The following is a 72,089-nucleotide window of genomic DNA, read 5'->3' as shown; positions in this document are numbered from 1 at the left end:
GAGCAATTTTCAAAGTGAGAAGAACAAAATCCTAATAAAAAAAGTCCAAGCCCAAACCCAATTTTTTGGTGGTGACCGAGTTTTAAATCTCGAACTTTTAATCTCTACCAAAGCTAAGTTCACAAGAACATCACATCAGAGACCTATTTAATTATATCCCATGTTTTTTCACAGAAAATAAATAGGAAAAGGAAACGATTTTTTTTTTTAAAGAGGAAACCAATTTTCTTAAGTCGGTTTTCACGCATCTCTTATATTCTTCTTAATCTCCATCAACCAAAAACGAAACCTTGCGACGTTAATTCTCTATAACCAAAAACCATGGTATTCATCGTTCCACCCACCGGAAAAATCCTCTCCCTCGACATAAACCCTAACACCACCACTCTCCACAATCTCAAAACTGAAATCGAAAATTTCCACGGAATTCCAATTTCACACCAACGATTATTCCTTTCACAGAGTCTCAAATTACTCGCCGATAACGATTCAACCCTAATCTCAAATCTCGGTGTTGGAAATTACTCAACCCTAACCCTACACGTCCCCTTTTACGGCGGAACACAACCACCCGCCGTCCCCAAACCGCCTCGTTTCGATTTTCTTAATTCCAAACCGCCTGCTAATTATGTTGCCGGACTTGGTCGTGGTGCCACCGGGTTTACTACCCGGTCTGATATTGGTCCGGCGCGTGCTGCGCCGGATCTTCCTGATAGATCAGCACCAGGTGCCGCACCAGCTGGTGCGGCTCCCATTGGGAGAGGGAAAGGTAGGGAGGATGTTGCTGAGGAAGATGATGAAGGGGAGGATAAGGGGTATGATGAGAATCAGAAATTTGATGAGTTTGAAGGGAATGATGTGGGGTTGTTTGCTTCTGCTGAGTATGATGAGGATGATAGAGAAGCTGATGCTGTTTGGGAAGGGATTGATAAGAGGATGGATTCGAGGAGGAAGGATCGGAGAGAGGCGCGGTTGAAGGAGGAGATTGAGAAGTATAGAGCTTCGAATCCGAAGATTACTGAGCAGTTTGCTGATTTGAAAAGGAAGTTGTATACTTTGTCTACTGATGATTGGCAGAGTTTGGAGAAGTTTGAGAGTGGTGGTTATTCGTCAAAGAATAAGAAGAAGAGGTTTGAGAGTTTTGTTCCTGTGCCTGATACGCTTCTTGAGAAAGCGAGGCAGGAGCAAGAGCATGTGACTGCGTTGGATCCTAAGAGTAGGGCTGCTTCGGCGAATGGGACTGAGACTCCGTGGTCACAGACGCCGGTTACTGATTTGACTGCTGTTGGTGAGGGGAGAGGGACTGTTTTGTCGTTGAAATTGGATAGGTTGTCCGATTCAGTTTCTGGGATGACTAATGTTGATCCGAAGGGGTATCTTACTGTTTTGAATAGTATGAAGATTACTAGTGATGCTGAGATTTCTGATTTTAAGAAGGCTAGGTTGTTGTTGAAGAGTGTTACTCAGACGAATCCGAAACATCCTCCTGGTTGGATTGCTGCTGCAAGGTTGGAGGAGTTGGCGGGTAAGCTTCAGGCGGCTAGGCAGTTGATACAGAAAGGGTGTGAAGAATGTCCCAAGAATGAAGATGTGTGGTTGGAGGCTTGTAGATTGGCAAATCCCGATGATGCCAAGGCTGTGATAGCTCAGGGTGTTAAGTCAATTCCCACTTCAGTTAAGTTGTGGATGCAGGCTTCGAAATTGGAAAACGATGATATGAATAGAAGTAGGGTGTTGAGGAAAGGGTTGGAGCACATTCCTGATTCTGTTAGGTTGTGGAAGGCTGTTGTGGAGCTTGCAAATGAAGAAGATGCTAGACTTTTACTTCACAGAGCTGTGGAATTTTGTCCATTGCATGTAGAATTGTGGCTTGCGCTTGCTAGGTTGGAAACTTATGACAATGCCAAGAAGGTTCTCAATAAGGCAAGAGAGGGGCTGCCCAAGGAGCCAGCAATATGGATAACGGCCGCCAAGTTGGAAGAAGCTAATGGGGGGGCTAAAGAGTTTATTACATTGGCCGATGGGACGAAGGTAAACAAGGTTGAAACGATTACTAGAAGGGGTATAAGGGCTTTGCAAAATGGAAATATGGTGATTGATAGAGAAGCTTGGATGAAGGAAGCTGAGGCGGCAGAACGAGCTGGTTCAGTTGCAACATGCCAGGCAATAATCAAATGTACTATTGGAATTGGAGTTGAAAAAGAAGATAGGAAGAGAACATGGGTTGCCGATGCTGAGGAATGCAAGAAAAGAGGTTCTATTGAGACTGCTAGAGCTATATATGATCACGCCTTAAGTGTCTTCTTAACTAAGAAGAGCATATGGATCAAAGCAGCACAACTTGAAAGGAGTCATGGTACCAGGGAAACTCTTGATTCATTACTTCGCAAAGCAGTTACCTACAGACCACAGGCTGAAGTTCTTTGGCTTATGGGTGCCAAGGAGAAGTGGCTTGCTGGAGATGTGCCTGCCGCCCGTGCAATTCTCCAAGAAGCTTACGCTGCTATTCCCAATTCAGAGGAAATATGGCTTGCGGCTTTTAAACTAGAGTTTGAAAATCATGAACCGGAAAGAGCTAGAATGTTGTTGGCTAAAGCGCGAGAGAGAGGAGGTACAGAGAGAGTTTGGATGAAATCAGCTATTGTAGAGAGAGAACTCGGAAACATTGAAGAGGAAAGGAAATTGCTAAATGAAGGACTTAAGCAATTCCCTTCATTCTTTAAATTGTGGTTGATGCTTGGCCAGCTTGAGGAACGTCTTGCTGAGGCTGCAAAGCAGCAGGATCAGACTGAGAAGCAGCATTCTCACAAGATGGAAGCTAAGAAGGTCTATGATTCTGGACTGAAAAGTTGTCCTAATTCTGTACCCCTTTGGCTCTCTCTTGCTAATCTCGAAGAGGAGATGAGTGGGCTGAGTAAAGCTCGTGCAGCTCTCACAATGGCTCGAAAGAGGAATCCTCAAAACCCTGAACTCTGGCTAGCAGCTGTTAGAGCAGAATTAAAGCATGGTTATAAGAAAGAAGCTGATATTTTGATGGCAAAAGCATTGCAGGAGTGTCCCAACAGTGGCATTCTATGGGCTGCTTCAATTGAGATGGCTCCTCGTCCCCAACGTAAAAGCAAGAGTATGGATGCCCTAAAGAAATGTGAGCATGATCCCCATGTTATAGCTGCTGTGGCCAAATTATTCTGGATTGATAGGAAGGTGGACAAAGCCAGGAATTGGCTGAATAAGGCTGTGACACTTGCTCCTGACGTTGGTGATTTTTGGGCTTTGTTATACAAATTTGAACTACAGCATGGAACTGAGGAGAACCAGAAGGATGTATTGAAGAGATGTGTCGCTGCTGAACCAAAACACGGAGAGAAATGGCAACCAGTCTCAAAGGCAGTGGAGAACTCTCACCAACCAACGGAATCCATCTTGAAGAAAGTGGTTATTGCACTTGGGAAGGAGGAGAAGGCAGCTGAGGATAGTAAACATTGATTTGCCAGGACTTTAGCATCTTTCTGTCGAAAAAAATGATTGTCGCATCTTTACCAATGGTTAGTTTTGAAATTTGAACATATGTCAATTATGAATAGTTGAATTGTTGTTGGTATATCTCATGTAGACTATACATTGTGGAGTTATGATGGAACTTGTATGCTAGTTTGATCCATGTTCTCCTTTCCTTTGACTCTTCTCTTTTGCTTGCAACTTTTGTATTTTTAGAATTAGACTTCTGCCGTCTAACCCTCTTGATTTTCACTTAATTGCATATGTTTACTCCCAATTAAAAATGATTGGATTGGTATGTTATTTGGATTATTTAGTTAGCTTAGTGGTTATTTTCTTGAATTTGGTCGTGATATTTTTCATTTGGCATTAGGGAACACCCATTGATAGAATAGTGACCATCCCTAAGTGGTTATTTTCTTGAATTTGGTTTGGAGATTTTTCATTTGGCATGGAACCTATGTAGGAGAATGCTGATGTTATTACTTCATCATTTTCCTGCCCCAAAGCAAAGGCATAATTGTAAAAAACCACGTACAGAAAGTTAAGCTTACTTGGCCTCTTCTTCATTCCACTTGGCCACTTTGTCTTCCTAATGGTTTTTATGTTTTAATCAATTGCTTTAGTAATCAAAACTCGTCAACCACCCATTAATCTTCAGAAACCGAGGTGGTGCATATTTTGTAAGTATGCAATGTTCGACCAATGTTTGGAATTCTTCTTCGCTTGAAGAAATAAACATTGCTGTCTAGTCTCCAATTAGTTATTCTCCTTTTCGAACTGTTTCTGTTTCTCTTAATATCTGCACTGGTATCCTCCTTTGTGTATTTTGGCGTACAGTGTATGTGCTTTGTTGATCAAATTTGCAGTTTTAGAAAAATTGATTAATAGCTGTTCTTTGAGAGCATTAAAATTTATGGTTTCTGGATTATTATTTTCCAGTTTTCAAGGATACATTTACAAGTATTTAAATGCTGATGTTATTGCTTCATCATTTTCCTGCCCCAAAGCAAAGGCATAATTGTAAAAAACCACGTACAGAAAGTTAAGCTTACTTGGCCTCTTCTTCATTCCACTTGGCCACTTCGTCTTCCTAATGGTTTTTATGTTTTAATCAATTGCTTTAGTAATCAAAACTCGTCAACCACCCATTAATCTTCAGAAACCGAGGTGGTGCATATTTTGTAAGTATGCAATGTTCGACCAATGTTTGGAATTCTTCTTCGCTTGAAGAAATAAACATTGCTGTCTAGTCTCCAATTAGTTATTCTCCTTTTCAAACTGTTTCTGTTTCTCTTAATATCTGCACTGGTATCCTCCTTTGTGTATTTTGGCGTACAGTGTATGTGCTTTGTTGATCAAATTTGCAGTTTTAGAAAAATTGATTAATAGCTGTTCTTTGAGAGCATTAAAATTTATGGTTTCTGGATTATTATTTTCCAGTTTTCAAGGATACATTTACAAGTATTTATTACTGTTTAGGGTTGATTATTTTGAGTTTTTTGTATGCTTCATGTTTGTGCTAATTTTGCGAGCTTAATGTCATGTTTTCCAATTTTTCAAATGCCCGTGTGCATGGTTTCCGATTTTTCAAATACTGTATGCATGGATTTAATTAAATCAATTGCCTTTTTTAAAAGAGAAGTGATTGCTCGATGTTAGAGGATGTTACTCCTAGATTCTGCAATTGATAGAAAACTTTTGCAACGCATGTATAATCTATATCCAAAAAATTTAACCTTTTTTTTTCTTTTTTCCTTCCTTTTTTGTGGGACGAGTATTCTGTTCCCAGCAGCTGTTGGAATCTGAGCTGACTCCAATTCTGAGGCCATTCTATTGGTAAGCATTTATTGCTGGGCATCTGAGCTGGGGTACAATGCATTTGGGTATACTATAAAATGGTTCTTCACAAAAAAAAAAAAAAAAAACTATATAATGGTTATTATAATCCTGATTCTGTTCTAATAATGGGATCTTGTTTGTTGTTTACTGTCAACTTTTTACTCTGAATGCTATATTTCTTCCTGCTTTAAATTATGTGTGACTTTCCATCCAACTATTGGTAGGGTTGCTGCAAAGGCATGCTCAGTGAATTTTGAATGATTTTTCTTTTCTTCTTTACTCTGACTTGGATTATGATTATTCAGTTTTCTTAACTCAAGAACCATGACATGGTTCCAAGGAGTTCTGCTCTTATTTGTGCGAATATACCAAATATCATAGGCTGCTAAGATGAGCTTTGCAAGTTTGAAATACACAGGCACTTAAAATTATAGTCTATCATATGTATTCTCTTGATTGAAAGGCAGGCACTATTCTATCTATACTGATGTAACTTTGACTTACTGAATAACATTATTTCTTCGATTTTACATCAGCTGTAAGGTATATTATATTTTGTTATGATCTCATTTCAGCAATAATAGCTGCAGTATAATGCTTACATTATAGTTAACCTTCAGGTCTTACTCTTTTCTATGTATAGTTTTGTGTTTTGTAGCATTAGAATGGCAATGTATCTGATACCTTTCTTCTATAGTTTTATAATATAGTTTTATAAAGTTGAAGATTTATTTTTAGTATTTACATGTTTAGCTCTAGCCGGAGGATACAATTTTGTGTATGAGGCGTTCCCTTCCCTCTGAACTGCCACCAAATAAAGCGTTCCCTTCCCTGTGAACTGCAAAATAATTTTTTTTTTATTAGTATCACTTGGACCTCCTAGATAGTAACTTGTTTAGACGATCGATATTTATTTGTGACAAGTGTCTATTCCACAACCGTGCATCATCACCCTTACAAATGAAGGACTCCATCTTGGATGCAATATCATCTAGATATAGCATGTAGATATTTTGTCAATGCTTTTACCTAGGAATTTTTTTTTTTCATTATGAGAAGTACTTCATACAATTTTGACAGTTTCAAAATTTATGAAAATGCTAGATCACTTTTAGAAAATTCTAAAAGAAAACGGTGAGAAAATTGTTGGATCTATATTTCGTTATGCTTATTAGCGTTGAAGTGAAAGTGAAAATAAGATGTGTTTGCTTTCATGGTGGAAAGCCACAGAAATGATTTTGAAACGTCAGAACAAACAGGCCAAAATCAACGGAAGTGAACAATCCCTTTTCTTCTTTTTCATTTTCCTTAAATTTCTCTTCAAAAATGTTGTCTATGGCAGAACAAATGACTAATGCAATACTCGTTTTATTGTTCATACCACTGCTTCACTCTATGCAGTCTAGAGAGCTAAAACTAGTTTTTTTTTTTTTAATCGGCAAATATTATTAAACGTCATCCCCGTAAGATTTAAGGTATGAACGAAACAAGATGCAAATGGTGCCGTATATAGACGGTACACCATAACCACCTAAAAACACCCTGGAGATAAACCCACCAAAACACATCACCACCTAAAACAGACTTCAAAAAACAAGCAATGTAAACATAGTATCCACCAACGCCCATCGTCACTACTCACCCACAAAGAACACCTTTAAAAAAACTCTCAGACCCCAACATCTAAGTTGAGCCACATTTCCAAGAGCACCTAACTGAAGGATCACACAGCTATCACAAACCTTGAGACCTCCAATCCACCGAAAGAGCACAACACAGCCCAAAAACCAACTTAATTTCAAGATTTGACTTCCGATCTCGAATCAAAAGTAATCGGTCCACCAGACTATAGAACCAAATTAGCAGGGCACCCCTCGCCCTCGGTACACCAGAGAAAAACCAAACCAAGTCAAACAAAAATAGCAACTAGACCCCGACTCCCGATCCCAAAGCCAAATGAATCATCCCACCGAAAACCAGTACACAATATGTAAGACAAAAGACATGGCATGCGTAGTTTAAACAACAAACAAATCAAAAGGAATAGGTTCAAACAACGTGACACCGACCCTCCAAACTCTGTAAACACCTAAACCATCCAAAAAGCACAAACAAGAGCTAGTGACGACGAACATGGACCCGTGTAACATAGGTTGCTTTTTAAGGAAATCACCCCAACAAACACCCGCCTCCTCACTTAGAACACCAACCACCACCACACAACATCACCCCCGAGAAAGCTCTCTTTCGCAAAGCGTTTCGGCACCGGATCCGCGACCAGCAATCCAAACCACACTAAGACAAACCCACGTACACCCACGCAAATCGAAACACCACCACCACCAAGAAACAAGCGGCCACACAAACACAAATCTAAATGAAGATGAAACCCAACAGCAAACACGGGAAGTGACACCGATCTGTAGCAAAAAACACAACCCGCAGATCGTATACAGGCGGCCGCCTATGACAAATAGAAGGCGTTCGTTGCCGGTGTAAACAAACAACCATGCCAACCTTCCACCCCATCACCACCAAACCACACATCAAAACCACCCGTCGCACCACCACAACCACCCAACGGACCGAAAAACACAATCGCACCACCAACAACCACCACCCAAAGACTCTGATCAGCACTTTAAAACAAACACAACAACATAAAAAAGTAAAAGAACAACCACCACTACAACAAAACTTCGACATCAACAAAGCAACTTCATAACCACAGCTGTCATGAACAGTGAGCTCTATCTGACACGCCGACGAACAGAAAAGCAGCGACACATGAAGATCAATACATATGTACTTAAGGTACCAAACACCAACAAACGCTACCAATAAGTGGAACAGCAGAAAACGGAACTCCAAAACCAAAACACCTAGCATTGACAATATCTGTATTGCCCTAGTTGTTATAATTAATTATTTTGATTTATGTGGAGTCTATATATATTTATATATATGATTTTTGGTGAATTATGTGGTGTGTTGTTTTATTATATGGTTTATTTAATAATAATTAGAATAAGTATGAAATATTAATTATTTTGGAGTTTGGGGGAGTTATTTAATACTTATTAAAATTAATGGGGAGTTAAGTGAAAATATAGGGAGTTAAGTAATGGGAAGTTAGGAAAAGAAAGATTAGAAGCAGTTGTACGTAAGAACTGACAGTTTGGGAGAAAGGAGAGAAGAGCAAGTAGAACTCAAGGAATCTTTTGTGCTGTGCAATTTTCTGCAATTTCTAAGGTAAGGGTGAGGTTTACTTTAAGAATGTAGTTATTGAATTCTGATTTTGTGTTTAACAGAGTTTTGGTGAGAATTGGGAATTTGGAGTTTTATGATAAAATGAGGATTTTGAACTTGTAAGCATGATTTTGATGTTAGAATTGGTTTCTGGTTGCATAGAACACTTAATTATGTATCTGTAAACTGATTTGGGGAGTGTTTGGAAGAAAAATGGGATTTTTGGGTAAAACCAGTTTTCTGCCCGTACAGAAGTTCATCGCTCGCCTCGCGAGTAGCTGTGCTCGCCATGGCGAGTGAGCAACTTCATAGCTCGCCTCGCGAGTAGCCCTTATCAAAACTTAATTTTTGAAAAGTTGTTATAAGATGTTTTGGGGATGGTTTAAGGTACCTGGATGATTTTAATGATGAATGGTGAAAGTTTTAGGTTAAAAAGATAACTAGGGAACTTAGAATTGGGATTTGAGTGAGAAAATGACATTTTTTCCCGAGAGCACCTAATCATCACTCGCCTCGAGTTCGCCTTGAACTCGCCATGGCGAGCAAGTAGTTTTGTGAACTCGCCATGGCGAGCAGATGTGCTCGCGAGGCGAGCTGCACAGTTCCTGAGTGTTGAATTTCGTGCATGAATGGTAGTGATTTAATGTTGAAATATTGATCATAGTTTCATGTGATTATGCACTATTTTGGTTGATTGGATTTCTGAATTGATGATTACTGATGATGATTGAAATGTATGTTAATTATCGAATCATACATGTTGTTTAAGTGGAGTCACATGAAGTTGCATTGCATGGTCAGTTGTATGTAGATATACACAAGTAGGTCCATTGCATATGCATAAAACAGCGGTGAGGGCTTCGGTCCTGGAGTACTAGTTGCTCAACAGCGGTGAGGGCTTCGGTCCTGATGAATGCTTTAACCATTCAAAAAGCGGTGAGGGCTTCGGTCCTGTTTGGTACCACATGCATATTTGCATCCATTGAGAAGTCTAAGGTGTTGTCTTAGCAGTGTTGTCATGTCATTTGCACGAGTCTTAGTTGTTGATTGTGGTTGTTACTTGATTAAGATGTTGTTGGTGAATATGTACATTGTATACATACTTGTTAAGTGGACTATGATGATGTTGTTGTTGCTTGTGAATTAATTATGTATATTTGTAAGATGATGTATTTGATGTTATAGGGTGTTAGATTCAATTGAAGATTTAATATCTATATTTATTGTTGTGAATCTCACCCCTTCTGCTTGAAAATGTTGCCCTTCCTATGGGTAACTTGCAGGTGATCCTGAGTAGTTGGTGGTGGCTCAATGTCGTGTCTAGGGCTCTGATACATGGGATGGGAATTATTATTTATATTATTGTTGTTTTCCTTCCTATGTATCAATTTTTGGAACTTGATGATGTGGCCCTTTGTTGGATGATTTATTGTTGTTAGGCTTTATGCCAAGATATTATATGGAGAATTTTAACCGTTGTTGTGGTTATTTGAAATGCAAATTTTCCGCTGCATGATTTTTGAAGTTATGGACGATGTTGAGTTAAATAGTTTTATTTTCTATTTAAGGAATTTTGAATTTGCGATGTAGCATGTCCGTTTGGTGCTTAACTCTGATGTATGTTTGTTATTTAATTACTTTTGGGTAACGGGGTGTTACAATATCTACATGCCACTGTCGGCTCGAACACCTCTATATAACAACTCCTTTAGCATTTGAAAAGTTAGTTAAAAAATTCGCAATTGAGATGTCTAAAAAATATTCTATGTTCAAAATTCTATTTCTAATTTTATATTTGGTCGTAGTAATCACCGGTAGAAAAGTAATCATTCAAACCAACTCAAAGTAATTGACTAGGACCAATTTTACGAGTTCTATGTATGGAATGATCAAATATCCTTTGAGTTGATCAATTATTCAGACTTAGGTTTATATTGGTTCTAGTTTTCGAAAATTTACCAACACATTCATTTCTTTGATTTCCACTTTTAAAATCATTTTTCAATTATAGTTTTTAACAAGTTATTAACATAGATCATAAACCAAGAACCTTACCACAAATAAAAATCTATTTGTTAATGTAAACTCAATAAACTAAATAAATGTCTTCATCAAATTTTTATCTAAGATCTTTGTAAGCGTGCATGGAGGGATACAAAGGTCACCTTAAGAATTTTGGAGCTTTAGGTCAACTAAAATAATGATATGTCCTCTTAATCATGTTATTAGGATTACTTTCTCTGCGCACGGTGACAGAGTTTGAATAAAATATTTAGAGTGTTATGACAAAAATTAAAGATGTAAAATTTTTACTTTGAAAAAAAGAGATAAATTCTTTAATGTATTACTGGCGGAGCTGGGGGTGGCAAGAGCGAGCCTTGGCCACCCCATCTTATTTTTTATTTTTATTTTTAATTTTATACCCTGAAAATTTATTTAGTTGTTAGTTGTTATGACTTATGAGGAAATATTTTGTCAAGTCATTAATTAGTAGTTCAATGTCATAGTTAACATAAATGGGATCATGATAAATCATGTGTTAGTGTGATGAGTATTAAGTAATGTTAATTAGTAGTTCAATGTCATAGTTAACATAAATGGGATCATGATAAATCATGTGTTAGTGTGATGAGTATTAAGTAATGTTAATTGTTTTTGCCATATTGGTTATTTATTAGGTACATGTGGGAATATACTGTAATTTGGTAGAATTGTACTCTTGTTGAAAAATATTATTTATGGATTTTAGTGATCAAGGGAAGATTAATTTGCTATTTCATCTTCGATATTTTTTTTTCATGCTCGCCAATTATCAACTTTGAAAATTTATCAACTATTCAAGAATTATGCTAATGTTTCCAATGGACAAACCAAAAAATACTTCTTGATTGATAGGGAAATTAATGCATGTGTTAGTTCTGAGTCAATTATTGATGATTTTAAGTCAATCGAAAAGTGTAAAGTGTCACTTTAAATATTTAATGATCGACTTTAAACATTAATTACTTTTTTGTCTTTCGTTTGTCTCAAACTATTCTTTTGTGTTTTTTTTAGACATGCGTAAAATAAAAGATTTTGCAAATTCTTGTTTAATGAATGTAGTACATAAGTACTCGGTATTGTTGAATATATACAAGTTTGGTTTTACGGTGATGAAAATTGATTTTTAGTGATTTAATTCTGACTAAAAATGAGTTGAAGATAAAATGATTTGTGTTTGAATACATTCATATAAAAGTGAGTTGATTTATTAATTTATGTGTAAAAATCAATTCTAGAATAAAAAACTACGTACAAATTCTAACTTTAAGATGAATCAATTTTAGAGGAAAAATCAATTTTACATATTTAAAATCAATTGTAACCCTTCTAAAAGTAGAAACAAACTTACACTTAGTGTGAAAAAATATTTTGATGAAATTTAAATAAATACTTTTAGTAACATGCCAAAATTGATTAATTTTGACAACATTCTAAATAATTTAAATAAATAATACTTTGAATTAATCTCGTTAATTAAGCTACTAGAAAGTGGAATTATTTTCCTGGCTCTTTCTTTTGTACCAAACAAAATCTCAAATGTACTCTATTTCTTATTTCTTTCTCTTTTTGCACACTTTCTCTAGCATATTTATCACTTCACAACTTCTCTCCGAAATCAAAAACAACTTAAATTCAGTAGATTGCTATAAAAATGTGTGTGTGTATATATATATATATATTTGGAGAGGATGCTTTGATAGTATTTCTAATTATCAAGTATATATCATATTTACTTAAAAAAAAAGTATCTATCATACTTATTCTCTTGATGGAAAGATAGGCAATATTATTATTATTATTTTTTTTTTTTTTAAGTAGGCTAGTGGCTACAGCTCACACAATTAAATGTGGAGAAGTGGGGTGTCCAGGGTTCGAACCCCGAACCCTGCATAAAATATGCATTATCTTTGCCAACTGAACTAAGCTCATGGAGATGACAATATTCTATTCATACGGATGACTGAATAACTGATAACTATTTTACATCATTTCTTCGATTTTACATCAACGGTATAGAAGTGTATGTTATATTTATATTTGGGTTAAATATATTTTTGATCTCTATAAATATATTCATAATTTATTTTTAGTCTCTATAAAATAAAATCGTATTTTTGTTAGTCCTCGTAAAAATTCATGTCAACATTTTTAGTCTGTAAAATTTTCCATTTACATGTCAGCATTTTTTGTAACTAAAAATACTAAAGAAAAATGTTACAGAGACTAAAAATTATGATTTTATTTTTTTAGAGGTTAAAAACAAAATTTTGAATATTTATAAGAATCAAAAACATATTTAACCATGATATTTTACTATGCCTCAATAGTATAGAAAGTAAGAATCACGCAAAAAACTAAAATTTTAAAAGTTGTAACAAAATAATAAAGTACTTCAAATGATTTTTTATTTGATGCTATTTAATACATCATTTGGTCCCTTAACTTATTTTTGGTTTTCAATTTGATCCCTTAACTATAAAGTGTCTCAATTTAATCTCATAAATCTTCTTCTGTTTATCATTTTGGTCATCTCCGTTTGTTTTTAACCTTAAATGTCTAAGGTGAACCAACTTTATAAGTGGTCCACCATAAAACTTATTAAATCTTTTATTTTTAACCGTTTGATCGTTTTTTTTTAAAATGAAGACCGTTGGATCAGAAGGGATCTACTGTAGCTTATAATGAACCCCACACACCTAATTTTTTTCCTCCATCTTCTTCCTTACCATTCTTCGTTATCCCCAAATAAAACTCTCATTCATCTTTAATCATCTTGAAAAAAAACCAGAAAATAAAAAATATAACAACTTTTTCAACAACCACAAACACTCCAATCTCAAATCCAACAACAACACCAACTTTATCATCAACAACCGTAACAACAACAACAAATTCAAAATTCCAACAATGAGCAAAATTGAACAACAACCACACGTGGAATGCCCATGAAATTTAGTTCCAAGGAAACACAAAGGGACAATAGACAGAACCATAATTCGAAGCCCTAATTCCCAAAATTCTAACCCAAACTCAATTCCAGAACTTCAAATTATAAAAATGGTGGTGTAATTTAAGAAAACACTAATTTCAGATCCTTCAAATTATATTCTCTCTTGTTCAAATTCGGGTTCTAATTGATGTTGAATCCGTGGAAGCCATGAATTCATGATGCTGAAGGGATGAATTGATGAATCTGAATTTTATTTGTTGGTTAAATATTGGATTTTTTCTTGAATTTTTTTAAGGTATATTGTATGAATGTTGATGGATTTCATATGAATATGAAGAAGTGGTGTTTTTTTTTTTACAAAGCCTTATTACCTTTGGTCTTGGAGGGGCTTAACCAATTATGTTTTTTGTTCTTCTTTTGTCATAGCTGGGCGCTTTTAGTCATGTTTTTGTTTTGTTTTGGTGGCTTAGGAGGAGGCATATTTCTAGGGCCATGCTGTTGAGAGTTTTGGTTTTTTCTTGTGCAGGCCGCTGTGTAATTTCTGGATTTTGGTTGTACTGTGAGGCGTTTTCAGCCATGGTAACCTCTTAATAAAATTTTGTTGTTCAAAAAAATAATATAAAGAAGTGGTGGAAGGAAGAAGAAGAAGAAAGGGAAAAAATTAGGTGTTGGTGGTTCAGTGTGGTACATAATAGACCTGCAATCGAACGGTCGAAAACATATCAAAAATATTAGATATTAAAAAACACACGGACAAGACCAAAACGGTAAACGGAAGAAGATTTATGGGACCAAATTGAGACACTTTATAGTTAGGGGACCAAATTGAAAATCGAAAATAAGTTAAGGGACCAAATGATGTATTAAGCCAATATTTTTTTATAAAAATAATTTTGAATAAAGTTATACATGAATAAAATAAACTAATTATAAGGGCAGTCTTTTTTTTTAATGGCAAAATATTATATATATATATATATATATATATATATATATATATATATATATATATTATATATAGGTAAATATAAGGGGATTAGATCCAAGTATTACACCAAAAAGAAAAATAAAAACACTAAAACACCCAACGAAAAATCAACGACACCGTCAATTTTCCATCACCAGCAACAAAAATTAAGCACCTGATAATGATTTGCGGCTTCAAACATTCAGATTCGACCACCAGTCAACTTCCGGTCTATTGGAGGAGACACCAAAATAGTCTAAAAGAACCTAAGTAAGAAAAACTGGCTTTCGATCTCGAATCAAAAGTGATCGGTCCACCAGACTCCCGACACAAATCATTAAGCACCCCTTAACTCACGCGCAAACACCTTAACCTGTCCAAAAACTCGGACCACCATTATTCAGATGCCAAATTCATAAACATAGAATAGGTGGAACAGCAACGTAAATTGAACCAGCTCGAACATAAACAAACCTGCATCACCACGTACCACTTGTACCTTGAACATCACCAAAGACAGCAGCACGACAACACCAATCCCACCAGAAGCACCACCACGAACACTGATACATCGCGACGCACCCCAACAACACTACCAGATCCACATAAACCACACGCGAACACAAAAAACTAGACCAACACAGAAAACTAGGCCCAGGTGGTTGGTCTTTCTGAGAACAGAGATATTTCCTATCAATTCTTTGTAAGAATTGGTTTGATTAATATAAGGTTTGATTTATCTTACTTGAGCTATTTTATATGCATGTATATATGAATTTATAAACATTAAAGTGTTAGGGCATGTTAAATTTCAACAAAATGAATTACTATAAATGTGGTTAATAATTGAACAAGAATAAATGATAAACCAACAAATAATTGAGATACTTAATATCTATGTTTGCATAAACCAATAAAATTCCTAAATGGCATCAGCGTTCAAATCCTTGTTGTATCTTTACCTCATCATTTAACTACCAAACCCATTTTAGCTAATAAAAATTGCTATATATATTGTCATGATCATGTCTATTTCAAAAATGTAAATAACTTTACCGTGGTATTTCATGGATCTCATCTTACTTAAGATATTCGTAATCCTGAGATAAAAAAAATGTGATATACCTCAGGAAGCACTCACTCATAGTCCATAATAATCCATAACTAACAGTAGGGCTAAATGTAGAAAAGAATTAAGCAGAAGATAGTGGACTAGAATAAAAACCAATTTTCAGACTTATGATTATCTTGTATTTTATTCGCCAATTCCTGCTCAACTCATTTCACCCCAATTGGCTGAGCATTCTTCCTGAGAAACAATTTTGTCTTTACACTTAGCAACCTCGTCTCTCTTGTTGTTTCTTGTTGCCCATGCTTACATCACTATTTTTTGGCATTTGACTAGTGTTGTTTCTGTGCTTGGGAATGATGTGAACGATCCGTATGTTTTATCTGCATTCTCCCTTTATTGTAGAACAAATGACTTAGTGCTGTTCATATTAACTTCTTCACTCTATATATGCAGTTTTGAGAGCTGCTAAAACTAGTGTTCTTGAAATTCCACAAATAATGTTTGCTACATTCATAGAGAATATAGTGATCATTGTAACCTTGAGTTGCCATTGTAGCAACTCCTCCAATGTTAGTTAACAAAAATCCTAAAATGAGGTGTCTAGAAAATATTCTATGTTTCAAAATTCTATTTTTAATTTTATATTTGGTATTAATCACTAGTAGAAAAGTACAAATTTTTTTGATTTCTATGTATGGAATGATTAAATGTCCTTTTAGTTGATCAATTATTCAGACTTAGGCTTATATTGGTTCTAGTTTTCCAAAATTTACAAACACATTTATTTCCTTGATTTTCATTTTTAAAATCATTTTTCAGCTACAGTTATTAGCATAGATCATTCAGTTACAGTTTTTTACAAGTCAATTAACATAGATCATAAACCAAGAACCTTACAACAAATAAAATCTATTTGTTATTAAATGTGAACTCAATAAACTAAAAATGTCTTCATTAAAATTTATCCAAGATATTGGGTAAGCACGCATGGAGGGAGGGATACATAGCCAACCTTAAGAATAGAATCTTTGGGGTCTCATAATGAAGACAACAATTGAAGTTTTGTATTATTTTTTTTTATTTTTAATGTTTAATAGCTCTAGTGTACAACCTGTTAGACGCATTATTGCTTAATACATAAATAAATTACTATAAATCTAAGAAACATTAGGATAAACAACACAAAATAACACCACAAATTATTTTTTCTCAAAACTAACAAAGTCGTTGTCCAAATAAAATTATGTAAAAAATTAGTCAATACAACATTTAATGTTGTGAATTGATTCAAACCTTGCTTGGATCAATTAACAAAAAAATGCATTTTGAAACATATCAGATCTTGGTGAGTGCATGCTATTTTAGTTAAATAAAAGATGAAAACAAATTAATGCATCATTAATTTAAATTAAAAAAACTTTTTTGATTATCAAATAATCACACATTGATTTTCTCTCATTCCCATAAGTTAAACGTGATGGATTTCAATCATAATCATCAAAACCAACTATATTTTTTGGCATAGGATAGAAGTTTCTTACGGTGCCAACTTAGTTGGGATATCAATGTTGTCTCTTAATGCATGTTCTCTGCTTATCAAAAAAAAAAAAAACTACCTTTAAAAAAACACTACAACTATATGCATGAACCACAAAAATATTTTAATATGCTTATCTCCTTTATTTCTCATGTATTACATATGACTTTTGTGCCATGCATTTGAGGTGAAAATGAATACTATATGAGAAGTGCTATTTTCTACAACTAATCAAATAACAAAAACCATGATAACATAGTAAACAATTGCAATTTTTTTTTTTTTTAATAATAAAAAGTAATGTATTTGGGTTTTGGTGGAAATCATGGTAGCCTTAGTGTGTTGTTCGTTGTTTTGGTGGGTATGTAATCCGTGGTAACAACATTATCTATATTATGTATGTTAAAAATACAGAGTGATTGTATTTTTTAAATAATTTAAATAAATACTTTTAATAATATGCCAAAATCGATTTTAATAACATTTTAAATAATTTAAATAAATAACACCTCTTAAAAAAAAAAAAATTAATCCAGTTCATTAAGCTACTAGATAGTGAAATTATTTTCTTATATCTTTCTCTTATATCAAACAAAATCTCAAATCTATTTCTCTCATTTTCCATTTTCTTTTACATATTTATCTCTTCACAGTTTGTCTCTAAAATTAAAAACAATTTAAATTTAAATTTAAATTCGTCAACCTCATCATATATCAGACAAAGATGAGGTTTCTATCCCCATATTCAGAAATCATAAACAACTTAGCTTTATTTTCTCTCTTTTCCTTGAGTTTTTGTCTACTTTCTCCTTTTCTAGGATGATTGAATGTTCGCCGACTTGCTACATTCATAACATGTAGGAGTTGGTGTAGCACTTTCTTTCTCTAAATTCTTCTTGATTTATTCAGTAGGTTGAGTCTCTCTCTAAAAACTTTGGTAGATCTTCAAAGAAGACTCCTCTAAACGACTATATATAATAAAAAAATTAATCTTAGAAAAAAAGAAAGTTGTATGTGGTACTATTAAAAGCATGATCCCTATTAAAATTCGATCACAATAAAAACTTTTATCAGTTGGTAATTTTTGAATAAAAAGTCGCATTAATCATGTGAACATATCAAACCACTTACATGGATGGTGGCATTTAACATGCACAAGTGTTAAATTTGTGCATCATAGAAAAGTTTACTTTTGTATAATTTTTAGCCATTGATATAATATTATTTTAATTGAATGGTTTAGATCTATTGATGGCAACCTGATAGCAACTTTTTAGTCATAAAGCAACTGCAAAAAAATGGGACCCCACAAGCAATTATTTAAACATTATAAAGATGATAGGCTTCAGTATTTTTCTGTGTGAAATAATAGGCCACGGAATAAGAAAGTAATTAAATATTTTATTTGAATAAAAATTTCATCAAATATTGTTGTTCAAATAAATCAATATTACATTTTTTTAATAAAATATAGGTTTTTTTTTTTTTTGTGGTGGCGTGGTTTGAATCCCGAATCTTGCATATATTATGCATTGTCCATGCTAACTGAACTATGCTCAAGAGGACAATAAAATATAGGGTTAAACATGCTTTTAAAGCCTTTAAATACATTTTAGTCTCTAGAAAAAAAATTGAACTTTGATTTTTTCAAAGTTTGGAGAAATTTTTTAAAGAGATTAAAAATTAAAATTGATATTTAAAGGAAGAAAAACATATTTAATCTAAAATATATCAAACAACAAATAATTTAGTGTAATATCTTATATTTACCACCAATTGTTTTAAAAATTCCTCCAAAAATAACTTGTTTGGGGAGAAGTGGGGTGTCTGGGGGTTCGAACCCCAGCCCCCGCATATAAAATGTAATATCCCTAACAAATGAGCTAAGCTCGTGGGGATATTCAAGTGTCTCTTTTATTAATAGTTTTATAGATTAAATTGAAATAATTTTATAAACAAAAAGAAGACTAATGTAAAAACACATCACACGTTTAAAGAACTATTTTTTCTTTTAACGAATCAACTTTTCATAATTATTTTTTTTTGAATAATTTTCATAATAAAAATACTAATCAGATGTATTAATCTATTTCAAAATAATAATGAATCTAAATAAATGTTTAAACTCGAACTGTTTTCCCTTTTGTTTGTTTTGGTTTTACCTTAACCATTTTTACCCAACAAATAAAAATAATTGAATCATTTTGCTACAGTACAGCTTTATAATAGTATATTAAAAGTTGAATCCATCCAACCGTACAGCTTTATGTCAAAAAAAAAATTTATATAAAGAAACTGGAATACTGGCTATAGAAGGTTTTGAAGGTATTTATGTATCATGCACAAATTTAATATTTGTGCATTGTAAACGCCACCTACATGATACATAAAAGATAGTTTTTTTTGTGTATGAAGCGTTCCCTTCCATGTGAACTGCAAGATTTGCTTAAACAACTTTGAGAGTTATATGAATCCAAATAAAAAAAATTCAAGAAATTTATTAATATAACTTGGACCTCGATAGCAACTAGTTTAGACAATCAATGTATATTTGTGTCAAATACCTATTCCAGAACCGTGCAAAATCACACTTACCAATGAGCTACTCCATATTGGAATGGATGCAATATCATCTAGATATAGCATGTAGATATTGTCAATACATTTTACCAAGTAATTTTATTTCATTATGAGAAGTAATTCATACAAATTTGACATTCTTAAAATTTAATAAATAGCTCATATTAGGTTTAGCATTCGAACAACTATTTTTGTTGTTTTCTTTTTATATTAGGGTTAAGAAGTGAAACCATTTTCAACGTAATGCTCACACACCTCATCTCTTTTTTTCAAAGGACAAGATGAAAATCACTCAAACTATAGTTGGTCAAATCTCAACTAGAAAGGTAATCGGAGAACCGGATGTTGGTTTTTCAATATTTGGCTCAAGCAGTTAGGTTTTGTAGAGTATGTCATGGTCAGTAGTAAAACTATCCACGTACCATGAAAAAATATGTATAATTGATATGAATTCAAGAATTATGAAAGAATTTTCTCCTTTTCTTATATTTTGATTGAGCTATTTTAGATGCATATGTATGAATTTATAACCATATTATGAGTGTTACGACTTTTGAACAGTGGAGAGAGTAAAGAGGTGGGAGAAGAGTGATTTGGTGAGGGTGACTGATTGAAAGGCATGAGAGTCCTTAATTTAAACACAGTAAACTGCGATAAATGCAGTTCATAATTGAGTAATGAATAAAAGATACTTTTTTTTGTAGTGTATAAAAGATACTTAATATACCTATAAATAATTGTGTAAGCAAAAAATAATTGAATAATACCAAATTACTTGCAGTTGCATCATGCTACAATAACAATTAAATATAGTCATATCTAGTTTACGACTGTTAAATAACATCGTATCGGATAAAATATGGTATAAATATAAGTTTATAAAGAGGAGGCACTCCACCCCATCCAAATCCCATATTGGATAGATAAAACTCTTGATAAAAGTTTATAAACACTCGAGACATTTGCCAACATTTTTCTTACAACTTTATGATGTCAAACTTGTTATAACTCTTAAGATGCCTTTTATTTTTGCCAATAATTTTAGATTTGTGCAAAAGACTGGTTTCAATGATTTGCCAATGTTTAAGAATCTACATGAGTGTGACTCCTATACGAGGTCGTCATTGTGACCCCTATATGAGGTTGTCACATGCAAATGATTCCGGAATATAATCCAGTTCGCAGATGGTTATAGGTCAACGCCTACTAAAATAATGTTGCCCATCATAGATGCAACATTGTGATCCCTATACGAGACTATCACTAATGATCCTTATTCGAGGCTATCACCGACTCAAATTCTCGTTGGAATAAGGTGGGTCCCTATTCGAGGCTACTGCACCCATGTATAGTCCCACATCGGATAAAATATGGCCTGAACATAAGTTTATAAAGAGGAGGCACTCCACACTATCTAATTCACACTTTATAAAGAGGAGACACTCTACACCATCCAAATCTCACATCAGATAAATAAGACTCTTGAGAAGAGTTAATTTTTATTTTCCTATTTGATAGTTGTAATTGATTATGACTTATCGATTATCGATTTTTTGGGTCATAACTATTAATCATTGATAGAAAGGTAATCAATTATCTTTCAAATTAGGACCATTTATGATTTCTATGTATGTAATGGTTAAATATCCTTTCAGGTGATAAATTACTCAGACTTAGGCTTATGTTTGGTTAAAAATTTACTAACCAACATTTTCATTGCCTTAGTTTTCACTCTTAAAATCATGTTTAAATTGCAGTTTGAACTAGTTATTAGCCTAGATAAGATAATCTATCATCAATCAAGGGCCTTGCAATAACTCTAAAATCAGAATAACTCTGTTGCAAGCAATCAACTACTTACTATCAAAATATACATATATGATGTGTGATTCTGTTGAACCTTTTATTTTCATCCAACAATATATACATAACATTGTTCATTTCAAGGTCCTCCAACTTATAAATGTCCATATGAAACTGCTTTGAAGGACCAAAAAAAGATCATGCAAACATTGTATATATAAGATGAACATCATCATCAACTCTCTTATTAGGGCAAACAGTTATTCTAATTATACAAAACCTATAATAAGAAACTAGGCACCAAAGGTGATTGGTAGGTTGCTTCAGCCAGCTGACTCCAAGAAAGGTTCCAGGTTTGGTTGCTGAATTCCGAGGTAGTGGATGATCCCAGTTCAAAACCTGTAGGAAAAACATTCTCATTTGTGACCTTTTTCTTTTTCGCTGTTCGATGTTCTTCGTCGGATTGTGTTTTAAAGGATTCAGATTCCTCGGAAAGAGAGGGCAAAGGGGTTGCTTTACCAACAAAAGGCTTGCAAGCTTTTCTTGTAATTGTTCTGATTTGATTACTTTGTCCAATTCTGGCTAGATACTTTCCTTGTGCTTCAATCTTCAGCTTCAAGCTTTTTGGAACCTTCAACCAAATAATACAAAATTTTAACGTCTCTCTATCATGTTTTCTCCTCTAAGAAATTATACATGTTCTCCATTTTTCATTGGTTAGAGTACCTTATATAAGAAATAAATATTTCTTTTTTTTGTTTTAATTCCCTTTAAAACTTTCTACAATTCTTGACCTAAAAGTTATTAAGACTATATGTTATAGTAAATGAAGCAGACAAATTTGGATGAAGCACAAAGTGTAATATGTCATATATTTACTTGAGAAAAAAGTAAGATTAAAAATTTCAAAAATTTTGAGCAATATATTCCATTTTGATTTGTTCAAAAAAAAAAAAAATTTCAAATTTGTCAACAAAGTATTAAATTTGTTTGTGTAAATTTACTAAAATAAATTGGATAATTCACACTTTGTCAAACATTATAAAATACCTCAACTTTATCACTCATGCGGTTTTGCACCTCTGCCTGCATTTGAAGGACTTCCTTTAGCTGAAGAGCACTATTCATTTGCAAAATATAATTAATTATATAAGTTGTCTCAAAATGAGATATGAAAATTATTGTTTAATTAGTTTTTTGACTTACGATATAGAACAGAAATTTGGCAGTATATCTGATATGCTTCTCTTCTCAATTTTTCCTCCTTCGTAAATGATTAAGTAACAAGTTATAATTTCATTTGAGGTTGGTATTATCATTATTTAATCAATACTATTACTTGGCTAAGTCAAAAACTTACTTGTGGTGGATTCTGGAATCAATTTGGAGATCCTGTATTTCTGAACATATCCAAGATGAGCATATTAGTCATTGTTTATAACGTTACTTACGTTACTTGTATTTCAATTTTCAAGGGGGAATTATTTGGCATTACTTCTTATAATTCAATATGGATATAAGTCTATATAAATGGATGGAGAGTAACCTGCAAGTGGCTTTTGACGTGTAATATTTTCAATTCTGAAACTCCCATAGCCTTCATTCCTTTCAATATACCTTTTGGTGTTGCCCCTTATTCAAATAGAAAATGCATATAATCATAAACTTTTTATATGTAAATAAACCTTCACTCATGTCGCCCGCTACAACTCCAACAAAATTATATTTGTAATGTTTAAATAAATAAAAAAAGAGAAGGATAATGCAATTATAAATAAGTTTGACAAATCAAATTGTTAGTCCAAGTATCAAAGAGCTTAGTTTTAAATTTTTCTCAAGTCAAGTTGAAGGGTCATGCATTCACGCTTTCATGAATTTTGATTTTTGAATAAAAAAAATCACACAACCTACATATCAAGTTGTGTTTTAAAATAGATTTGGTGACGTCATAATACAAATCATCAAATCCTATTCAACAATCTTGATCTTTATTCAAATCAATGAAGTCTAAAGTTGCCTTCAAATATGAAAGTCTCTTAGACAAAAAGAAAAATGTCATAAGTTCTATCATAGTAAATATTGCAAACATTAATCAACAACAGTTTTTTTTGCAAACATCTCTACCACTAAATTTATTTAGAACTCTTTGTTGGTATGATTGATCATTTGATATTTCTCTCGTGAACTAATGATTTAGAAACCAAACTAGACATTGAACTAGATCATAGTTGAAGACATCTAGATCATAGTTCAACTTTTAAACCGGCATAACCACGATCGAATTGCTCAAATAATCAAACCATAAATAGGATCTATTCACGATTCAACCAGTTGAATCGTCCAATTCAGTTTTTAAACGTTTCTATGAAATAAAGAAGTTTTGCGCGATAAAAATAAAAGGGAAATCTACAAATTGCACTACACATGTTATCATGCACAGTATTGTTAGAACTTAGTGATGCAAAGACTTACTATCTGCACCCCCAAGCCTATTTACAGCCTCCACAAAGAGATCATGGAGTTGTTGTGTCCATCTTAAGCGTTCTTTGTGTGTGGCAGAGCCATCTGAGCGAGTGGAACCCATAACTGAACTCTTGGGGTCTGAAAGAGGCCCAAAAAATTGGTTACTAAAATGAAGGATTATAGTAAAAGGAATGAAAAACAAGACAAAAACAGTTGTCAAGAGACATAGAATTAACCAACGTGGCGATGTTCACCAAGGTAAATTGGCTTCATTAGATTCTACATTTTGTCTTTAGCTGTCGGAAGAAACCAGGTAGTATACTGTTATGTAAAAACCTAACAGTCTTTACCATCAAAAACAAATTAACATGTCGTGTCTAAGTCATTTGCTTGGTGAGAATGCCTATGATTCAGTCAATGTCATTAATTAGTCAATGAAATATGATTATGAATGATAGGGGAAAGAGTTGCAGCAACACATTTTGGAAAATCCCCCTCAATATGATTATGAAATATCTCTAAACTGGGGTATTTGTCTATTTTTATAATCACACAGATTTTAGATTAAAAAAAAACAAAAAACAATTACCTCATGGAGGTGTCACATTATAGGGTGCAGATAAAAATAGATAAAAATAGACAAGGGGTATTTGACGGATGTTTGATAAAATCAAGAGGTTTTGGAAGTTTTGCAAGATTGAAGGTGGTTTTTGACGAAAGTTACAATTTCATGGGGTAATTGACAATTTACTCAAAATATTTAATCTCAACTTGACATATGACAAGTCTTGTAATATCGAGAGAGAATCAAATCGAGCTATTTAAAAAGGGTTTAGAAACAATAATTTCAAAATACAGTTTATTATGACATAACATTATGGTGTTGTTATTTGATGCATCTGGCTTATCCCAACTAGTGGGATAAGGCTTGTCGACGCCCTTTGATTTCCCTGCAAACAATGAATAACAAGTGTTACCAATCAAGAAATCGGCATCATTGTTTTGTTATCAAGTTTTTGGGTATGTTCAAATTCATCAATGGAGGATCCTCTTCCATGTTGGTTAGGGAAAAATGGATCATACTTGCAATGAAGTGACAAAAAGAAAACATGAATAAAACTTGAGAAAAATTGTTTGATTTTCTCCCTACTAAAGTCAAACTTAAAAGAGTATAACATGAACTTCTCTAAGTAATGTAATAACAAAAGTCAAGTATCCTTTTCAGCCATGAAACATCATTCACTTCTGACATATATGTATTCTTCCAAATTGCCTTTGAAACTAGGGTCTGTTCCGCCTGATGCTGCATTGAGGGCACTTGTATTGCTTTATGCTCTCGGCCTTCGCAGGAGTGATCTTCACACATTTCCCATGGTACCACCTCTCACATATATCACAACCAATCCAAAACTCGTCGGCATTGTAATTACCGCCACAGCTCCCGCAAAGTGTTTCACTGTGCTCGTCTTCCTCCTCCTCCTCATAACCATCATCCACAGGAAACTTTGGGTTGCTTTTGACTTGCCCGTCACTGGATCTCTGCGAATAAAGGTGAAATTTTATCTAACAAGCCAAAAGAACCAAAGAAACAAGTATGCGTCACTAGAGAAGGAAAAACACTAACCTTGGTGCTTCCTCGGGATTTACTTCCGCTGTCTGCTGCTGGCTTGTTGTCCTTAATTGGTTTCCTGTCGGTCACGATTTCGAAAACAGTAGGAAGTTCGTTGATCAAACTAAACAAACGTTTCCTGCCATAAAGAATCAGGGAAACCATCAATATAAGGAACCATCTGTGAAGTTGCAGCAGATGTTGAAAAGAAATGCCACAATGAATAGACTCAATCTAAGGTCTGTGTAAATCTCAACTGCAGTGATTACAATGGAAGAGAAATCCTTAAGTGGAAAAACATAATAGCCACCGATTTAAGAAAAATGCTATATAAGCATGATCAAATTGCGTAAAATATTTCAAAACTCAAATTAGTATAGCATATAACATAAAAGGAGATTAAACTGTTCAAATTGACAACAAAGCATCTCAAAATGCGAAATCATAACACATAAATTGTTCAAGAATCAACATCATAAAAGCTAAGCAAGACTTAAAATATCACACTTTAACAACTGAGGAACAAATTGGAGTGTGAATGTTTGGCAGTGCAGGAACACCTATAACAGAGTCGCTGTCATACCAGCAGACAATGGTACTGCAATCCACTTTACCAATTTAGTGAGTTACATTGTTGCTCCATTCTCAGAGTTGATGGATAAGGTCAGTGGTTGTTACACAATAGGTTGAACAAGGGAACCATGAATTAAGATTGAGGAATCTTGAGACCAAGACAAGGCTGCTCAAATGCAAGAACGGGAAAAGGAAAACCCAATTTTTTTATTTTGACTACAAGGTAGTGTTTTTGTAGAAGGTGTCAACTTCTAACAAAAGTCACAACTTTCATGCTGCATCAAAAGGAAAATTCAACCTTCCAATGTCATCACATTTTATGGTTGATTCAGAGGTAAGAGTCAATGTTGTCAAATTGCTGCCAAGGCAGATTAAGTTCCGCCGTGCCAAATTTATATGGCGGATTATTTCCAAAATTTGTCATTGACCATTGACAACACTGGTTAAAATTGAAGTAGGCTATTAGAGTAGTCAACATGACCACTCCCATCGCCATTCACATTTATATTTGTTAATTTTCTGGACTCTGACCTCAGCTAATGTTGCTCATAACATAAAAATGTGTTAAGACACGTTTCACTGCAATAAACCAATGCATGTATATACCTATCCAGCATCACATATCAACAAACCACAAAAATTTGAACAACCATCACAAACTCCAATCGCATACCACAGTTTTTAACACTAAACAAGTTATACAAGACTATAATAGAGAACCATAATAAACATCAATTATAACCATATATTCCACCTAGCTAGATAGAATGTACCTTTCATTGCGGTTAAGACGAGCTCCGAGATAGAAGGCCACAGAAAGCAACCATGAATCACTGTGCACAGCAACAAGAGAAAGCCAATCCCTACGGTTCATGCCGTCTCGAGCAAAATTGATTCCAAGAGCTGGCTCAGGGAGTTCCGGCGGAACTTCCTCTGCTGGCAGAGTTACTTCCCAGCTTTCATTATTATGACCATAGAGGCACAAATTATCCTTATCTAAACAAACACAACAAATTTCAAACTCAATTTAATCTCAAATAAACTAACAAACCATCTTAAAACCCCTTAAACTATAATTGAATGTGACCCTCTAATCAAATTCCTTAAAACAAAATACATTACATTACAAACCTAGTCAAATATAACATTCCAACAAAAAGAATCATGCAAAATTCACTCATAACTTCAACACAAATTATCCTTATCTAAACAAACACAACACAAACTTCAAACTCAATTGAAGCACCAATAAAATAACTAACAATCATAAAACCACATAAACTAAAATTAAATGTGACCCTCTAATTAAATTCTTTAAAACAAACACATTACAACCCTAGTCAAATTCAATAAAAAAATAACCATGCAAAATTCACACACAACACAGAATCTAAGTATATTAAAACAAAACCAATACCAACAAAAAGTATAAATAAAATAAAACCAAATTCCAACGTAAAACAAAACGCAACAACATTAAATTAAAAAAGAACAAATTCAGATCCGATAATACACTTTACCTGGATCACAGAGACCGTAAAATTCATCAACATCTGAAAAAAAGGACAAACAAAAACAATCACAAAAAAGGTCAGAACTTTGATATCAAAAATACGAAAAAAACGACCCAGATGAGAATTTTGATAGATAAGAGTACCTTGAGTGAGAGCACGAACAACTGCGATTCTACGAGCGCTGTAATCTTTGAAGATCTCTTCAACGGTACGAGGGCTAGAAGCCATTTCCATAACCCAATTGAGATCTGAGAAAAAGGGGTTTGGATTTGGAGAAACTAGATTGAATTGAAAGGATAGAAGGGTGAAACCATGAGAATGGATCAAAAGGGTAATAGAGAGAAGAATGAAGAACGTAGAGAAAAGGTGTGTTTTTGTACTAGTAGTGTAGTGTGTGTTACTAAGGTAACAATTCTCTACGGTTACACAAAAGTGTCGTTTGTGATATAACACCGCTAATGTTTTAGGTTAAACTAAACTAGGTTTAGTAGGTTTGTGAGGTGGATTAATGTTAAAGGTCGTCTCATCTATATCTAATGGTTGATTTTCGTGATTATTGACACTTATGATTGTAGAGAATATATATTTTCGTAAAATAAAGTTCTTTGTTAGTTTATTTGTTTTTTGAATTTGGTTGTTTTTTATACTTCGTGGGATATACTTATGTTTACGTGGATGGCAAGATTTAGAATATAACTGCTGAGATCTGAAGATTGTTCGTTTGGATTTGTTGAACTATATTTAAAATGTAACTAAGTATATTGATCGTGTAATCTTCATTTAATGGTTTGTATATGTGATTGTTGGTTACTTTTGGCCTTAGAGAATTTATTCCATAAAAAAAAAAAAAAAATCTTTGTTTATCGGTTAAATTACTTATGTTGCGTCCGTTGCTTTAACATTTTCCTAATACAAACGTGTCTAGGTGAATGTTTAGATTCAAAGTATAATTACTAAGATCTGATAATATTAATTATTTAGACTTACAAAACTAAATTTAAAGGTCGTGTGTTCTTTATCTTATGGTTAATTTTCGTGACTACCGACACTTGTGTCTTTAGAGAAACTGTTTATGTGAAATAAAGTAGTTTGTTTATTAAATTGCTTTTTGGGCGGCGACTTTTCTAGCATACATATATTTACATGGAAAATGTATTCTCTCCATTAAAAAAACTTGATAAAGTTATGTGAAGATCTTGATCATTGATCTCCATATTATGAACGGTCATAATCTACTATTGATCTTGAACATTGATAATTTGAAGATCATGATCAAATCTCCACATTATTTTCTGAAGTTTTTTTTTTCAATTGAAAGAATCTTTGATTCATCTACGTATTCAGTTAGATTCTTAATAAAATTATTAAGACCCGACGACTATTGTTTTATATTTATTAAACTATATTTAAAATGTAACTTAGTATATAGATCATGTTATTTTCATCAAATAGTTGATATACTTGACCAGTGACGCTTGCGACCATAGCGAACCTATTTCCATACATTGTTTGTTTGCTAAATTACTTTCTTCACGATCATTTAATAAATTATTTTCATTTTTAACACTGTTAAATATATCTTTTCTATATATATGTGACCAAACAACCATTCAACAATTTATATCTCCTAACTTTTTTTTTTCACAAATAAAATTACTTGATAATTATGTTTTGGCAAACTCTTAAATTTTAACGGGGTAAAAACAATATTATTTAATAATTTATAACAAAATAAATAGGTAATTTCTTGGGTTGGAATCTAACCCTAAAAATGCAGCAACAATAAAATTTAGGGTGAGTTTTGGTGCATTGAATACCTTGTTTGTTGGCTAAATTGCTTCTTATACATTCAACACTTCCCAAGCACATCTAACAGTCTACGTGAATGTGAGGGTCAAGGTTTTATTTCATGAAATAATTAAAAAAATAAGAAATAATCTACAATCTATACATGCTCGTCTTATACATCGTAGGCATTCTATACATTTTATTTTGCACTCAAATGTTGTAGCATAACATAGCACACCAACTTTGAAGTTACAAGGGATACACGTTTTAACTCTTTTACGTCAACTTTGATCTAAGTCTTGATCTATATTTGTTCTAAAATGATTGTTTTATTATCTTTCTCTGATCACTAATTAATTTGATGGAGTGAATGAAATTGATGTTTTACCTAAGTAAACTTGATAGCGATTTTCGTAAGTGTACGAAATCGTGTAAGTAGTAAAATTAAAACGGTAAGATCGAGTGTCGAACTCGAGGATCGCGTTATACTGTCGAATAATATTTATAACTTAATTGAACAAAAGGTACGAGATTTGTTTGATAGCAATAATGTAAATTAAATAGAAGAAAATTTGTTTGAACTTTATAATAAGAAAATTGTTGAGGATGAGGTTCGCTAGATGACTATCTTAAGTTAGTGGTGAAGTTTAGCATGGGAAAGACTAATTTTTCCCACCATGGGAAAATTAGTTTTTAACCATTAGATCAAATCAAAGAACACATCCTTACCATACTCCCTCATCACTAGATTTTGTAATTTTATTATTTTAAAACCATTTTTTAAAAACAAAAAATATATTTCGAAATTAAAATAAACATTTAAAAATAAAAAATAAACTTAATTTTGGAAATTAATTTTCCAAATTTTTTTTTGAGCAAGTTTTTTTCAAAAAACTTAATTAAATCTTCGAAAATCATAATTAAATTTTTTGAAAACAAGTTTATTTATATTTTTTAAAATTTTGGAAAATTAATTTCCATATTTTTAAATTTATTTTTTATTTTTATATGTTTATTTTAATTTTGAAATATATTTTTTGTTTTTAAAAAATAGTTTTAAAATAATAAAATTACAAAATCTAGTGATGAGGGAGTATGGTAAGGATGTGTTATTGATTTGATCTAATGGTTAAAAACTAACTTTCCCATGGTGGGAAAAATTAGCCTTTCCCATGCTAAACTTCACCTAAGTTAGTAACTCGAATATAACTATTGAATCAACTTATCGAATTATTACCGAATTCTCTAATTTATTCTTGCCCTAATTCCTTAGTGACAAAACCATTAATTCTAAAACAACTCCTAATTCCTCAGTGAATTTAAGATTAGAATTAAGCATGAATGAACAAGAATTCTCAAGTGGTTTCAAGGGTTTGCATCTATTCCTAGATTACAAAGGCAAGAATTTCTTATCTCAAAACGTATATAAATTCAACTTCCGTTTCACAATATAAACCGTAAATCAATTTAAAGGTGATCAATCAATAAAAGCATTAAGCATGGAGATAAGAAAAATAATTCAATAAGTTTCATCAATAATCATAATCCAATCACATGACAAATGTATTCATCTAGGTCTACTCATCCCCAACAACGGAGGGTTTAGTCATTCATAGCAAATACACAAGAGAAAGAGATTAAAGAAGAATTACAAGAACAATCCATGAACGATTCTTGATAAATCTCCTTCAATGGTGTTGAAAGCCGCCTCCTTTGTGTCTTGTCTGCTAGGTCACAGATTTCTCCACTCCAAATTGATTCCAAAAACCCGTTCCAATTTGATAAAAACGTATTTATAGAGGTAAAATTGAAGGTAATAACCTACATTTTTGTCGGTTATCAAAACTCTCGTAGGAACAATTTATCACTTTATTAGTTGTTTGGATGTTGGCACTCGCACATGTTCTTGACCAACATTCTGCCCCACCAAAAATAACTTATCTTCCCCAAACGATGGAGGTAGAAGAAACATACTCATGTAATGGGTGTGAATCTTCTGAAAAGAACCCCTCGATCGGGCTTGAAAAATGTATTTCCATTCCAAAAATTACTTTTCCTTCAAATTAATTCTATATGACAATGACAAAGAGGTTTAACGATCATGACACACATTGCACGATAAAGACCCCCTATTTATCATGTGTCATTGACATATAGAATAAATTTGAAGGAAAACTAATTTGACATATAGAACCCCCTATTTTTTTGGTTACTTCTCCGACCTGGCACTTTATCTTGCACTGTATATGATGGATGGCTTCAGATGGAACCATGACATTTTATAGTATACTCATTTTCTAAACCACTGGCATTTGACTAGGGAAATCTTCTCTGCCTTAATACAATTCAACATTAATAAATAATTACCGATTGACGGGAGGCCATGTTCCCACTTAATAGTCATGCATTATTGACTGTGTACCTCTGCTATGATCATTGTTAGGTTATACAAGGGATGATGACTCTTTTAAGATTATTACTCAAATTTCTTCAACCCGGATCGGTTCTTCGCAAGTTTTCACAGCCCATCATACTACGTTCCAGACAGTTGCACCTAATTCCCATGAGACAGCCGCCATAAATGCCAAGGTAATCAATTCACAGGAAGACAAGCAAAGGGGTTTATTATTTGCTGTATTTGATCATCCTATCACAATATTTACACCGATCCTTTTGGCATTTCTAATTTCCTAGTAGAAATTTAAAAGCAAGTTCATGGAAAACATTCACAGTTACTGTAATATTCATTCATTCAGACGAATTCATACACCGATTACATTTCATCTCATGGTAGGTCATTCCAATTTGAATTACACCCACCCATTTTTCCCCCTTAGATTTTGTTGCAATGCAATGACCAATACAACCCTCACAGCAGGTAGCATTAGCTTGATCATTGTAATGATTGGCAGGAAAATAACGAGTACATGAGAAAGAAATCTATGGTTCTGGTCGCTATTCAATTAGTCTGTGACTCGGAGCACTGATCAAACAGTAAAAATTCTCCTCACCTTCTTCATGTTCCTACGACAAACAGGACATATACCTGCTGCCTCGGCTATCCTGCATAGATAAGGTTGGGCATACATCATTCACCATAAAAGCATCAGGCACCATAATGCATTATCATGTATCATGTATGTCACTGAAAATGTAATTTGTAGAGTAAAGGTATCGAATTCATCAACTTGCAAATGTCAAAATCATACAAGAGGAATCAAATTCTTAGGAAATTATCTTTGTTAAATCTTTCTTCTGGAATGGCAAGTTTCAGACATGTGCTAGTTTTTATATTGTAGTTGAGAAATATGAGAATATACCAGGGTGAAATGATGAGGGAAGTGTATATTTGAATCAAGGTTTTAAATCATGAACAAGGTTACTTTGCAGTCACGTCGTGGTTTTTGTCATTGCAAAAAGTTTCTGTTGCTTCAGTCTCGTCGTACCTATGAGTTATATACTTCTAAACAAAGTTGTTTCAGGAATTTGGAAGTGCTTGTTGTGATAACAATGAATTTACCTAGATCCACATGCAAAACAAGCCACGCAGTGCCCACATGGAAGGAAGAAGCAGTCTCGTGGAGCATCAAAACAAATCGCACAAAGACGCTGGGTGTTATTACTGGTTTCACCATCACCTAATATCTTCCCATCAGTGGAACCTCCGGCGACAAAGTTAAGATCCTCATCATCCTCTGGTAAGGAATCATATGATGAACCCCTTGAAAGATCATCTTTGCGAGAAAGGAAAGGGGCTCGATCAGGTCCTGTTCCTTCAGATCTAGATCCTACTCTATCATCATGTGAACATTGAAGCTTGTTGAAGAAGTTGAAGGCCCAAAACATAATCAAAGTCAGAATACCTGTAGGGAGATGCAGCTTAAGTAACATATAAAACCATTTGGGATTAATACTGTCGGAGGCTGATTATAGAAAGAGGCTGGCTACCTATGCCAATAATATATGTAAGCCATCTTGGTCCATAGGTCAGTTTGACATACCACTCATCATTGGATGTGTTCTGAACAAAAGTACAGAAAATATAAATAAACAGGAAAAGCAAAGTAACTAAAATAGAGTCATCTCCAAAATTAAGGAATAAATATCTGTTTCACATAGGGAAAATGCAGAGTTTCAAGATTGCAACATCAGAGATAAACCAGAATACTGGGTTGCCTCATTAAAAAATTATCTCCACTTAAGATTTATAAGGATGACAATTTATTTGAAGCAAGTAATATAATAATAATCTTGCCTGTTGTGGAGCAGGAGAAACTAACACAGCTGTGCTTCCGTGAGGAAAGAAGATATTCATACTGCATGGACTACCAGTCAAGGCACATTTGTAGTAAGCTTTTGTTGTATTATGCAAGAAGGCCCTTACAGTGAGGTTTAATTCAACCTATTCGACAAGAAACAAAGGACATAACTAAGGATGATCAATGATGATGAAAATAATTAACACTTTGCGTTACAAGTTTATAAGCCTGTTAGAATCATGTAAGGTTAAAAAGAACTGACTCTGATGAGAAATATAAACAAAATATTATAATAACACTTGCATTGCATCAAATACCAACTTTCTGACACTCAGAACACTCCGGTCCAGAATTATCACTACTCAAACACCATTTAATTGAACGCAAGGCCTTTTGTGTAACATTAACTCTTATCAAATATGGTGCAAATCAAAGGTCTGGTGTTTTTTTCAATCGATCAAACGAGATTATAGGGAAAAAAATATGGAAAGAGGAAAAAATAAAAAATGAGATACTTGATACCATTATGGTATGATGAATAAAACACTAACCAAATATGTACTAAATTTGGCTTCAATGTACTGAGTTCTGCAAGATATTTGTTTCTTTAGTGGTCAATGTCAATCTATCAAAGGACTTAGGATGCTAAAACATGGTAATCATGCTTACACAGATTTAAGGGAACAACAAAGGTATGTTGGTGGTATGATCAAGAAGTATAAGTAGTGGCACGATTTTTTTTTTATTTTTTTTATAAGCGAGCAGTGGCGCAAATGTGATCTGGTCTGGGAGTGTTTCTGTTTGTGACTAGGTTATGTTTAAGGTACTGTTAGAATTCAAGTTCGCATTTATCTGCTTTGCCGTCTATAACAGTTCAGTCCTATAAATCTCGTGTAGTTAGCTGATTCTGAAACCCATGCTATCAGAATATCTATATCCATATTTATCACATGTCGATGTGTCACCCTACTATTTGGATTTTTCTCTGAAAGCATGTAGTTTAGAAATTAGTTCTCCTGTACCAGCTTTCTTGTGCAAGGATATTTAGATGCACACAGATGTTTACAAAAGCAAGTATAGGGATAGGTAATGTCCATGTTGAGATGTTAAAGTAACATATGACTATTCAAAGGTTTTTAAACATACAAATCAAAATCTATGTCATAAAAGACAAATGAAAATATCCACATCATAAATCATAGTAACCAAGCATACCACAACATCAGAACTTAAGCCTAAATCCACATTTTATAATCTCTGAATAACTTATCTTGCTCAATTGAACAAGATATCCTGTAATCTAATATCATTTTTACCCATTTTAAGAATATTTTAACATAAACTTATGTTTGTAGATTTCCCAATATGAAAAATAACACACCATGGCTTCATAACCAATGGAATTTTTTGTTTTCTACCATTCTAGAGATGGTAATTAGTTATGCCCGCTACAGAAACAAGTATGGTATATAAATATAAAAATACCTTCACCTCCTCTTCCAAATTACCCAATGCCACGTAATAGCTGGATGACCTGAATATTTTCTGTGTAATCACACCAGTTCCTTGAAGAAGAAAAAAAATCAGTATATGACTAATATGAATCCAGATGTAGTTTTCTTTCACGCTTTCTTACCACGGATCACATTCCAAGACAAAGTTGTATTGGGATATGTTAGGTCCTGCAGCCATAGTGAGAGGCTTTGAGCTCCTGCAAGCAGAGACAAAAAAAAAAAAACATATTCATTAGATATATTTTTGGTATGTCCCTAGTAACTATAATGGACTTGAGCTTCATGATAACCAAAACGGGGAGTACATTTCAAATTTGTAACGCTACTTGCAAAAGTTTTACACATCTGAGTGTAATATTTATGATCAATGGAACCCACTTAAGTTAGCCCGGTGGTATTGACTTAGGACCTAGGAGTGTGCTCCTTCTTAAGGTCTCAGGTTCGATTCTCCCAATGCTAATTTGGGTGGGCTAATTTAGCTTCTTCAAAAATATATTATTTATGATCAATGTAACTCAGCCATAGAACTGAGGTCTTAAGGATAAATTTAAACCAGCTCTATCCTCTCTTACAACTACGTGTTTAGTCAATTTTGGGGCTTCATTGTATAAATGTCTTCACAAATCATGTTATATGTCCGAGTTTTAAAAATAATAAAATCATGTTATATGTACATGGATTGTGGAAAATTTCCATTATGTTCCACCTCAAAGTTAAACTAAGATCTGTTTCATCGTGGGTATTAAGTGGCTGTTACATCTAACACATTGATAAAAGAGTGCATCTGAAAAGAAGAGAAATTTCCATAAGAGACACAGCAGGGTTGTAACAAAGGGATATGCCCTAACAAGAAGTGAAGCAAAACAGAAGGGAAGGGGAATGGAAGTGAAGCCAATAAAGTTCCAAAAGACCTGTCAGTTTATACAGCCACTGAAGCCAAACAAAGAGGAATGGAAGTGAAAAAGAAACTTCAAATGAAATATTTTCTGCAGGACGTAATATTTTAGCAAACAATATCTAAAGAAATTTTAAAATCATGAAACCTACCATAGGATTAACATGCTATAGAAAAAGCATTTACGAAAGAACATATTCCACTCCAAAGAAGATCAAAGAGAGTTCTTAATTCTATCAGTAAACATTATACTTAGTCACGCAAATCTCATCCTCTTAAAAAAATTAGTTTGATTGAAGAAACTTATTAAATAATAGGTAAGACATAAAGAAATTGTATTATTCTACCAGATTCGTGTTTTAATTCAGTTGTGGATTGTGCAGTTCTCGATTTTGTTATTTTCAAATATGATCTAGAAGTTCGCTACCCAATTCAGAAAATTTGTGAATTATTGTGGGTGATAGTTTATCAGCCCAAGCTTCAGATTTCATTCTTATAGTTCTGTTTTATATTGCCTTATATCAAACATGATTTTAGAAAGTAAAAACAAGAAAGAAAAAGAGCCGTTTGGTAACTTTTGAATCAAAATTGAAGGTTTGACTAGACTGCTAAAAAGTAGCTCTGCCATTAGATTGAAAACTTACACTTAGCTACACATCAAACTTGTTCATAGACTAAAAACATATAAGATGAATCACTTCACTTCAAATTTAATTTAACCAGATAAATTTTACAGAATCAAACTCATTCATTATCACGCTTGTCAAACACGGATACAAACACACTTAGTGACAAGTGAGTGGTAATTGAACGAGAAACAAATTCATAAAATTAAAAGAGAAACCACTGAAATCTCATTTTTGAGCAAATACCTTCTGCAATTACAAGATAAAGAGAGGAGTTCTCAGAGCTCAAGCTATACGAAATATTTACTTCAGACCCTCTATTCAGATAATATTTCCATTCCTGGGGAAGACATAAGAAAAGAGTGTCAGTTCAATCACAGGAAATGTGAGGCTTCAGCAACAAGATCAAGCATAAATTCTTTCTGCTTTGCAGCATCAGAATTTCAAATCACAAGAAAGGGGGAAATACATATACTTGCCTTAACTGAGCCATAAGGAATAGACATATTATGGGTTTCGCTCCAAGTGGAAACAACATCAAGAGGTGGATCTTGATGTGTACCATAAAGAATGAGTCCTGGATTTGCCTTTAAGTTTTCTACCTAATGCAAACAAACCCAGATTACACATGCACTCACAAACTACAAATGGAAGTTCTATTAAAAAAAAAAATAATAGCTCTCAGTTACTGAAATTTACCTTCACATATTGCACAAACATAGGGTTAGGTTGCAAGATGAGTGAAGAACATGGACCTAGAACCACACTCATCGACCCATAAACCCCCATTACCATTATCACCGCAACTGTAACATTACAAAGTAATCTCAATATTTCATAATGAAAATATATGCAGCATAGCAAATGCATTCAGTATTCAGACTAACTATGTAAGAACTTGTGAATGGACAAAATGAAGTACGGAGTATTTTATCGAAATTACTAAACATACATTGCTATTGTACAAGCCTTAAGTGCACTATCTAAGATTGTTGTTACAGTCCCTGTTTGGATAAACAGATTAATTTGCAACTTATAGCATAACTACTTACCATGGTAAGTGCTTATGCATAAGCTATTTTGATAAAATAAAAAAAAATTAAAAAAAATAACACAAAATAAAGTTAAATGGTTTGTCTCTCATCTATAAGCTGTTTTCAAAAGCTATCTTGGAAAATTTCTGAAAATATGCTGAAAACAGCTTATGAACATGTCATAAACTGTTTTAAAAAATTCTAAGATCATATCATCATATGACAAAAAAATACTCATTTGGTAACCTTTTTTTGTCACGAGCTTACAACTCATTTTTACTAACTTATAACTTATTTTGATAAGCAAATTCAATTAGCTAATAGCTTAACATCTTTCTCTCAATTTTACCCTTGTCATTTTACTTAAAAAATAAATTAATTATTAATCAAACCTATCTTTTTTACGTCATTTCATAGTTATAACCTAGTTCGGTCACAAATTTTACCAAACACTACAAATTCAAATTGTATCAACTAGCTTATAAGTTATTCTCTATATTCATCTGCTATAAACTAGCTTATCAACTATCCGCAATTTTTTTGCGAAACAGAGCCTTATACGTTTTCATTATCAGTAATTTGCGTATGAGCTAATAAATGATTTTCACAACATTACTAAGAGATTGAATTAGTGTTTATTTGATTAATGAAAATGAAAAGGGAGAGATTGAATTTGGTTACCGAAGAACCAAAAGCAGAAGGTAACGGCTAAGCAAGAGCAGTTATCATCCCTAGCAATGGCGGAATGACCGTTGATACGCCGCGCAAATCTCCCGTAGATGATGCTCACGCGCGGAGACTCACGTGGACGGTTCGGTGAGACTTGAGCATTTTCGTTTGGTTGAGAAGTTTCGCCGTTGGCCGTGGAAGATGAAGAAGTTACGGTGGCGGAATTCGGTTCTTCCATTCTAGAGAGAGAAAGAGAAGAAGTAAGAGAGAGAAACTTGTGTGTGGACGAAGAAGGTGGTTCATTGAAGTGAAGGGAAGCTTAGTGGTGTTTGTTCAATTCAACTCAACTGCGAGTTTGTTAGTTAGAGCTTAGAATGGTTGTTGGCTTCGGAATGAGAACTCAACTCAACTAACTGCTGGTAGTTAGTTCAGTTAGGATTTGGAATTGTGAACGTAGCAGTTGATTTCAGATCAGATGGTTCATATTTTAAACTTGATTTCATATAGTAAAACAATCTCAACCGCCAGTTTATGATCAAACGTCTCATATCAACTACTTTCTATTCAAGACGAATTAACCCCCTCATTGCTTTCTATTAAATGACATTTAAGTAGGGACAATGTATAATATATGCAAGGTTCGGGTTCAAACTTCGGCCACACAAAAAAAATAGTGACATTTAACAACGTGCCATAATTAATTGTGTCATAAATGACATTTTCCAAGCTTTTATAATAAGATAGGAGTATTCAATAAGATTTAAAATTCAAATTCAAATTTTCTTTTTTCCCTCCCAAAAATATGAATTACGCATAAGTTCATTCCTCTATAAATTCAGATCTCTACTTTTCGTATCTCTCATTTCCGTCATGACCAATTGTAATATGAAGACAATGATTTCATATCATTGTTTGATCGGTATTCGTTTGTTTCATATTTTATTTTATTTATTATCTTTTCGTATTTAAATTTGTTCTAATGTTACTAACGTGTAACTTTATCTATTTTTATGCATTGACACCTCTAGATCTGCATCCGGTAACTGATTTAGACAAACTAGTAAACAAACTAAGGATCAAATAAAGAACATACTACGTGGATTTTATTGAACTATTTTTTTTGTGCGTAGATGACTGCATATTCGGGGTTATGCGAGTTGACATTGGTCAAATAAACTACTTCTTTGGTTATGATGGTTGACGATTGCGGCAACAAATGCTATTGCATCCTAATTTTTGTATCACTTTTATACGAGCACTTCAAAATTAAAGGACACATGAAGCGTATGATTTTTGCATGCAGAATTCATGAGAGCGTGAAAATAATAGTTAGTGCTCCTATGATATAGGCAGTGGTGGAGCCAGGATTATTATAAAGTTTGGACAAAAAAATTTGCAACATATTTATATGGGTTTACATAAGAAATTGCATGCAAATAGGCATGAATGAGACTTTTTGAAGTGAGATTAACATTTTTTTTTTTTTTTTACGTATCGAACGTGAAAATATTTCCATACACACACGAGTACAAAGCATCCCTTGGAAGAGTGTGACTCCACTGTGAAACCCTAATCGTGAACCTCATCACAAAGGTAACAACTCACTCCCATTATTTTTTTTTTACTGAAATTCTCACTCTGATCATTGTTGTCTCTCGTTAGAGTTTCTTTTTAATTCACTCATCAATGAATAGTGATTCTGTATGTGTGGTTCCATTTTTGGAGGCGTCAAAATTGATTCTAGAAATTGTTTTTTTTTCATCGAATATATTGGTCAACTCAATTTTATATGAATGTATCCAAACATAGTTTTATCTTCAACTCAATTTTCAATTTAAGTCAGAATCAATTTTACAGAATAAATTCACTCAATCAATCAGTTTTTCTCACTGCAGAGCAGAACCAAACTCTATATAACCATGGCAGCATCAGCAGACAGAATCGGTGGTTTACCAGACGAACTATTATGTCACATCCTCTCATTTTTACCCTAATCACAAATCGCTCTCATAAGCCTTCTATCGAAACGATGGAATCCACTCTGGTTAGCAATGCCAAACGCAGACAGAATCAGCGCTTTACCAGAACAAGTACTATGTCACATCATAGAGCTTTTACCCATGAAACAAATCTTCGCGACATCCCTTCTCTCAAAGCGCTGGAGACCACTCCGTCGAAGAATTGACAATATCAACTTGGATGATAGAACCTATATGGATGACTTCGACGCTTGGCATTATTATAGAATGGGGTTGGTGTTTTTGTTTAATATACAGATTCCTATCAAATGTTTCAATCTTGTATATGCATCTCCCTTTTGTCGCTCTTCAAAATTGGATACATTTCTTCATCTTTTAGTGAATCGTGATGTTGAACATGTCAATCTCACTTTCTTGCAGCAACCTTCCATTGTTTGCTTGCCGTATAAGATTCTAACTTGTACAACTCTTGTTGTTTTAAAGTTGAATGGTTTAACTATAGACTATGTCCACTTCTTGAAGATTTACTCAAAAAAAATTTACAAGTTAGCGACACTACTCTTGCTGCTGATGATGCTACAAAGTTCTTAATAACCTTTCCCAACTTGCTCAAAGCCGACATTTCTGAGTCTTCTATTTCTTTTTTTTTCTTCGGTTGAAACTGTTTCGCAATGTGGAGTTTTTGCGTGCACAAGTGATGGTACATACACTAGAAGAAGATTTTTCTGCCACTAAATTTCTCAATTTAACTCATATGGAGCTTAGGTTTGAGGAGGAATAATTGGGATTGGTTAATCAAATTCATCTGCGCTTGCCCAAGTCTTTAGAGTCTCGCGATTCATAAGATTGGAGGAGGTTATGGATTATTAAGCGATGATGATGATAAAAATTGGTTGCATCCACAATTTGTCCCCGAATGCTTTTCATCACAGCTACAAATGTTCTCTTTTATAAATTAAGGAGGCAACGAAAGTGAGCTTCAATTCACGAAATATATTATCCAAAATGCAACAGTCTTGAGCAGTGTCAAGATTTACAGAAATACCTCTTCAAATCTACCAGAAGAGCAGCGCCAAATGATCAAAGAATTATTCTTGTTTCAAAGGGGTTCTGTTCTACGCCAACCTCATTTTGAATGGATATAGAACTAGAAATCTGAAGAAGAGGCATTCGTTTCATTCAGAGTGGCTGCTTTTATTCATTTTATCTGAATCTTAACTACAGTTATTTATGACTGATGATGGTAGTCTTGCTATTATTGATTGCATACTGGTTTGGCATTTAATTTACATTTTTCTATTGATGATATTATTGATTGCAATTGCGATCGCATATTGGTTCGTATAGTTTTTCATTGCTTACTGGTTTCGTAGTGGTTTGCATACTAGTTTGGAACTGTGTTTGAATACTAGTTTTTGAACTGCTTTGGACCAATCCACATTTGTATTCTGAATTTTTCGGTTAACGGGATAATATTAAATGAAAGCGATACTTTCACGTGGTTTTTAGTTGAACAACAGTCTCTTTTCAAGTACTTCAAAACATTAGTTTTTGTTAGAAAAATGTACAATGACGGATGGTATTCTAGCATGTTCCCTATTAGTGCCACATTTTGAGTTTTACCTATCAAAGTAGAAGGGAAGTTAAAGTAATGCATTTCAATGATGTGTGAAGCTGATTTCTTTGGTGCCAGGGTGAATTGGTGGGGGTGTAGATTTGGTAGTCTGCTGAGAATTATGCAGAATTTGGTGTACAGTGTACACTCCTGTTTAATTTGAAAGTTAGAGAGAATTTGGAAAAATAATTTGCTTGTATGCTACAATTGCAAGAAGTTGCCGAGGTTGTGTATGCGCATATAGGCTGTGAAGATACCGTTTCGAAGAAGAGCCTCGCCTGTTTTCTGACCTAGAGCATAAGCAGATTTTTCCGCGGATAGATGGTCAGAATGTGCGGTGCATTTTTTATGTTTTATGTTACATGATTTAGGAGAATCAACAATATTGTAGCTGGTCTTGAATGTGTGAGGCTCATAATATGAAGGGGGCTGGGTAGGTACTATGTTTGGAGAGGAGATGAGTAAATAAATGATCAAGGCAAATTCTAAAGTTTAACAAGGAATGAGAATATGAGGATATAAATAAGAAAATTATAAATACTTTATCAGATGATCACTTATATGATGTAAGACTCTTTATCAGAATCGCAGGTCACGATTAAATCTTTAGTGGTAGTGACTTATCTCTACTTTGTTTAGAAAAGTTGTAAACCTATATTTTGTAGGCATCACTTGTGTAGAAAAGGTGAAAACATGTATGTAACCACACACACACACACACACACACACACACACACACATATATATATATATATATATATTATAATTTGTTAAAATACTTGTTATAAATAATAAATAGGTGTATGTTAGCAAATCTCATATTTTAAATACATCGTCGATCTAGACCGACAACTACAACTGTTGTCAATTCCAAATGGGAAAGACTGCCGGTTGGTTGGTTGAAGTGTAACGTGGATGTTGCATTTCATAAAGCCGATAGGAGAGTGTCTTTGAGGTGTTGTGTGTAACAGCCCGATTTTTAACTAGATTTATTTTAATTACTTTTATTATGTGTTTGTGTGTGATTATTCATCTTTGGGTGCATTTTCATGGGTTTCCGTATTAGAAGGGTATTTTAGTCTTTTGGACATAGGGGTATTTTGGTCATTTTGTGAGAACGGGTAAAATTATAATTTTTACTGGAAATTACTTTTAGTAATTAGTGAGAATAGTTATTTCATTAAGTTACTAGAGTAAATTGAGATTTTACCGTTTAGTGACCGTTAGTGACATTTTACCGTTATTAGTTAAATATCGTTTGGAGTGTAGAAATATTTTTGGTTTGAATAGAAATGGGTTAAGCCCACTAGAAACTAGGTTAAGCCCATTAAGGGTCATACCTAAGGAGTTTTCTTAGAAAAATATCACTTCATTCATTTCATAAGATATTTTCTAGAGAGAGGTAGAGAGAGAAAGTGGGAGAAGAGAAGAACAAGGATTAGAGAGAAGAGGGAGAGCTTGAAGAATCAAGATTGGAGTGAGCTTAGGAGCTAAAGTGAAGCCTAAGTTTAGATTAATCATTATCTAAGGTAAGGGGGTTAGTCTTCATCATAATCATTTAGTGTAATTTTTCATTTGTTGTATGATTAAGTGCTTAATTGAAATAAGTGATTATTTCGAATTTAATTGATGAATTTCGTGCTCATGCTTGATGTGATGTTTGGGTATATGAATTTTTGATAATCAAGTTGTTGATGATGAAATTGCATGCTCAATACATGTTTATATGTATACTTGGTTGATTTTGCTCAAATTGGCATAAATTAGTGTTGTTGTTGTTGATTGTGATGAATTCATGCTTAATTGATGTTGTTGTTGATATGAGATGTTGTTGTTGATGATTCATGGCATGGGTGTTCACAAATCATGATTTGATGATGAGATATGATAGTCGAGTCGTTTTGGAAGAAAACGAGAGTTTCGTTTGAAAATTCAATTGTTAACCATTTTGGAAAATGAGTGTTTGTAAAAGGAATTGGGGTTGTTGAAACTGAAATTTTTCTGTGCATTATGATAGTGTTAAGAGTTAGGAGCATGTGAGTGAAAACGGCGTCGAAAACGGATTAACGGTTTGATTTTTATGCGCGAAAACGTAGAAGTTGAAAATCTGATGTTGTCTGTCAAACCACAATCGTGCCACGATTCGGGGCCAATATGCCACGATTTTGACAAGGTTTTCAGCCTGTCTGATCCTGGAAAAATCGTGCCACGATGGGAAACCAACGTGCCACGATGTTGTTTAACCAAAAACCTCAAAAATGCAATTTTCTTCGGTCCAATTGATTCCAAACTTCTTCCTAAGTGTAGGGACTTTATCCTAATCATCTAGGGATGTTTTTATGGAAGAAATAGCTTTGTAATAAGGGCTTAGTGAGTCCTTGTGTTTTCTTGACTTTAATGAAACAATTAGGATACGAATCTTTGCAAAACTTGAATTTAAGCAAGTTGGCCTATGAGACGTTGATGTATACACTACTGCACTCATATGTGACTTGTGTATATACATGGTTGAGGTCCTAGAGTTTATATACTCAGTTTTGGTTCAATTGTCTCATTGTTTTAAAGTTGTAAAAGGAAAGATGGACTTTATCAGAAAATGTTCTTTTGAGTCAATTATCTTATAAATCTTTCGTAATTAGTTTTGTATGAATATATGGAAGTATTAGATTGATAGTTGAATATGGATTGTGATGTTTATCTTAAGGTGACATATTTTCCTCTTTACTTGGAATGTGAGCAAATCATGTAATTGATGTGAAATTATGTGAAGGTGATGATATTGGTGAATCCATATACATTGTTTATTGTGATAAGGCGGGTGAATATATATATATATATATATATATATATATATATATATATATATATATATATATGTTATGAATTGTTGGGAGTTCATATATGTCGAGAAATGATGAATTGGTGTGAATGCATTTATGCAAGTAATATTGGTGAGAATATGGTGAGTTGTTGTGTGAACATATGCATTGTTGTTGAGTCATATGTTCATGCATACATGACTGATGAAGATGGATATTTTTATATATCTAAATGGTGAGATTATGATGTTTTGTCGGCATCAAGGGCGACGGCCTAAATATTGGTGAGACCGGTACCGCATGCATATAGGGTGTGTCTAGGATCATATCATGTTGTGGCATGAGTCGTAGTTGTGAATGTAGTTGATGTACATTGTGGTTGTGAATGAGTAATTGTGATGATTACATTTGATTGATTGATGAATTGTGTCATTATTGACTATATGAATTCAGGAACTTGTGAATTGGTAAGATTGTTGAATTAATGACTGTTGATGATATTATGTTTGTTAAACACATATCTAAGAGATTTGAATTTTGGTAAGAATGCATTTTTTATGGAAACTATCTACTCTTGATCCATTACATGTTACCTGAATTTAATTATTCCTGATTAATTGATTAATTGGATTATGTTGATGTAATACTCACCCCCAGTGGTTTGTCCGCCTGCTTGCCTGTATGGGTAAGTAGACGTTGTGCAGGAGTAGTAGCTTGGTGAGTACTTGGTGTTGCTGGATAGTGGGAGCTTTCTCCACTATCGGGTCTTAGAGTAGAGTCGGCTCTGATCTAGGGATTTTGTATGATAGTTCTAGATCTTTTGTTGGATTTATTCATGTTTTGAGATTTGTCCACTTGTCGGACTTGGAGATTTTTATGCTTATGCATTTTTGAGATCGTTTGACATGTATGCTTGATGTATAAGAATTTTTTTATCCGCTGCGACTGATGAGGTTTTATATACATGCATGTTGACCGTTAATTCGATTTTGATTTCCTTTGATTTGGTGAAAGTAGCGACTATTTCTTGAATATTATTATTATTCACATGTTTTATTGATTTAATAGAAATAGGGCGTTACATTGTGTGCGTGATTCAAATGGTTGGTTTATCACAGCGCAAACAAGGTGGAAGAGAATGAAAGTGTCCGTCTTGGAAGGAGAGGTCATGGCCCTATTGGAGGCAATCCGTTTTGTTAGCAGCAAAGGATGGCACAATGTCATTTTTGAGTCGGATTCGTGCACTCTTGTGAATTCTCTAGTGTCTAAGCGTAGCGGAGTTTCTGAATTTTGTATGCTACTTTCCGTTATTAATTATCAACTATCTCTACATTCCAACTTCGAGGTGACATTTATTCACGACAAACGAATATGGTTGCTCACTCTTTAGCTAGGGCGGCCAATTCATGGACTAGTCACCATGTTCTTGAGTTCTCTCCTTTTTGTATCGAATCTTTCTTTATTAATGATATGAGTTAATTTTGCTTTTGTCAAAAAAAAAAAAAAATTGTAAAATCTAATTTTTATTTAAATTCTTCTTACCCTATTTTTGCCTTAAATTATTTTGTTATTATATTTAGGTCTTTCAAGCATATACTCATGGTCATGGGAGAATAGCACACCAATTGAACACGTTCTGTTCGCATCTTATCTAAAAATAGAGAAACTGACCCATAAATTAATTACACAACTCACTAAATATACTACATTTTAGTTTAGTGCTACAACAAACTAACAAAGACTTCCATAATTAACTTTCCAAAATTCTATCACGGTTTTAAAACAAACATCACAATTTTCAATCATTGAACAAGCAAACGTCAAGGTCTTGTTACCTAGAATGTAGTTAAAAAAACAACCTCAAAATGAACTATAAAAGATAGTCACAAGACACAAAGGAAACAACACATTATATTGTTTGTCCCTAATAAGAATCTAAGACCTTTTGTCAAAAAAAAAAAAAAAAAGAATCTAAGACCTTTATTTTGGTGGCTAGATTAATTCAATGTCGAAAAATATTTTTGTTGATTCAAGGACAAAAGATCACCAAAGGGAGGTACATAATATGAGAAGGTTTGAAAGTAAAAAATTTATTGTGAGAAGTGGATGGATGTTTGTGGGTGCTTGCAAGAGAGGGTGGTATAGACTCAGAATGAACCTCAACTTTTGAGATCAAAATAGGAATGATGCTTGGTTTTTGTGTTGGGAATGCTTGTTTTTTGTGCAGCAACAACACTTTGTAGGGTTGGCAAAGTCATCAATAGATGTCCATCATCCAAAAAATGGAAACAAGAAGTGCTACATTTACAGGACTTTTAGCTTCTTACATTTGTTATGATAATTATGTCAAGAATTTTTCTATAATTCAGGGATGTAATGTTTATATGCAGCATTTCGTGTAAGGGTTTATATTAATGTTAAAGATTGTTGAAGGGGGGTAGGATCCTCTTCATAATGGCATTTGTGTACTTATGTATGTTGTACTCAATGTTGATTTTTATTGTGCGTTTGGTTCTATGTTTGAATTCCCTCCACCATATTGTGTGTCTAAATGAGTTATAACCATCGATTTAAACTTGCACTAGATAAAATGGAATGAGAAACTTGAATGCATGATCACATTTGAAATGCAAACTCTCAATAATATAATTCATTCTTTGTGATATACTATTGATTCCTTAAGTTAATTTTAGGTTTTAATTTGGTCCCTTGAGTTTATTTCATTTCATTTTGATCCCTTAAATTACAAACATTGGACAATTTGATCCTTAAGTTTATTCTATTTCAATTTGGTCATTTAACTTAAAAAATATTAGATATTTTGGTCTATAAAGTTACAAAATGTAGACACTTTTAGTCCTTTATAATCCTTTCTATCCTAGACACTCTTTAAAGATTTCAAATTAATAAATTATTTTTTAAAAAAGTCAAATAATTAAATTTGCAATATATATACGAATTTTTTTATAAAACTTATCGTTTAAGTTCCTTAAAAAAAGTATGAAAACACACGTAAACATTTTCCTAAAACGAATTAGATGTGCCAAAAGTAAATAAAACAATGGTCTTGCTAACAAGTGCCCTAAGGGTATTGTTTAAGGAATCCACAAAAAGAAATTGTGTCTTGAAAATACAATTCAAATATATGTTAAAGTTATAACCATACAATTTATAATGCAAAAGTTGCTACTTTTATATGCTTAAACAATGTCTTTAGGGCACTTGTTAACATTTTTCATAAAGGGTCATGTTAACTTGTGCCCTAAGGGCACATGTTAAGGAACAAAAAAAAAAGTAACTTTGCATTGAAAATCATAATATTTTAACTTTTAAGAAGTCAAATGCACGACTTTTAGTACGTGTATTTCTACAATAAGTTTCTTAACATATATTTTTGAGGGCACAAGTTAACATTTTCCTAAGAAAATTACTCCAGTCAATGAATAGATGTTAATAATTCTCTTTTTTTCCATAACCACCTAAACCATTCAATGTGTTTGGTTCAATGACTCCACGTCGAATCAAATTATCTTTTGTTAGAAGTATATTATTGAGCAACATCCATGAAAATGAAGATATATTCATTGGAGTAATCTTATTCCAAATCAATTAAATCATGTAGGGAATGTGGTTCAACCCCTCTTATCTTGGCACAACAAGTGATTTATGCTTTTCATTGAGTAATCATCAACATGGTCAATCTTCCACACCCATATGTCTAGCATGTTATCATGCAAAATCTATAACAAAAAATATGCAATCATGAACTAACTCATTCTCTACTTTTATTCTATATGGGGTATTTTCAATTACCTCATTTAAATAAACTTCTTCTCCATCTTCATCCAACACCATCAACAGACCGCTCTAACCTAAATATCTCACATATCAATACATTCTTTTCTAATGACAAATTATACAACCGGCTAAATCTAACACAAAGCAGACCACCTTCAATTCATGGATCACACCAAAAAGTTAGCATCCTCCCCATTGCCTCACTAAATTATTATTACCAAAGCAATTCTCATTGTTTAACCCAATCCCCTCCTTCACCACACATGCAAATCCTTCCACCAGAAGAGACAATTTGGTCATAGAAAATATCTAAATAAATTTTTTTTGAAGAAGAAAAATATCTAAATAAATTATTAACCAATCAATTGCCACGTTTATTGTAACATTCAAGCAACTACTATCTACATATCAATATGATTGTAACTATAGACTAATCTATCATATTTTATTTTTGGTACACTTTTTGTACCACTTTTATATGTTTTAGATTTTTTTAGAACCGACTAGTGTTGCAAATTTTATAAAATTTTTAGTTGTTAGTACAGTGATTCGTTCTTTAAAAAAATTGTTAATAGAGTGATTTTTATTTCACCACCAAAAAAATAGAGGCTATACACCACCACAAAAATAGAGGCTATACACCACCAAAAAAAGAGTTATTTATATTTATTATTGTTTTTTTTTTAAAAAAAAAACTAGTTACATCCTAAGTATTTCTGATTACACCTTGAATCAACAAAAAAGCACAAGTTAACATGACCCTTTTCTACATTCATGTGAACCGAATTTAGTGATCATAAGTAAGGAGGATTTATTAGAACAACATAAAAGTGAGGATAAGGAGAGAAGTTAATTTTTTTTTTTCTATTGATTTTTTAGACTTTGAAAAGTGACTCTTTCAAAATGAGAGTGACAACATATTTGTAATGAGAGAACCAACGTGAATTTAATTCACTTAAGTGCATGTGAAATTCGTTCACGACTCCTCAAGAATTAGATGAGCGAAGAAAATAACGATTTTTGTTAAATAAAGTACTTTTGGTATTATAATGAAATTTTAAGTAAATTAAAATGTTACTAGATAGTTTTTTTTTTTTTCTGACAAACTACTGATTTTTCCCTTGATTATATTATGTTTATCCGATCTTTTTATGATTCATCTTCTAAAATATTTTATTTTCTTTCTTCAGAAGTACACATCATTTTGGCAAAACAATATCTATGTTATTAAGGTGACAACTGCTCTAAACTTAAGAGTTTTTTTTGTTTTTGTTTTTTTGGTATCTGCTCTAAACTTAGAGTTTTGTAAGTAATAGTACCTAACATTCTTTCTTTGCTCAATCATAAGAATATTTCAGCATCTTCTATATGTACTAGATGCGGTCATCATGAAAAGACTTTTCTCCATTGTGTCCGAGATTGTGAATTTTCAAAAAAAAATAAAATATAGTATCATTTCGATTTCAATCATCCACTTTTCTATGATTGTATGGTCCCCCATGATTGGCTCAAAGATGACCTTATAGGTACTCATCCCTTCACCTTCGCTGCCATCATTTGGTGGGTTTGGCGTTACCAAACATGATATGTTTAAGTTAAGATAACTGGTCTCTTCACCGTGTTTTTTTTTTTAATATTCAAAGCATGGTAGCAACCTTCAAACAACTGCCTCATCATCAACCCCAGTAGCGCGGAAGAGGACAGATTTATCAAATGAAATCATAACAATCATTCTAATGCAATCCTTAATGTTGATGGAAGTTGTCAAATTGGCTCACCATATAGGGCTGGTTTTGGTGGCCTCTTGTGTAATTATGTTGGGTTCTATTTGTAAGGATTCTCTGGTTTCATAAAAAATTCAAGTGATATTCTCCAAGGAGAGCTTTTGGCAATTTACTATGGACTTTTACCGGCGAAAGAAATGGTAGTAATAGCTGATCTTGTTTGTTATTCTGACTCTCTGCATTGTATTAATCTCATCAAAGGCCATCCAATAAAGTTTCATACTTATGCAGTGTTGATTCAAGACATCAAGGAACTTATTGATCAAATTAATGTTACTATATGTCATACTCTAAGAGAATGGAACCAATGTGCAGACTCTTTGGCCAAGCTTGGAGCTTCCTCATATATTGATTTTTCCTTCCACACTTCACCTCCCGAAGACCTTCGAAGTCTTCTAAAAATTGACACAACTGGAACTTTTTTCTCTAGAGTGTTGTTTGTTCTCCTGTTCTTTATTTTTTTTTTCTTGTTTTGATTAGCATTGTAATAAAAAAAAAAAACCTAAAACTCAATCATTTGCCGCAACATAATTACTTTTTATAAATTTAAATTTTGAGTTAATTTTATCTTATAAATATATGCACCTAAATTTTTCATTTAGTAAAGAATTCCCCTAACTTTGGGAGAAAAATATTGTGCTTTTATTTATGAAAATAATTTATGATGTGGAGATATACTCTAGTTTAAAGATAGAAAAGACTTTCGAACTCAATAAATATCATAAAAGAATTTATATCTATCTTCTTTCAAATACTATATTAGAACTCAAATCCATAACTTTTAAATCAAGATCTACCTTTTTACCAATGAAAGAAACTCTTGCAATTATATTATCATCCAAACAAATCATTACATAGAAGATTGTATTTCTCCTTACCTGACCCTTTATCCATGTGCTCAAAATAGTCATGTCGATAAAGCTAAACCACCCATCTTACTCGTAGAAATTATATTATTGCAAAATGTTAAAAAGTGAATGTAAGTGTGTTGTCAATAATTTGTGGACTAATAATTTCTTTAACCTAAGTCCAAGGTTTTGTGTGGGAATCCTCAGATTATTCTTTTTTGTTTGTGATCAATACTCGTATTATCTACACCTTATAGAATATTCATGACACAGTCACGCGAGGCACGTTTGGATAATGAATTTGGATTATTCCTTCTCATTCACACACTTGTGTGATTGTTGATCCAAATCTTAAGTTCGAGAATGACATCTATTTTGACTTGATTAATATTTACATTTCAATCTACTAAAGTTGAAATATAAATTGTGTATGACTGTATCAAAAGTATGTTATTCAACGATGGATGGAAATTTAAATTTAAATATGTCATTTTTAGATAAGCTGGAATAAAAAATCATGTGGTTAAATTATTTATTATTTTAATCAACTACTATCAATCAAGCATCAAGGAGCTGCTGTGCTCATCGGATTCTATCAGTTATACAAACTCTCAATTAAACCAATAAGAAATTGTTGTGAATAATAAATTAAAGTGCAATAATTGTGAAACTCTTCCCCACAGCATATTCTTGCCTGTTTAAGAATCTTGTACAATGTGACATACATATATGTGTGTGAATCATCATATAAAATGGACAAATTGTTAATCAAATTATTCACCTTCTAGACCTTTGCCAATTGTGTGATAAGCGTGTTTACTTATCTTCTTTACTACACATGCAGTAATTGCACCCAAAGAACAACGGGAAATTATTTTTAACCCAAAAATTGACAACATGCCTGACATCGTATGAATAGAGCAAATTATTTGAGGAATGTTATTTGATCAATCATTTATAGGATAATTTATGTGATAATTAAATATACACAAAGAAAAGTAGGTACTGATACGAAAACATATACAAAAGAGATAAAGTAAATAGAAAATTATCCTAAAATGATTATACAAATGTCATTTTTTAAATTATTTAAACACACATGCGTAAATAAAAAGTTTTTCTTTCTGAGATGACACCGATCAAAAACATTCATTTATAAATTATATGTTTCACTGTTATTTTAGCTTCTTTATATACTGAATATGACGACCACTCTCACAATGAATCTTTGAACATTAATTTATTATGTTGTGAGAAAGTAATTGCGCTAAACTCACGGCATTGGTTTTATTTTTTTGTTACAAACATTGGTTGCATGTAAATTAAGAATCATATTTGAAATGAGTTTTTTTCTTTTTTTGAGTAATTATTTGAAATGGGTTAAATATAATTTAAACAACAGCAAAGACCAATCAACTAACGATATTTTTTATTATACCATGGTTTTTATTTATTTATAGAATATGAATACCTATGTAATGTTGACGATACGTTTGGTAGAAGAGATTCGATTTTAAAATAATAAACAACACATAATGTACCTAGAGTATACGCTTGTCCGGATACAACGTCTTATCATGTCACGGAGGAGAGGCAGTGTTCAGTTGAAAAATGGATTCAAAGCCGTAAGTATTAACATAAAAAATATGATAAAAAAGATTAAAATAAAAAATTACGGGAGCGTTAAACATAGATTTGATTTGATTCGGTAGAAGATTAACTCATGAAGCAGCAAATGTTTAGGCTATCCCAACGTATGTTAGGAATATTTTTCTTTTACCTACTTCTTTTATTTCTACTATAGTAAAAATGATGAATCTTTTTGGCCGGGACATGATGGAGCCAATAATTGAGGAATTCATTGGTTATCTTAGGAGAAGTTATCTATGCATAAAAATTACGGAGGTATGGGATTCAAATATTTACCAACTTTTAATCTTGCGATGTTTGATAAACAATGGTTGAAACTTCAAACTGAGCATAATTCTCTAGTTTCCCGCATTTTCAATGCTCTATACTTTCCAAACTAAAACTGCATTACTGCTAATTTGGATCACAACCCAAGTTATGTGTGGCGCATGATTTTGAAGACACTGTACATTATTAGATGAGGGGCATGTTGGAGCATCGGAATAGGCAATTCTATTTCCATTCTCAATGAACTTTGGTTAGTGAACGGTGAACAAATTGATGATACCATTTTGGGAGCCCATTATTAGAACGGTTTTTTAGTGAGCAGTTTAATTAACAATTAACCAAAACCTTGGAGCAAGGAAAACATTCAGCAAGTTCTTAGTCATGATATTGCTTCATTAATTTTGAAAACTCCATTAGTTAAGCAAGTGGTGGAAGACAAGTTGATTTGAAAAGCAGAGAAAAACGAGATGTACTTGGTCAAAAGTGCTTATCGTTTATGTGTAGAGGATGCTTGCCTACTCAAGTTAGACTTCAAGATAAAGGAGTACAATACCCACTATCTAGTGTTACTTGTGACGACCCGTCTGAAGAGCTCACCCATGTATTTTTTGCGTATTCTTTTGTTGTGTAGGTCTGGCATCAAAGTGGCCTTTGGAAGTGAATCATGCACGTCTCCGTACATGGTCAACAATCGAAGCCATTTTTAAGCTTTTGTAAGATATTTCGTGCGACAATTCTCAATGCTTTGCTGCTTTTCTTTGGCGTCTATGGAAGCATCGAAATCTTAAACTTTGGAAAGATGTAAAGAAAACCGTTGCTAAGATAATTGATCGAGTTGTCCACTTGTTGGAGGATTGAAAATCAGCTAATGACCCTTCGTCAAGAATTCGCAACCGTCGAGCAGCTCAACAATCCGTGAACAACAATGGTACAAGACCAATTGTGTTGCCCAGACAGCCACATGTCGAGCCTAAAATTGCTAATGCCCACGCGACAAGTTCAGATAGAAGTCATTTTCGTTAGCAACCACCACCTCATGGTCGGGTAAAATTTAACATCGACGCATCCTTCTAAGATCATTTGAATAGAACAGGGATATTAAAATTTTAGTAAATTTTGATGAAATATTATATATATATATATATATATATATATATATATATATATATATATATATTATCATTGTAATTTTTTTTTTTAAATAGTAAAAGTCAATGCTTAAATTATTATTGGAAGTTCATACTAGACAAATTTTAAAATCACATGGTGATGAATTAAAGATTTCCAGTGGGTTAGGTTTGGAAGAAATTATAGGGAGTTAAAAATAGGATGAAACGATGAATCACCATTATTTAACTTGAAAAATGTATCAATTTAATTCAAACTAGAATACCGTGACTAAATTTTTCAGAGTACAAGAAGTATTAAACAAATTATCATAAATAAAATGTTATAAGCACCTTTCTCTCAAAAAAAAAAAAAAAAGTATTAGAGTCTAGATCGAGAAGCTAAAAAAGGAAACAACAAAAATCTCAGATATTTCATCGTGATATCGTTGCATTAAGTATAGTATGAATTTCATCGATATCAATTGTGTTGTTGATTTAGTTACTTACAATCATAATAAAAACGATTTTGATCACGAGGAGTGAAACCAGTTTTAAAATGAGTGTATCAAGTTTGTTTTAGTTTGACCGTGATTAAAATAACACAACTATTTTTTTTTTTTAAGAAGCTAACAACTAATTTAATTGACTTGTATTGGGTTTCCCTGTTCATAATATCATTGATTTGTTCTTACACTTCTATATTAATCTTGTACTCTTTGTTTCTTTTTTTCTTTTCAAAAATAAACGATAGTCATTCATTCAAAATGATAGAGTACATCGATACAATATAAAATCAAAGTCGCTAAAAATAAAAAAGATGAATCTACGAACAAACTCACATCAACAACATAAAACGACAAAGTGCTTATGCCTACAAATATGAGTATATTCAAGTCTCCGGAATACTCGTGTCTCCAAACTGCAACATTGACGATATCAAAGTTATTGATCGGATATGCACTTGCTCAAAGTTAATCTTTCAACTTAAATCAAATAAACATCGTACTAAGACGTGAAATAAAAAACACACCGCACAAAGAAGAAAAATAAAAACAAACAGAGTCTTCTAGAGACGATGAAAACACTAAAAACGAATTCCAGAAAGCTAAAAATATGTGATAATCACTTATTCAAAATTGACGCTTAATCACCTTGTTTCAATAGACAAGAAGAAGAAGAAGAAGAAGAAAGGGATGACGACTGGAGTTTAAAAGGAGAGAAGAGAGAGAAAAAAAATTTAGGGACAAACTACATTGTATTAATCGTGTACTTTGTTGAATTTCTATTTAGTGTTAAATTTAATTAGTTTTTTTTTGTCTAGAAGTCCTAGCTCAACTGGCAAATACCGAAATTGCAAGGTCGGACGTCATGACCTGGGTTCGAACCCGGGACCTCACAGTTGTGTGTGGGTTTATTTTCAGTGGATTACCACTTCATCTAAGACCAAAAAAAAAAAAATTAATTAGTTTTTTGTTTTATCGGTACGAAGTATAGAACTCTCTGATGATAATTTATACTTTTTTTTTTGTCTTGTACTATTTTGATTTGTAAATTTTGTTACACTTTCCACATTAATTTATTAATTAAGTAGTTGTTTTACTTTATAATTTATTGTTAGATGTCATAAGTTTGCTTTGCAATCAATTTTCATTGTTAAAGTTAGAAATTTACAAGTTACATAAATTATTGTAAACACTTTTATTGGCAATTTTCATTGAAATCTGTCACTTCATCCAAAAAATGATTTACAAATGAATGATTACAAGCTTATATGTTCAGATAAGATCAACCACATAATCCCTAACTAACTGAAATAGTGATAACTAATTTTGACATGGGAAATGAGGTATAAAACAAGCTATAGTTAACTAAACTCACTTAGGGCTGTTTATTACGGATAAATTAAAAAAAAAAAAAAAAAAACATACATTCAATAATTTAGATTCTTTTTTTTAAAAAAAAAAAAAAGAAGCTGAAACTCTCATTTCATGTTTGTTACTATAATAAAAAAATATCAAAATGATTTTAACTTTTGATAAAAAAATTTAGATTCTCACTTTTTCAAAAGCAATAAAGATACAAAAATTTGTAAAATGAATTAACTTCTTAGTTTTCAAAACAATAATATTTCTAAAATAAAAGCTAATGAAAATGACACAAGTAATTGAGCCAAAAAAAAATTCTATGAATACAATTATTGCATGTGAACAAGTTTTATTTTTTTTGGTCTTGAATAAGAATCGTTTTTAAAATAAAAATATTATGTGGTTGTTATTTATACGAAAGATACTAGTAATATTACATCCCATTGAATCATGGATAATGTTGAAATGGGAAATTTTGAGAATATAATAAGCTATGATTGCCAGCTACGTAGGCAAGCATATAACGTGGCAAGGACTGCAAACTGGCCCTAGGGGGAGAAAAATAATCAAAAAAATAATAAAATCCACATCTATAAATTGTGATTCCAATATGATACATAGTGCAACATCTCAGGAGTAGTGTTTGAGTGAGAGGGAGCCAAATAAAATAACAACATAGTATAAAGTTATGGCAGGACCAATGAGACCTCAAATCGTGCTATTTGGCTCCTCCATAATTCAGATGAGTTTTGATAATGGTGGTTGGGGTGCTATTCTAGCTAATTTGTATGCTAGAAAGGTCATTTTCTTTCTACTCTATATCATTTTATGGTTGCTATTATATATATACTTTCATGTTCTTCAAGTACATTTTTGCATATTCTGCATCTTCTTGTATATTTTTTTAGTGTTTTAGGGTTAAATGTACACTTAAATATAGTGAAACTTATCCTCCAAGGTATAATCCAATGGTATGGTTTGAAACGTCGAAGATATATTATTAATGAGGTCCAGATTTTGATTCTTACATATTGCAAAAAAATTCTCCAACCTGTAACTAACTAATCACCAAGTATAATGAAGCTGAATTGACCAACTATTAAAATAGTGAAAATATTGAGTTAAAAATAATTAATTTACTAAGAGTTATTTTCTTCTTGGATATTATATTATTTAACAATAATATTTGTTAAACAAGATGAGAAATCTAAGTGGACTTTTTCTTGATAAGTTGATAGACTTGATAAGTGTTTGAGCACTTTTCAGTTGAAATGCATTATTTTGGTTTACATATACATACATATTTTTTTATTTTTTTTTGTAGTTATTGATGGTGAATATAAATTAATAAATTTGTGTGTAATATTGACATATTTATAGGCGGACATAGTATTGAGGGGATACTCTGGATGGAATTCACGACGTGCTTTGGAGGTTCTTGATGAAGTTTTTCCTAAGGTATCTAACAGATTCTAATGGTATCCTTTTGAATATTCCATTGGGTTCCTTTTCAATATTCCAATAATTATTTTTTATTTTAATATTCCATCGTTATCCTCTTGAATATTTAATTTTTTTTCATAAATAATAATGCTAGCTGTTTTATTTTATTATTTTATTTGAGCAATGTCTACATATCTAAATGGAGTCAACTAATTGAAATAGTCTAAATGTCTTAACACATTAATTAGTTTTAGGAATCTAGCACATAAATTAACTCAATTTTTTTTTAATTTGTTTGATTGTTTAGATTTTGACTTAGCTATGCATAATGTGATTACTAATTACTCATTATGGTGAATCACAAATGTATAATTACTTGGATTAATGGTAAGATTGAGATATAAGCAATAACCATTTTGTCTTGTTATGTTTTTTAATCAACTTAGGATGCTTATGTCCAACCATCATTGGTAATTATCTACTTTGGTGGAAATGATTCAATTCACCCCCACCCATCTGGTCTTGGTCCTCATGTTCCCATTGAAGAATATAAAGAAAATATGAGGAAGATTGCTAACTACCTAAAGGTAAATAATGTTTTTCCACATACAATAAGTTATGATTTATTTATTTATTTTTTATAAACAAAGTTATGATTTAATTTGTATACACTATTAAGGTAAAGATGCTTTGCATAGTAAATCAATAAATATGATTCATAATTTTTTAGTGTAAAGTTTAACACAAAATAACAATGCTTTTCAGAGCCTCTCGGATCATATCCGCCTTATATTTCTCACCTCTCCTCCCATCAGTGAAGTACAAATCAAGAAAAAACTCAGGTTGATGGATTTTCTTTCTAGTATAATTTTTTCTTTTAAATTGTATACATGACTCATATATTTCTAACATTTTTTATGGCTTGGATGAGTCCAGTGCAACACAGACTGGAAGAACAAATGAACATTGTGGAATATATGCTAGGGCACTGTTGGAACTATGTGATGAGATGAATTTGAAAGTTGTTAATCTATGGTCTGCAATCCAGGAAAGAGAGGACTGGTTAGATGTCAGCTTTACGTGAGTAGAAATATTCTTTATAGCCTTATAGTTTCTAGTGGTACTTTCAATTAGTATTTTCCACTTTTACTTTTTCTGCATTTTTTTAATCCTACAGTTATTTCCTTAACATCTCCAAATATGTTAGTTGCTGACTTGCAGCTATCAACTACTTTTGTGTATACAAATAAAAATACACATCATTATTGCTAGCTAAACCCTAGATTAATTATTCCACATAGACCCCAACTCACATCCACGTGGCATTATTATTATTCTTTCATATACAAGAGTATATATGTGTTATATATTTCTATCATCGTTTATATAAACGAAGATATCAACAAGGTTGAGTCTAGCGGAAGAATTTAGATCAGAGAACTTAATAAATATTATTATTTTTTGTTAGGGATGGGGTTCATTTGTCAGCCGAAGGAAGCAAGGTAGTGTTGAAGGAAATATTAAGGGTCCTTAGAGAAGCAGATTGGAAGCCAAGTTTGCATTGGATGTCACTACCAACTGAATATGCAGAAGATTCACCATATTACCCTCCAAGTGCAGATGGAACCACCACTATAAATGTTTCTTACAGTATCCCTAGGAGGCATTTGCAATGGGATTTATAAAAAAAAATCATGTGATATTTGCATTTATGTGTGGTGTGGTTTGGTTCATTCTTGAAGCAATAATTGAAAAAGGAAAAAAAAAACTTTGGTTATTATTTTTTGCAATTTATTTTGCAAAAAATGAAAGAATTTCAATTATGTGGAGCCCTTGTGAAATGGGAAAGGTTGTCTTTCATGTATTTTGAAATAATGAAGGGATTAGTTCTTTCACGTGGTGAAATTTCCTTATCTTTTCCTTTAAGGAGCGTTTTGATTTTTATTTATTTGTTGCAATTTTATCTGTATTTATTTATGCTCAATGTACTAATAATTAATTAATCAATTTCAATTCACATATACATCTCCATCTCTATCATTTTTGTTCTTCATAATACCTAATTTTATATCTATCATTATTATCTTATCTGGATTAATGCGTAATGAGTGTCTCACAATTCACAAAATTAAACAGTGTCTGACCATACATGTTTAAACGTAGTCCTACTTAATCATTTTTTTTTTTTTACCAACTTATGCATGCTATCAATGTAGTGTTTGTTTTCATATTCATCTAATGAATGTCAACACATAGTTATTTTTGGATATTAATTGTTTTTAGGTCATGATCTAGAAAATCCTTTCTAGCATGCATAGAAAAAAAAAATAGCTCTCTTTTTACAACTATTTTTTAAAATAAAAATTGGAAATATTCACAGCTCTAGTAATGTGGATATGTGAGGTGACCTAGAATAAATATGCCAAACAATTATTCTATTTTTTATTTAAGAAACAAAAAGAAAACCCAATAAATTATTCAGATGATGCACGCCCTATATGTAGGGTCTTGTAATATGATATGTCTGGTGACCATGAACAAAAAAAATGTTCAATTATTATCCATTTTATTCATGATATTGATATGTATTAAAAAAGACCAATAATTCTAGTGAGAGAGATGATAAGTCCTTGCACATATCTTCGACATCACCATGTGCTCCATCACCTGTGGGGTTGGAGATTCTTCATGAAAGAGATTCTCAATAGATTCTTTATTTTTATTTTTATTTATGAAAAATGCTAGTAAGATGTGTTTTAAGAGTAAATGTTAATTAAAAAAATTATATATAGTATTTTTATTTCAAAAGTTTTGTATTTAATGCTTGGGTGTGTGGTGTGTCATTAAGGGTCAGATTTAGTCGTTTATTTGAATTGTCGATGTTGAAGGAGGAAACAGTGTCGGCGATGTGCGGTTTAGGGTGGGGGTTAGATGGTGGAGCGTGGCTTTGGTGACGTAGATTGTTTGCATGGGAGGAGCAGTTGGTAGAAGAACTTAGACTTTTACTTGAAAACATTAACTTGCAGGTTACTAGGAACGATAGATGGTTGTGGAGATTGGATTCATCTTCTAGTTACACTGTTCGTAGTGCCTACAAGTTTTTGAATGAGCAGTTTTTTATTACTTCTGAGGTTCAGCTACCCTTCGTTCGGCATAAAGACGTTCCATTGAAGGTCCTGCTTTTTGCGTGGCGTTTGTTTCGAGATAGACTATCGACCAAGGACAATCTCTTTCGTCGTCGAATCATTGATGTAGAAGCTCAATCTTGTGTAGGAGGTTGTGGTTTGGTCGAAACATCTCCACACTTATTTTTACACTGTAATTTATTTGGCTGTGTTTGGAATCATATTTACGGGTATGCCTGATAATGTGGCAGATCATTTTTTACAATTTAGTCATATTGGGGGTGTTGCGAGGTGCAGGCAATCGTTATTACAGGTTATTTGGTTCGCAACAACGTGGGAATTATGGAAAGAAAAAAACAATAGAATTTTTAATGCTTTTGGATAATTCTATTTCTCAGGTGGTGGACAAGATTAAGGCGGTAACCTTTAGGTGGTTGAAGGTGAGGATCGCTTCTATTCCTTTCAACTATCATGGCTTGTGGCTCAATCCGTTTACCATTCTTGGTATATGCTAATTTTGGTTTCGTTTTTTTGGTTACTTTTTTGGCAATTGGTGATGCCTTGTAAATTTGTCTGATACTTTCTCTGTTTTTTTGGTGTTTCTTCCTGTGTACTTCTTGTACTAGGAGGGCCAAAAGTTGTCGTAATATATCTCATTTTAGCCTCTTAAAAAAAACAAAAAAAAAATTCTTAAAAGTATAAAGTTTCTTTAATATGTGCACTTGCAATATTAATTTTTTGGCGTGACCTCTTTTTTTTTGGTGCTGTGCACTTGGAATATAAGTTAGCATAATCTTTTGTTTTTTTATTTGGTGGATTATAACTTATAAGAACGGACAAAAATAATTGCACCATGAGGGGGTTTGAGTGTAAACCTAAAGCTCTTCCTTCATAGTAATTACTTTTTTTTTGGTTACAAGTAATTAGTTCATTTAGACCAAAAAAAATTATATGTAATTATCCATCCACATACTTCATTTTTTTTTTCTATGTTTATCTAAATAAATGTTTCTTGATATAGATTTGGTTTTCTTTCGTGCTTTTCCATACTTTTGACGTTTTAGTACATCGTTGTTTTATTTATTGTCTTGGTACAATATTGTTTGATTTTTTTATTTTTTTTGTGGTGGCTACGGTTCGAACTCTGAACCTTGCATATATTATATATTGTTCATACCAACTAAGATAAATTCACGAGCACGATTTTATGTTTTATTATGTCGTTTGTTTTGTTTAAATTGATATATCAACTTCAATTAATTACTACTGATTCAATTAAGACTGGTGCTAGTCACACCCCTAAAAAAACAAGCTACACCCCAAAATGACTAATATACCCTTTAACTAAAATAAAAATTTCAAATTAACTAAATTTACATTAACGTAAATTGAACATAAGTAAACTTAATTTACATTAACCTAGATTGAACGTAAGTAAACTGAATTTACAAACTTAATTTACATTAACCTAAATTGAACGTAAGTAAACTGAATTTACATTAACCTAGATTGAACGTAAGTAAACTTATAACCTAGATTGAACGTAAGTAAACTGAATTTACAGTAACCTCTTATATACATACGTAAACTAAATTTATATTAACCTAAATTGAACTTAAGTAAACTTAATTTACATTAACCTAGATTGAACGTAAGTAAACTTAATTTACACTAACCTAAATTGAACATATGTAAACTTGAATTTACATTAACCTAGATTGAACGTAAGTAAACTGAATTTACACTAACCTCTTATATACATACGTAAACTAAATTTACATTAACCTAAATTGAACATAAGTAAACTTAATTTACATTAACCTAGATTGAACGTAAGTAAACTGAATTTACACTAACCTAAATTGAACATACGTAAATTTGAATTTACATTAAACTACATACGTAAACTACACTAACCCCTTTTATATACATACACGTAAACTTAATTTACACTAACCTCTCACTTAAAATCAAATTGACATGCATATCTCATACCAAAACAAACAATAAACAAATAGAAACTCATCGAAAATGAAATTCATGAAATTCACTAACCTTTATGAATATAGTACAGATCAATAACAAAGATGTTGATTCAGATATTGATTTCACATCTATGGTGATTTGTGGATGAAAGGGGATAAAGGTTCAGAATAATCATAAAAGATGGGTTTTTCTTCAATTAATAATTTAGACATTACTATTACAAATATCAATATATCGACCACTTTAATTCTGGCAGATTTATACAACTTTTTTGTGTTATGCTTTTAATTTTTATAATGTGAGTTTGTTCGCATGAAGGAATGTTTTTTTTTTTTAACAATTACTTCAATTCAATTTTAACCGTTGAATTTTTGTTGTTTACCATGTATTTTAACAATTTGAATGAAGGAATGTTTTTTTTTTTTTTCATCCAGAAAAAAATGAAGGAATGTTTTATTTCATCGAGAAAAAGAATCGCATATTGATTTGTTTATTTATTCCTTAAAAAAAAAAAAAAAAAAAAAAGGAAGAGTGGAAACTGCCTTGTAGGGTAGATATAAACAACTGATTTAGAGCCAGACATTTTTATTTTATTTTTTTAAATCAAATAATCATTTTGGATGTGTGCATTTATTTTCTTTCAACAAAAAAAAAAGGTATGTATTTATTTATTACATATTTAAAAAAAAATAGACACATATGAAAAGAAGATCTAAAAACTTCTTTAAATAAAAGTTGTTTTGCGTATCTCATCTAAAAATCATTATTGATAACTGACTTTTTAAAAAATTGATTTTCATTTTTGTAAACAAACATAAATAACTTCAACTTTTTAAAAAATCTCTAAAACTAATCTTAAATTATTAAAATAACAAATCTTTTTTTTTTATAATCTGCAACAAATGAACTCTTAATCTTTAAAAAAGAAAACAAATAAACTCCTAGTTACATTTATTTTTCCTTTATTTTTTTGTTTTTATTGAACACTACAAGATGAATTACACAACCTAATGAAATATATATATAAAAAAAGAAGATGATGTAATTACAACAATGTAATACTTGAATACCATTATACATAAACTTTTACATTTCAATGATTTATCAAATCATTTCACATTTACTTCAAAGTTTACAAGATGTTTGAATAAGATTGATAGCATGGTCGATCTATTATACTAGTTACAATGGGGTTGTTGGAAAAAAAAATTAAGTGGTTGTAATCGAGGGTTGAAAATGAGGTGGATTATTTGGGGTTGAAAATATTTAACATGTTGAATGAGGAGGAACGAAGTGGGGGTCATATAAAATATTCGGTAAAATCTTATTGGTTGTTTTGATTTTTTAAATTTTTATCTCATCCTAATTATTTCGGGTAAATTATTTCATAGTAAATCAATTTTTATTTAATTTTTTTCACCATAATTCATAAATTTTTTGAGGTCCATGGGTCTAGGCCAGCCTTGATGGGCTTTGGGTCGGACCTATATCTTCAACACAAATAAGATCACTACAAGAATTTAAAGAATGTTGTTCACATATGGTATTTGGCTGAAAACACCGGTAATTTATCAATACAATCCCATCGGCGGTTAACTACCGATAAATTTTAGCTGACGGCAGTTAACTGTCGATGAACATTTTCGTCTTTTACTTGTATTTTTCAGCCAAACCTAAATTGTCAACAACAATCTTCTAAGAACTTACCAATTTGCACATGAACCATAAACAATGCCGATTCCAACACAAAATGGTGTAGAGACTGCATGAGTAATAGTTGATAGACTCAATTGATTTGATTCATACCTTAACAAAATATAAATGACAACACTAAATCCTAACATGTCAAAGCTAGACAAAACATTGATTCACAATTCATAATAATGTAAAGTCCTTTTCCACTAGCAGAACTATGACAAGGTAAATAAAACAAGTAAAATGCATTGAAATCACTAATAGCATCCCACATTTAAATTATCAACACAAATCTTATGGACAAAGCAAACCCTTGGGAAACGGGTTGAGCATATGTCATGATGTCCATTTTATTTAGTTTTAAGGTCTCTTTATGGTTAGGATAGAATAAAGATAATATATGATATATAATTGGGTAGAGACATGATATTATATTTACATGACAAGCATTAACATATCATGTGATTGATGCGCACATGATAACAAATAGAATATCATTATTTTATTATAATTAAATGAAAAAATTACTCTCATAATCAATAAAATATTAAAAAAAACATGTAATTAATTATTAATAAGTAAGGAACAACACTATTTTAAAAATGGGAGAATATCATGATAATAAATAAAGAATGAATTTATATGCTCTGGCTTTAAACAGGGCCCCCGCAAGTGACGGTGGGATTGGTTCCTTCGGATTAGTCGATTCTTGGATCAGATACCGATTTTTTTTAAAAAAAAAAAAAAGAATTTCTAATCTTGTCAAGTTAGTTTGTAACTCAGCCTATACTCAGGATAAAAATTACAAAAGTAATTCACGATAGGATACGAAAATAATTTATTTTATCCTATCTATTTGGTGCATCAAACATGAGATTTAAGTAGAATGTGATAAATATATCATATCATATCATGTCTCCCTATCCCGACCATCAAACGGCCCCTTATGTCTTTGAATTGCAATAATAAAATTGGGGCAAACTTGTTTTATTTAAGCTCAATAGTGTTTTCTTTATTCAAACATATGTTGAAGCAAGGGGGCGCAAAAAGAGAAATTGACATTTAGTAGGAGATATATGGTGCAACACTTAGGGACTGTTTGGATGAGAAGAGAAAGTGAAAGGAAAGATAGTATAAGGAAAGAATGTTGAAAGAATGAAAGTGAGTAGAATGTGAGTGGAAAGTGATATGATTTTCTGGTTTGTTTGGTTGAAGTGAAAGTGAATAGAAAATGAGAGGAAAGAAAGATGTATACTTGAAAAAATGACATACACACCTTTAAGTAAAATAAAATCTAAAGATATTTTTTTTATAAATATAATCTTAATAAAATACACACATATATAGCTCAAATAAATAACGATAAATATTCTCTTCATAAGAAACTATTCTCACATTTTTCAATAAAAAAATGATTATATAATAATAATATTATAAAATAAAGATTATATTTTGGCATGAGGCTGTTTTTGTCTTTCTCTAATTCCCCTTGCTATCGAAAACTTTCCTTCCTCTCATATGTGCAACCAAACCATGGAAGGTTTCTTTGAAATCTGTGTTTCCATTCTTGATACTTTCTTTCCTTAGAGGATTAGCTGTTCTAAACAGACCCTTAAGGAAAAGAAAAAGTTGATCAGTAATCAAGAGCAAATATGCCGCCTTTCAATGATGAAATTATAAATACCATTAGCAATTGGAACCAACCGCCACCTCCATTCACGCTCCTTTATTTGACAATCAATTTGTAACGGATTTGTAACAATTCAACAACTTATGCATTGATGTTAACATTAGTTACTAAACTTATGATTTTCCTCGTAGCTTCCCTATGTAAAGCCATCATGAACCTTTGTGTATAAAGGTTACACGAAAATTGAATAAGGACTCAGATGAATTTTGATAAAAAAAAAAAATGAGTATTGCTCTTTTGGTTCTGAATTGAATCAATTTTTGATCATATCAAAAATCTTTTTTGGTAGTGATCATCACGGTCAAAAACTTATCACTTCCTTGGATTAGAAAATGTGACATCCATCTTCTTATCATCCATTCTTGTTTGAGTCAAATTCATCCCAAATTCTATTTTTGATTCACAAATTTGTCAAAATTAACCAAATTCAGAATTTTATCAAATTCACTAATTTTGTCCTAAATTCTGTTTTTATTTTACAGATTCATCCAAATTAAACCAAATTCAGATGTTTGTCAAATTAATCAAATTCTCCAATTTTGTCCTAAATTCTTTTTTTGTTATACACATACCTGCAAATTAACCAAATTCAAAATTTTGTCAAATTAATCAATTCACCAATTTTGTCCCAAATTCTTTTTTTATTTTATAAATTCGTCCAAATTAACCAAATTCAGAATTTTGTCAAATTAATCAAATTCACTAATTTTATCCTAAGAGAAGTGCTAGCGTCAAACGCTTAAACACTCTCCTTTCATCAAACGCCCTGCCATTGGACCACGTAATCTGTATTTTAATAATTTTTTTTGGCTACCGGTTGGCTTTTCACGTTTAACTTTTTAATTTTTCATTGTTTGCTAAAAAAAAACTTCATTCATTGTATTTCTATGGACAGAAAGTCAATAATAGTAACTTCCCTGTGCTAGTTGTCAACGCACCATTTCATCCACCAAAACTCAACCCTACCGCCACCTCCATCCACCGTTTTCTTATAAAAAGTTTCACAGTTCAAACCACTACCACCATTTTCTTGAGATTAATTTAAAACAATCATCGTTCAACAAACCAGTCAAGATCAAATATATTTATCCCTTCTTGGACTATCAACTTTCAATCAATCTTTAGGTTCAATTACTGCCTCAATTTTTCTCTCCTATATGGTTTCGTTTTCAACTTCTTATTCTTTTTTTTTCCCTCTGTTACTATCATTATTTCTGGCCGTGTTTTACACGATGGCACTTAATATTGTTTCAACTTTGAAGATTATTCGTTTACACAAACAAACAAAATTGTTGTGATTAAAGTTTTACTAAAATGACATAACCAGTCCTCTAGATGTCCTTTACCTGCGTCGTGAGCCCCTGACTTCAATCACCGACCTACGACCTTGACCGTCGTTCCGTATTTGTTGCGAGCTACCACGTCCGGCAACCGATAATCACAACTGCTCAAGCACTGTTAGTGGCGGTGGCTACCATAGACAATACCTCAGAATACAAACAGAGACAGAATGGTCGTGGTGAAGTATCCTGCTGTTTCAAATGGTGAACGGAGAGACCACAATATAATTAATTAATTAAATAAAATAAAAATAGGCTAACTGGTTAAACCAGTAAACAAGTAATGAGTTTAAATGAATTGGCAACGTGGCATCACAATAAAGCGTGTGTCAAAAAGCGGGTGCTAGAGCGTTTGTAATTAGCATTTCTCTTTGTCCTAAACTCTGTTTTTGTTTTACAGATTCGTCCAAATTATCCAAATTCAAAATTTTATCAAATTCATCAATTTTGTCCCAAATTCTATTTTTGTTTTACAGATTCGTCCAAATTAACCAAATTCAGATTTTTTTTCAAATTAATCAATTTTTTCCCAAATTCTGTTTTTGTTTTACAAAGTTATAATTAACCAAATTTGTAATTTGTGTCAAATTAATCAAAATCATCAATTTTTAGACGAAATTGTCATAAATACGCGAAAATTCAAACACAAAGTACAAAAATCACAAAAATTTATTGTTTATATGAAAATGAACCATTTCACAAAATTATAGTTCATCCCAATGCGTCATTAATGTTTTTTTTCTTCTTTCTACCATACTCCCTCCGTTTTTAAATATAAGCAAAATTAACTTTTTAGGGTCATTCATTTAATGATGTACGTGGTCTATATTATGAACCAAATTCATCATTAAATGAATAAATCTAAAAAGTCAATTTTGCTTATATTTAAAGACGGAGGGAGTACCTTTTATTATTTGTTGCTCTCTTTTTTTTTTTTTTATAATTCTTTTATTCTCTTTTTTCCATCTCATTAATGATGGATAATTTTGTAAAATCTCTCATAATTTTGTAATATGTGTCAAAATGGGGTAGCACTTGAGTGAAATTGTGGTTGGTGACTTTGGTCAACCACAATGTCACAAGTGTCTTTCTTCTTTTTCTTTCACAATATTTTGTATTTCTTTGTACACTTGTGACAATGTAGTTGGTAATACCACCAAGCACAATATCACCCAAATATTATTCGTCAAAACCTCAAAGTTGTGAACCCTCTTTATTTACCAAAACATAAAATAAAATAAAAAAAATCAAAACGACTTGTAATAAATACTGAAGGAATAATGTTTACTACTTTCTCTTCTTTTCAATTCTCTTAATCTCTTTAACCCATCTCATTAGTAAGCAGTGATTTTATCATAATTTCTCTTTTTAATACAAAAATTACTCCCTCCGTCCCTTAATATAACCCCCCATTGCATTTTTCACATTTCTTAAAAAATGTTGTCTGTGCAGTTAATGTGTCTGATTTATGTTACAATTTTACTAAACTACCCTCATTCCACTATTAATGGATTACCTCGGTTGCCTTTATTATACTTACATTAATTGTACTTTTTCATTGAAGATCAAGAACCACACCACCATATTTATGACAACGCCTCAAAATAAAAGCTCATTACCACTTTTTTGTATTCTTTTTCTTCATAGCTGTCATTTTCATACTCATATTCGGGGAACTTCTCAATGTGCACATCTTGGACTTCATTTTCTTCAGTTTGTTTGGATTGGACTTCATCTTCTTCAGCATGTACCATAGCAGCAACTTGTTGGACTACCTCTGATGCAACACTATCATAGGAATCTTCCACTACCTCCATTGTAATGTCAAAATCGTATGAATATTGGACTACCTCCATTTGTGCCGTAGTACTAATATGGTTCGGATAATAACAATGGCTTCTCATTTTATACTACTCCTACCAAACTAGAGTAAGGTTATCAAGAGTCACTAGGGAGTAATTGTTACGAATGCATACAACCAAAGAGAGAATTAAACTCTTTTCTCTTCCCGGTGTTGTTTAATGAGATAATGTGAAAAGTCAATTTATTGTAATTTTAGAATTAGTAGTAATATTAAATAAGGGTATATATGGAAAAAATAATTAATGCGTGTTGTAATTTGAAAAAGGATTTACATTTAAGGACAAAAATAAAAACAAAAGGGTGGTTACATATAGGGACGGAGGGAGTAAATTTTTAGAATGTATAAAAATACAAAACTACTGAATCTGTACTTTAACCAATTATGTAAGGCCTTTGAAAAAACAAAAAGCTGACGTAATTGAAAACTCAAAGGGTGTGTTTGTTTCAAGTTATAATTTTTGATTTTCGGGAATAAAATGATAGGAATGTATATGCCCATGTTTGTTACAAGTTTACTAAATTTTATTTCCGGGTATAAAATGTTCCTGGGAATAGAAAAAATTTCCTAAGGAAAAGGGTGGGAATAAAGTTCCCATGGAGATGGGAATAAATTCATAAATAGTTTACCTATTATAATCCCTATATTTATGGTTCCTAGGAATATTATAAAGCTAACCAAACATATTTTTCCTAAATTCCTTGGAATAAAATTCTCATCTTTATATTCCAAAAAAATATTATTCCTAGGAATAAATTTGGTAAACTTAAAACAAACAAATCCAAAGTGTTACAAATAGAAAAATCGTTAAAATAGAGAGTAATAATAATTATTTATAATTATCTTTACACTGTTCTTCTTCTCCACTGAGTCAGTCACACATCATCACCACCACAGTGTGTGTCAGTGAGAGTCATGGTTGGACCATCTCGCCCTCAATTCGTTCTGTTTGGTTCTTCCATTGTTCAGCTCAGTTTCTTGAAAGAAGGTTGGGGCGCTATTCTTTCTCATCTCTATTCTCGCAAGGTACTTCCTTCATCTTTCTTCTTCCTCAAACCTTTTTTCATTCTATTATCATGCTTTCTGTTCCTGAAAACGTGTACGATCAATGAATTATGTCAAGTATTACGATCGAGTTGACTTTTTTCTATATTTTCAGAAATGCATACATATTGATTCTTGTCAATTTGCAACGTTCATTAATTTATTACTATCGAGTTATGAGTAAATATTCTTAGGGATATATTAATATTATTTCATGTTGAAAAATGTGCTAGCTAATTCACCATATGGAAGAAATTTTCAAATGATAAATTAACCTAATTTTTTGAGGTATATTCTTATTTTTGCAATTTGAAAGTGATATGTACACATACATATTAGTAGTTATAGGTTAATGACATTATTAATATATGAGTTATTTGTTAGGTTTGGTTAGTTATTGTAGTTGAAGAGATTTGAATTTCATGATAGGAAGAATAAGGTATGCGCGGGTACGATTCAGGGTTAATCTTGTAAACCGATCTGTAGTATTTAAATACAAGTTGTATTCTCTAAACCGTAAACTTGATTCATAGAAAGTACTTCGGCGGCACCACCGTTTGGAGAAGTAGCCATAATTGGCTAAACTTCGTAATGTAACACCGTGGATTCGTCGTCTATGTATTACGTATCTTTTTTACTTTTGAACCAGGTTGCTGTTTTCACAGTTGGGGGTTGAACAAGTATTATATAGGAGGTCCATGATTTGATCCCTACTAACAAATTCAAATGTAGTGAATATACAACTACAAATGTGCACCTATCAAAAAAACACTTTATTTTGAACAAGTGCTGGTCCTATGGCATCTCTATCAATGCCTCTTTTTACTAGTACAGGGCCACCAATTTAATGCTCCTTTTATCCAGTACATGGCCATCGATTTAATGCTTATTTCTTTCAGTACAAGGCTACCAATTTGTGATTTTCTATAATTTATAATTGTTTCAGATTATTATAAGAAAATGCTTAACTTTTTATATTATCAGCCAATAAAAGAATGAAGTTACTTTTTATTTGATTCATCTTTTTGTGTTTGCAACATGATATGGTCAATGAGTTTAATTTATATCATACAATGTCATTACATAGGCGGATATAGTTCTGCGAGGATACTCTGGTTGGAATACAAGGCGCGCTGTGCAGGTTCTGGATACAATTTTTCCCAAGGTATTGAGATTTTTTTAATAGTAAATGCCCCAATCGAGTCCGAATTTCCCCTTTTTTCATCATGTATCACTTTTCCTTTCCACAAAAATGGTTATTCTATATGTTTTGGTCATCGAGTAAAGAATGATACCTTTGAAAGGATTCTGTAAGTTGAGCAAGTTTGCTATAGATTAGCTTGAAGAATCTTGCAAATGATATCCTCAATTTATCGTAGGAAGATTATTTTTGAATTTTACAATTTTAAATATAATACAATGAATTTCTTAATAATCACAGTATGTAGTTTGTGTTTTCATTTTAGATTCAGATTTGCACAATGTGACTACTTTGATTAAATTTTAAACAGTCACCCTTTTGCTCTGTTGTCTTCTATAACATAGAATGCCACTGAGCAACCGTCGTTGATAATTGTGTACTTTGGTGGCAATGATTCTGTTCTTTCACATCCAAGTGGCCTTGGTCAACATGTACCTCTTCAAGAATACATTGATAATATGAAGAAGATTGCTAACCATCTCAAG

General features: G+C 32.3%; 6 protein-coding genes across 8 annotated transcripts in view; 3 read left to right on the top strand and 3 right to left on the bottom strand.

The window, feature by feature from the left end:
• Positions 1–195: 195 nt before the first annotated feature.
• Positions 196–5,959, top strand: LOC25498758 (protein STABILIZED1). 3 transcript variants are annotated; one of them, XM_024770725.2, is made up of 3 exons: positions 196–3,545; positions 5,277–5,337; positions 5,646–5,959. In XM_024770725.2, the coding sequence occupies exon 1, from the start codon at positions 322–324 to the stop codon at positions 3,484–3,486; it is 3,165 nt and encodes a 1,054-aa protein (XP_024626493.1). In that variant the 5' UTR covers positions 196–321; the 3' UTR covers positions 3,487–3,545; positions 5,277–5,337; positions 5,646–5,959. The 3 variants fall into 3 exon arrangements, with proteins under 3 accessions (XP_024626493.1, XP_024626494.1, XP_024626492.1); XM_024770726.2 differs by lacking the exon at positions 5,277–5,337; XM_024770724.2 differs by having other exon boundaries at positions 5,277–5,953.
• A 15,596-nt stretch (positions 5,960–21,555) lies between these two features.
• On the bottom strand, positions 21,556–24,849 carry LOC25498755 (myb family transcription factor PHL7). Its single transcript, XM_013593692.3, has 6 exons — positions 24,014–24,849; positions 23,088–23,173; positions 22,902–22,941; positions 22,748–22,805; positions 22,592–22,661; positions 21,556–22,172 (listed from the first exon to the last, which is right to left on the bottom strand). The coding sequence occupies exons 1-6, from the start codon at positions 24,123–24,125 to the stop codon at positions 21,822–21,824; spliced, it is 717 nt and encodes a 238-aa protein (XP_013449146.1). The 5' UTR covers positions 24,126–24,849; the 3' UTR covers positions 21,556–21,821.
• A 155-nt stretch (positions 24,850–25,004) lies between these two features.
• On the bottom strand, positions 25,005–28,198 carry LOC25498754 (PHD finger protein ALFIN-LIKE 2). Its single transcript, XM_013593691.2, has 5 exons — positions 27,844–28,198; positions 27,707–27,739; positions 26,960–27,182; positions 25,629–25,752; positions 25,005–25,543 (listed from the first exon to the last, which is right to left on the bottom strand). Exons 1-5 carry the CDS (start codon positions 27,932–27,934, stop codon positions 25,286–25,288), a joined length of 729 nt encoding a protein of 242 aa, XP_013449145.1. The 5' UTR covers positions 27,935–28,198; the 3' UTR covers positions 25,005–25,285.
• A 3,887-nt stretch (positions 28,199–32,085) lies between these two features.
• On the bottom strand, positions 32,086–38,919 carry LOC25498753 (E3 ubiquitin-protein ligase APD2). Its single transcript, XM_013593690.3, has 10 exons — positions 38,498–38,919; positions 37,482–37,588; positions 37,262–37,384; positions 37,029–37,122; positions 35,384–35,458; positions 35,233–35,312; positions 33,744–33,890; positions 33,437–33,509; positions 33,009–33,351; positions 32,086–32,551 (listed from the first exon to the last, which is right to left on the bottom strand). Exons 1-10 carry the CDS (start codon positions 38,721–38,723, stop codon positions 32,476–32,478), a joined length of 1,344 nt encoding a protein of 447 aa, XP_013449144.1. The 5' UTR covers positions 38,724–38,919; the 3' UTR covers positions 32,086–32,475.
• A 17,908-nt stretch (positions 38,920–56,827) lies between these two features.
• LOC25498751 (GDSL esterase/lipase CPRD49) lies at positions 56,828–59,685 on the top strand. Its single transcript, XM_013593688.3, has 6 exons — positions 56,828–57,018; positions 57,600–57,677; positions 58,109–58,249; positions 58,428–58,504; positions 58,599–58,742; positions 59,131–59,685. The coding sequence occupies exons 1-6, from the start codon at positions 56,908–56,910 to the stop codon at positions 59,345–59,347; spliced, it is 768 nt and encodes a 255-aa protein (XP_013449142.1). The 5' UTR covers positions 56,828–56,907; the 3' UTR covers positions 59,348–59,685.
• Positions 59,686–70,185: 10,500 nt separating this feature from the next.
• Positions 70,186–72,089, top strand: part of LOC25498749 (GDSL esterase/lipase CPRD49) — a 3,668-nt gene continuing 1,764 nt past the window's right edge. Inside the window, exons 1-3 of the mRNA XM_013593686.3 lie at positions 70,186–70,385; positions 71,491–71,568; positions 71,949–72,089. Coding sequence (XP_013449140.1) covers positions 70,275–70,385; positions 71,491–71,568; positions 71,949–72,089 — 330 coding nt within the window. The 5' untranslated portion in view covers positions 70,186–70,274. The remainder of the gene's footprint in view (positions 70,386–71,490; positions 71,569–71,948) is intronic.

This window comes from Medicago truncatula, chromosome 7 (assembly GCF_003473485.1).
Source record: "Medicago truncatula cultivar Jemalong A17 chromosome 7, MtrunA17r5.0-ANR, whole genome shotgun sequence".
NCBI lineage: Eukaryota > Viridiplantae > Streptophyta > Magnoliopsida > Fabales > Fabaceae > Medicago > Medicago truncatula.
The sequence above is the reverse complement of the archived record's forward strand: the minus strand, read 5'-3'. Positions and strand labels throughout refer to the sequence as shown.

Coding starts and splice junctions, on each gene's coding strand:
- LOC25498758 (XM_024770726.2), top strand. CDS start 322: ATGGTATTCATCGTTCCACCCACCGGAAAAATCCTCTCCCTCGACATA.
- LOC25498755 (XM_013593692.3), bottom strand. CDS start 24,125: ATGGGTTCCACTCGCTCAGATGGCTCTGCCACACACAAAGAACGCTTA. Junction 22,662..22,747: donor CCAAATTTCTGTTCTATATC/GTAAGTCAAAAA, acceptor GCAAATGAATAG/TGCTCTTCAGCTAAAGGAAG. Junction 22,173..22,591: donor GCATGAGTGATAAAGTTGAG/GTATTTTATAAT, acceptor ATTTGGTTGAAG/GTTCCAAAAAGCTTGAAGCT.
- LOC25498754 (XM_013593691.2), bottom strand. CDS start 27,934: ATGGAAATGGCTTCTAGCCCTCGTACCGTTGAAGAGATCTTCAAAGAT. Junction 27,740..27,843: donor TGTTCGTGCTCTCACTCAAG/GTACTCTTATCT, acceptor CCTTTTTTTCAG/ATGTTGATGAATTTTACGGT. Junction 27,183..27,706: donor TTACGGTCTCTGTGATCCAG/GTAAAGTGTATT, acceptor GTGTTTGTTTAG/ATAAGGATAATTTGTGCCTC.
- LOC25498753 (XM_013593690.3), bottom strand. CDS start 38,723: ATGGAAGAACCGAATTCCGCCACCGTAACTTCTTCATCTTCCACGGCC. Junction 37,589..38,497: donor CTTCTGCTTTTGGTTCTTCG/GTAACCAAATTC, acceptor GTAATGTTACAG/TTGCGGTGATAATGGTAATG. Junction 37,385..37,481: donor TGTTTGTGCAATATGTGAAG/GTAAATTTCAGT, acceptor TGTTTGCATTAG/GTAGAAAACTTAAAGGCAAA.
- LOC25498751 (XM_013593688.3), top strand. CDS start 56,908: ATGGCAGGACCAATGAGACCTCAAATCGTGCTATTTGGCTCCTCCATA. Junction 57,678..58,108: donor TTGATGAAGTTTTTCCTAAG/GTATCTAACAGA, acceptor TAATCAACTTAG/GATGCTTATGTCCAACCATC. Junction 58,743..59,130: donor TGGTTAGATGTCAGCTTTAC/GTGAGTAGAAAT, acceptor ATTTTTTGTTAG/GGATGGGGTTCATTTGTCAG.